We start from the raw sequence: 72,089 nt of genomic DNA on the forward strand, positions 1-72,089 counted from the left end.
GACTTTGTGTGCCTTAATAACGTCCTAATCACTGGGAAGCATTGTTTATTTTCTGTTACACTGGCCCTGGGGCCACACAAATTTAAACCCTCTGGCACTGTGGCTTTCCCTCAAAGCCTCACATATCCGCTAAATACCATCAGAGATCTCAGACGTTTCCTTGACCATCGCTTTCATTAATGTTTGTGTGACCTGACTCTGCCTTTCTTGGCACCACCTTCATTCTGGAATGGTGAATCAGCTTTTACTGTGCAGAAATGATGGCGTTCATGCCACAGAGACAAGAAATATTCAAGACGCCGTGGCTCTTTGCTTAAATGTTTTGTAATTTACGATCTGAGCCTCACTTTGCTGTTTTTCTTGTTCAGAGCAGCACATTAAAGCTGTAAGATACAAGAGGAATAGGCATAAAATGTCGATGTAAAGCCAGAGTTCTGTCAAAATATTGTACATAAGCACTTGAATAATAGACACAGTATAGTTTTATAGATAGATTAACAAGATCAACATGGCAATCTGGACGTTTTATGTTGCACTAACTCTTTAAAAAGTTCTGCATATTTGCAGTAGCCTACAAATGTTTTAAAAACGATTTAACAGTATTAGCTCGTTTTTATAATGTAGATGTGTGGATCTTGGTTATTGTGAATTTCACACTGCCCTCTAGTGGATGTTTTTGTTTTTTACAGCCTGTTCTGCCCTCATGAAAGGCCAGTCAACACGGCTCCTGGAAAAAGAAAGAAAGAAAAGCACCACTGCATCATTTAAAAAAATAATATCAGACCCTGTATGTCACTTCACAAGGTCTCTGTACACCGGACATCTCAATAAGGAGCAAAAACATCCCATCCCAATTATCATCAACTGTCACTGATAATCATATCAAGGCCAGATTGTCCGCGTTTGTTCAGGGAACATCCCATTCAAGCAAATGTGTTTGCTCATACTCTCAAGACATGTGGGCTGAGGAATGAAATATCAAACAGGACAACTGTTTAATGGGATGCACGCACGCACACACACACACACACACACACACACACACACACACACACACACCCATGCTGCCTTTTCCCAAAGCCAAGCGAGTGAATCTGTGAGCACACACTCACTGCCACTCAGTCCCCTCAATGATAATTAGTCCTCTGTCGTGCCTGCTGAATGATCAATGGCAGGACTGTAGGTTTTACATTAATAATTTGTGGAGGAGAGAGTGACAAAGAGAGTGAGAGAAGCGGGAGAGGTGTCCTGTTGTGTTCTGGGAGAGAGGAAGGCTAGATTACCCGTGTGCCAAGGGAATCTAATGCAATTACGAGTGTTTGCTTACACCATGTGTCCCCTTCCGTCTGCACAGCGGCATCGGGACTGCACCCGCCGCCATCCTCCCATTCAGCTCTCTTGTTTGTTTTCAGTATTTACGCCACCCCCCCACCCCCACCCCACCAGCCCCTCCTTCCACACCACCACCACCAACACCACCACCCTTCCTCATTTGCCCCTGCCTTCAATATCACTAATTAAAGTAAACCAATAAGGCTGGGGGAGGGACCAGATTGAACTCCAACGCAGAACTCAGAAGTCAAAAGAGACATTGAGGGGGGAGTGTGTGTGTGTGTGCCCGTGTGTGTGCCCATGTGTGTGTGCCCGTGTGTGTGTGTGTGTGTGTGTGTGTGTGTGTGTGTGTGTGTGTGTGTGTGTGTGTGTGTGTGTGTGTGTGTGTGTGTGTGTGTGTGTGGCTGGCAATATATACATTATTTATAATGCAAGAAAGAAGGCCACATAGGGAGAGAGGAGGTTTGTTTAAGAGATTAGCGATGGCCTGCTTATTAGCTTTAGCTCTCATTCCAAGTCATTTGCCTATTCTTCAGGACTCTCATGCCATCCACAAAGAAGTTGACAGATTGTTGATTAAAGTCCATTTTTACTTTTTTTTATTTTCACTTGGTTTTAATCTTATTATGGCTCTATGTGAATGCGTCCGTCAGTATATAGGATAGAGTATTATAACGATGGATGGATGGATGGATGGATGGATGGATAGATGGATCATTTTTTTTAATTTTGAATTGAAACATTACCGTTTGCACTCCATCTGGCAGGGCAGCCCTAGTTTGACTTTCTTATTTTGACTATACCCTGGGACACGGGTGACATTTCATTTTTGTGTATTTAGTGCCAAGGAAGATATTAAGATAATCTGCCCATGCTCCTGTTTGCTCTTCAGGATTTTGGAAGTATAGGCAAACACGTAGCGCACAGAGACTCCAGCTAAGATGAGGCAAGGCGGAAAGACTTTTGGTAAAGCGACGTAGCTAAGCAGCAAACTGTTGGCTTTCTCAGTGGGACGTTGTGAGTACATTGTCCATGTCCAAACCTCCCTGGTTAGGATTACATATTTGATGTTAAATCCGCTCCCAAAGTTTAAATCTGTGTGTTTTGCTGGCAGAGATGTTGACCTTACAATGTGAACCTCTAACTTCCCAAAGGCATTCAGGATTTCTGCTGCTCTGCTAATACAAGTCAAGTCAATACAGACATTATTACCAAATCAATAACTGTTTCACTTTACAAATAACGTGACTGCACCCTGTACTGGATTACACAATACTATATCTGTTATGTCATTATATCTGTCTTTATGATATCATAATTAGAATCAGCTGTGTGTGTACACGTACAGATTTTGACTCTACTTTTAAGTTGCTCTCAATATACTTATAAACAGTTCCACAAATATGTTAACGGAAAGATAGAAACAGACCTTCTGCTCAAACCAAGGACCACAAAGATAGGTTGACTGCTATCATTGTTATTACTGTTGCATATATACACAAGTAAAAAAAAAAGGTGTATGTAAAAATCAACATACAGTGTCTATAGTAAAATATTCTGTTCAGAACATTTTAGTAGTACATGGGGTAGTTATGTAGTGTATACATGCATTGTATGTCGCTCTTACTTTATGGGCAATGATATGTTGTGGTTTCTTTCTCATTGTAAGTCGCTTTCGACAAAAGTGTCTGCTAAATGCCCTAAATGTAAATCTAAATGTATGTGTTCTATATACAGGATTTTCATTTCTTAGTGATAGATGTACCATGTGTATTTTGGACTGTAAACACATCATTTATAGTGTCACATGACGGATTTCATCATAGTGACGGCATGTGGAAAGAAACTGTCTTGAGTCAGGTTGTTTTGGCATACAGTACCAAGGACCTTTAGATTTTCGGCAATAATAGAATTAATTCTGTGTATATATTTTTTTATTTCTTGTATTTACTAATAAACCTATATAATAACTATTATTGTATGTTTATATTATGTTCTCTATGTAAACTACAGGTAGCCAAACTTTGTTAACTGTAACGCATCACAATTTAACTTCAATAGATGTCGAAACAGAAAAGACCTGAGGAGCTGCTCAACCAGATTAATTCCGTGAGAACGGTATATTTGCACTATTCACCAATCATATACACACTATGGCCTAAGTATTGTACTGTACATAAGGTGCTTAACAGAACATAGAAAATATAAATCATTGCATCAATAACATAAAACATGATATATAAAATAAAAGTAAGTCAAATAAGAAAGTAAAATAACAATATATGTAATATAATAATAATAATAAAAGGAAGGTCTTGAGGTTTCTTTTAAAAGTGTTCATGAATTGTGACACCCAGATTTCCTGAGGTAGGTTGTTGGCGAGGACCATATACAGTAAATGCTGCCTCAGTGTCAGACGACCGGAGAGATCTTGATGGAGTATACACTGAAAGCATAGCTTACCGATATTCAGGCGCTAGATTGAGCGATTTAAACACCAATAAAAGGATCTTGAAATCAATTCTAAAACTGACAGGCAACCAATGAAGAGACTTTAAGACAGGAGTGATGTGTGCTCTCCTTCTGCTCTTGGCCAGTACACGTGCTGCTGCATTCTGGATGATCTGAAGCTAAATTATAGGGTTTTTTAGACCAGAGAAGAGAGCATTGCAGTAATCTTACCTGCTAGTGATAAACGCATGCATAAGTCTCTCAGGAGAGAACAGTTGTACTACAATATTTTTTGTGAGGGGCTTGGTGTTTTGTGTGAGAGATTTTAAGTTACTGCAAAATTTCTCTTTTGGAACTGTGTTATGATTATTAAAACCTTACCTTTTTAGGTATATAAACCTAAAATCTTATCTTTGTTCAATTGCATGAAGTTGTGGGACATCGATAAGTTGATATGATCAATGCACTGCACAATAGGGCTGATGTCATCGGGTGATAAAGTAATGTACAGTTGTGTATCATTAGTTTAGCTATGAAAATGTATCTAATGTTCTCTGTTCATGTATCCTAGTGGCAGCATATAACACAGGTCCCAAAATGGAGCCCTGGGGAACCCCACACGTTATGCTGGTGATAGCAGACTGAAATGTTCTAAACCAGTCTAAAACTGGGCCAGAGAGACCAACACAATTCTGTAATCTGTTAATATGGACCTCATGATCAACTGTATCAAATGCAGCACTTAAATCTAGAAGTACTAATATTGACAGTTTATTGTCATCCATATTCCTTCTTAAGTAATTTACAACCTTAACCAGTGCTATCTCAGTCCTATGGTGGGGATGATTTTTTCAAGTGTACCTCTGAAATTAAGATAATAATTTCGTTTTAGGGTTGCACGGTGGTGTGGTGGGTAGCACTCTCGCCTCACAGCAAGAGGGTCCTGGGTTCGATTCCCGGGTCGGCCCGGGTTCCTTCTGTGTGGAGTTTGCATGTTCTCCCTGTGTAAGCGTGGGTTCTCTCCGGGTTCTCCGGCTTCCTCCCACAGTCCAAAGACATGCAGGATGGGGATAGGTTAATTGGTGACTCTAAATTGCCCGTAGGTGTGAATGTGAGCGTGAATGGTTGTTTGTCTCTACATGTCGGCCCTGTGATGGACTGGCGTCCTGTCCAGGGTGAACCCTACCTTCGCCCAATGATAGCTGGGATCGGCTCCAGCCCCCCCGCGACCCTGAATACAGGATAAGCGGTAGACAATGGATGGATGGAACTAGCTTCTCAAGAATTTTACTTAAAAAGGAAATATTTGATATTGGCCTGAAATCATAATCATAGTACTAAAGGGTCCAGGCTTTTTTCTTGGGCCTGGGGGGAAGTATCAGTCAACAAGGAGAAGGCTAATTTGCAATTTATCAAACTTCATTCTCTAGGCATTTAAACACAGTCTTCGAAAAGGTGGTGGGGACGCGTGAGCGGGGTTTTAGTTGCATAACTAGCAAAATCATTCATAGCAGTCGTAGGCAGAGGGGATGCATCGTATGATATTAATACCAAAGTGGCGAATAGTATTTTAATATGTCTTTATAATTCAGCATATCTTACTAGAGCTTACAGCTCCAGCTATATATACTTAAAATATACGTGAATGTAAATGTAGCATTAATCACTTCAATGCGGCCTGCCAATGTATAATTGAAAACTGTGCAATGCTTGAGAATGAATAATGGGTCCAGGCACCTATAATGGATCACTTCAGCTTTCTTTTCTTTTTACCACAATTACCAGCCAAAGAAGTGTTTCAACTGTGTTCAGGTCGAAGTGTATTTTTTGGGACCGGCCCAATCCTTTTGTGGCCTGGCAGAGGGCCAGCAGCAGTGATCTGGGAGCCTCATGGTTGGAAAACAGTGAGCTGTCGGGAAGGAGAAGCAGAAAAACAGAATGATGTACTTTACTGCGGCAGTATAACAAGGTACCTATGACTCACCGCACGCTCATTCAAATTTGTCTTGCCCCACCACAACCTTGAGACTCATTTGAAGCATAAAAACATTTTTTCTGAGTGGTGCGAGGAGAAGTTTAATGTGAATTATGATTATTATAAGAAACATCTTGAGATTGCATTTAGGTGTCGCCCATAGCTATTGGAAATGAGATGAGCAGCAGAATAGATTCCGTGACCAGACGTATTTATACAGCTTCAAAAAGTAGTAGTATTATTGATATTATTAATCCTAGTAGTAGTAAAACAAAATAGTAAAGTCAGACGATTTCTGTCCGACCTTAAGAAAGTCATTGATTTTCATTCAATATCTCGTTCATTGTAACACTCAGCATTGTGCAGATAAAAAAGGACACAGAATTGTCTGCAGTTGATCCAAAATACAACTTTAAGGTTTTCAACTGAAATGGAGACAAGCGAACACATCACCCCAATTTTAGTATCAACCCCTTTCCTTCGAGAGTCAAAAGTCTATTTATCACCTATAAGGCATGGCTTGGATTGGATACAAGTAATATTTCTGACTGACTGAAGTCCAAGGATAACTCTTCACTTCTTTCTAAAGCCGAAATTTGCTACAGTGACTATGACTTGCTGCAGAATGAACTTCACAGTCTGCACCGCTGCTAATGCATTTTCTTTTAAACAGTGCTGTACAAAGCATGTTATTAGCAGTATAACACCCAACAGTAGTAACAGTAGAAGACATTCTCTAAGGACACCACTGAACTATTGTAGATTGTTCCATATAAGAACACAATCAGTCATTTCGTACCAATTATATGTTTGCAACCACACACACACACACACACACACACACACACACAAAACCTTGACAAACATTCCCAGGAATTACCCAAGCCCCACGTGGCTGTGGAAAACCAGGGAGCGGTGAACTGAGCAGGTTTGGGGTGGTAGCTAAAGCTTCCAGTACTTTCCTCTTGCTTGTGAACTTCTCAGGGATTAGAGGGGTAAACACAGAGGGTCTGAGAGAAGTATCTCCCCCTACCTTCAGCCCGTAACCACATGAAATGACTCTGTTGGCACTCTGAAAAAAGCATTGTGGTAAAGGGGGTAGGGCTAAGTCCAAGTCTGTCATGGATGAGATCTGTAAAGCCCACAAGGGCTAATGTTATATGACTGTACCTTTTCTCTGGAACTGTATTTAGTACATCATGATGAAAGACACATTTATACACACACAATCCTGCCATTTGACTATCAAGGTATGAAATTTACCTGTGATTATCATATTGTGCATCGTCTTGGCCATTGGATGTCGTTTTTGGATGGGCTGAAATAAGGTAATACACACTAACAATCCCAGTGTGTGACTCCTTCCCACACATGCTAGTTGTGTGTGACCGATGAGGGAGACACCAAACAAAGGAGTGCCATGATAGAACCTTAGAGCTAATCTCTCAATTACTACTTTACTGCTGCTGTCAGACAAAACACAACAAAAGCTTAGAGCTGTCACGCATATACAGCCCCGTGTGTGTGTGTGTGTGTGTGTGTGTGTGTGTGTGTGTGTGTGTGTGTGTGTGTGTGTGTGTGTGTGTGTGTGTGTGTGTGTGTGTGTGTGTGTCTTTGGTGATAGCCATGTGTGGTCTGTCTAATCCTATTCTTTGTTGTCTATTTCTGTTGCAACTTAACTATAAAACACAGACACAATATGAGTGACAGGTTACAAAATAAGAAACACTTGCATGGATCAATGAGAAGAGCATGACGAAGTCATTGTCAGGCTTGTCTTGCAATAAGGCCTCTGAAGTGTGGGTCCATAGGCCGTATGTATCGGGAGTGCCAACAAAATGTCTTGTTTTGTATGAGAGTCTGAACAAAGTAGTGCCTCCTTCCCCCCCTCTTACATAAGTATGATGGACTAGATCAATTAGCATTGATCAAATAACAACACAGACTTAAATTAATTGGCATGATTCATCTAATTTGAGTACATGATCTGGAGTTTCGTCCACGTCCTCTACCTCCAACTAAACTCCTGTTAACAGGATAATTTAAACGCTTTCTTCAGAACCACTTTGGAACTGCAAATGTGCAACAGAGTTGAGAAGGAAGTGCCATGGCTCACTGGTATCTAAATCCATCAGCTATGGAACAAAAATGATGTGCTTGATTCTTTTCTTTGCTAGATTTATTAGCCCGGCGTGGCATTTTGCTTGCCCCGGGCAAGGAGCAATCTCTATTGTTGAGCCATGACCACGACTTCATTGTAAAAGTCTGACGACTTAGCGCTTCAAACCCCTTGAATGCCTTTTAAAATGTGTCGATATCAAGCTTAGAACATTTTTAATTTCTAAAAATGGTAATATGATGAAGATAAAACAGGCTTTCACTTGATGACTCGCTGCCATATTTCTTCCTGCACAGAGCATTTATATAGTGTGGAAACGCTAAGCACTGCATTGTTGTGTCCTCCAGTGAAGCTGGGTGTGTTCCACTGACACAGAAGCTAAAGCTAACCGTGTCAGAGAAAGACTGGGGATGTCACAGGCGATGCCTGGCATTAGCCGTATAATGGCCAGGATTTGTTGATAAAGCAGGGGCCTCACATTGGCAGTCTTTAGTGACTTAGGTGGGCCGTTCTTCCATAGCCGTCGGGGCTATACAGCATATCTATCCCGCTGTCTCTCTCTCTCTCTCCGTCTAACTGATGTGTCGCTCTATCACACGTCCTGTTCCCCTCAAGCTTGTGTCTCAGAGATGTTAATACAGTCATTTTTTGACTGATTAATGTGATTTCAGCAGCCGTTTAGACCCACAGATGTACAAGCATTGGGATTTTACACGTAACAATATAAGCCCCGTCATGGCATTATACTGAGAATAATAAATGCCAAATTAAAATAACCCATGCTTCTGCTTCTATTAATGCCATTTTTCACAGCAGACAGTTTCACTCGTCATAGTAGATACACGTTACAAATCCAATGTCCCAGTAAACCGTGACAGTGAGAAAGCATACACAATACCAGGAGGACAACACAAGCCTTACTTTATTCACACAATTACTCCTTGTGCAGAGTCAGCTTTTTCTATACTGGAGTGGTTAATATAAAACAAATAAGACGTATAAAAGCATAACTACGTTATGGATATCAAATATTATGATTGGTAGTTTCTGGTGGATATACTGTTTGTATATGAATTACCAATCCTATATCCAAAGTGTGTAAATGGATTTGGGTGTATTATATTTTGTGTTGTTTTCAACAAACACTCTTTGTTCTAATGCGTCACTTCCCACTGTTTTTATGTTCTCGCATATTTAAAGCACCATCTGTCACACAGGAATATATCTTAAGAGGAATATATAATTATATATATATATATATATATATATATATATATATATATATATATATCTTAATATATAAGAGGAAGTCTCTTAAAGGTGAGGTGGTACCTTTTAGACGTTTTTTTTTTCCAGACATGCTTTTATTTGTGTGATGGCATTTAACTCATCTTCTGTTTGTCAATACCTACATACCTGAAAGAGTTGTCACCATGAGCACGAGGGGGGGGGGGGGGGACAAATTAACATAGAAATAATAATGTAAATACAATTTCCCATTTGCATGTGAGCCGTCTCTATTTCTGTGCAACTCCAACGGTAAATGCAAACGTCTCCTGGGTGTGGACTTTCAAAAAAATGTGTACAATGCCGTGGTTGTAATTCAGATAGCATGACGCTCCTGTATTAGTTGCAGAAAGCTGTGACAATTCCAGAGGTTGTAGAGTTCACCACGCAGAGAGGGAGAAAGGCTGGAGACTCACAGTCGTCACTTTGAATAGTTTCGCCATATATGAGGCAGACATTCAGACGCATGTCCCCAAGAAAGCCTTATAAATCTGTGAGCTTGTCCAACATTTATAGATGAGGATGCCCAGTCACATAACCACCTGTCAAAACGTGTCTTCCCTCCTGTCTTATGATCTTCCTCCATTCTTTAAAACTTCCACACCGAGATACTTTGGGAAGAGGCTGGTGGCGTCCGAGCTGTGCGATACGTGATTGATGGCACATAGGCAGAGGAGACCACATAAGAGGATAGAGCACCAATTTATTTTCCATTTTAAATAAAGATGGAAAAGCAGAGGGAACTGCCAACGGCATTCATTTGATCTGAACGGAACTTCAATAAAACAAATTCCTTCGACAGCTATTTCGGCTCTTCACCGAGAGGCATTCCTCAAACAACCTTTTGTCTTCCGTCCTGACAGCCCGCAACTGTTATTTTAGCCCCTCTCCCCATTAAATCAATATATAATATTACCAAGGACGAAATTTGGTAAGCCTGACCACATGAAGGAGATACTTCTCTGTGGCTGATGACAGATTCAGCCATTTGTTTCCTGTGTCTTTTACCCCCATCTTCAATACAAGGGGATTTCATTCCAAGTATCACTTCACATTGATATCAGGACCAGAATCGCTGTATAGCTGCCAAGTATGACAGATGTAGAGAGAATTTGTCTCCATGTTACTGCACATGCTGTATACATATATTAATTACATTTGGTATTATTTTACACAAATTAACTGATAAATGATGTGAACAACAACAACAAAAACTCAACAACAAAAATCTGAATAAAAACACAGAATCCTTTGCAGAGAGAAATGCAAGGGTTTTAAAAAGTTAGACGGTATTAATGGAGACAAACACAGATGCTTTTACATGATATAAGACTGCCCTCTAGTGGCCAGTGTGCTCATTTTCCTACAAAGTCAAGCAAGGGAAACATTTCAATTGTCAATATCGTTAAAGAACCGACAATTTAACAAATAGCCTACTTGGATGCATAGTATCATTGCAAGACTCTGAAAGTCACTTCTTCACATACACAGCTGCTGGAGGTGGAGCCTCCTCTGGCCACAGACTGATTACAGTACGGATGCTAAAAAGGAAAGAAGAAAAAATGGTTAGGATAACTGAAGTCTGAAATCTCACCAGACCTTATGTAATAACTCATCGTTTTTAGTCAGTAAAAAAAAAGCATCCATTTTCTCATGGGGAATATTTGCGGGTTTGCACATATTTTGGTTTGGGGCTGTTTGTTGGCCAAAACAAGACATGTGCGGACCTTGGACTCTGTGGTGGACATTTGTCAATTTTTTAAACTTATTTTAACAGTAATGCGATTAATCAGGAAAATAACATGTAGGTAAAATGTTCCTGGAATTGTCTGGAATACCACAATAAATGTCCTTCCTATATCAGATACTGGATGATGTGTGGGTTTAAAGATAGAAAGGAGTCTGCGAGTGTCTTCAGGAAAACACTGCACCACCTTCTGTCCCCAGATAGGATATTAATCCCAATAATGCTACTTTGTGAAGAGATTTTTACACCTGCAATGTGAGTAATACAAGGAGACATAAAAAAAAAATACTAACAACCACAAATACATCAGGTTTTACCTTTCCCCATTTTTCAAATATTCAAAGGCCGTATTGATTTGCTCCAGTGGGAGTTTGTGGGTGATGAACTCATCCAGCTTCAGCTTGTTATTCTTGTAGTCTTCCACCAGTTTAGGCACATCCATCACACTCTTCCAGTCTTCAAAAGAGGATATAAAGACGATCAAAACTGAGTCCTCGTGAAGCAAAACATAGCAGACACAGTCCCCACAAAAAGGCCCTTTTTTGAGTAATATCAAGTTGGTTTTTTGCCCCCGAGTGAAAGGATTTACTCTCCTTCATATACACTTCTGATGTAAGATACTGTTTGTTAAATGTTCAGTGCATATCGGATATGGACCCTTTTTTTCTTCAGCCGGCCTCATTTTCTCCTTCATATAGAGATGTCCTGTATTTAATATCTCGCTTGCACAGACTTGTTACTTTAGATCAGATATGAGCGTATGGTGACATCCTGTACATTACTTGAAATGTGATGGTACAGATAGCAATATTATAACCAACGCCTCTTGCCTTGCTTGAAATGCAACATGCCGTGCGGCTGTGTTGCATTCTGGTTTGGCTAGCTTGAAGCTGCTACTGGCTAGCTGCCTCTACTCAGTGGATTTGTCGTTGTGTTCCTGTTGGACAGCGACTCAAGAAAAATCACCCGACTGGTGCATACAAGACTATTTAGTTGACCTATTCATTCTTTGGTCCATTAATCAAGAAATGGTGTAAAGCATTAACTGGATCTTGCATCAATGTAAATTCAATACTTTTTGGTTTGGGGAAAACGAGCAATTTGAATACATTTCATTAGTTTCTGAAAACTTGTGACAGCCATTTTTACTCATAATTATCAATAGTCTTATCTTAATAGCTAAAATATTCATATCTTCTTATAATGAACTCATAACTTTAATCAAAATATGATTTATCTTCTCAAATTCTAAAATCAAATTGGAGCCGGGAAATGCAACAGCTGACTTGACTCCGTTTCAAATTGTTGCTGAACTATTAGGGCATTTCTTTTTTTCTGATGAACTAAGAGGCCTGATCACTTTTTTTAAGTTCACCTCCAAAATAAGTTCCCTTCAAGGTGCGTCCCATCAGAATCTTTTCAACCACGACGCTCATTTCCTCCGTCTCCGTCCACCCAACAATGACACATGAGCCCCAGGCATCTCTTGTGGACTCCAGGGCGGCGCTCTAAGACAAGAAAAAACAACAACCATCGCACAATGACAAATTGTGTGACCTCTACTGAATCAAATACTCTAAAAACACCCACCATAACAGCTGGATTTCCAACACACTCCAGAGCGTAGTCCACACCACCGTCTGTCATTTCCACCAGAACCTCCTGAATGGGCTTTTTGTGATCTGTGGGGTTGATGCACTCCGTGGCTCCGAACATTTGTGCTTTCTGAAACTTGGCGCCGTTGACGTCAACCGCTATGATCCTTGCAGCCCCGGCCTCCTTGCAGCCCATGACGGCGGCCAGTCCGACAGCTCCGAGCCCAAACACGGCACACGAAGAACCTTTTTCAACCTGGATGAACACAGATTTGTGAGTCAGACAAATAAAAGCTGCTTCAGAGATAATTTCATCATCTATAAAGATTCTTCTAAATTCTTCTAAACACATCCATCATTCGTATGCAAGAGTGTTTAAATGTATTGGCTTTAATTTGTTGGTTGGCATGGATTTTTGTCAGCCTGGTTTAAAATTAAAAACATCATTAAATTTGACATCAGCTTGAGTAATTTGAAAAAATTAATCTGCAAGAATAACGTCATTATTTTACTTTAATACACACTTTAACCTCTTCAGTTCACCCTTACATTTCTAAAGAGCAATAAAAAGGTTGATTATTTTCGAGATGTCGTGTTCTACACAACTTTATTTATTTATCATTTATTATTAAGACCTTTAGTCTTCCACAAAAAAAGAAAAGATGTGCACTACGGACCTCAGGTGAGGGAAATACATAACCACAGTCTGTGTTAACAACACAAGGCAGCAACTTGTGTAATGGAAAAAATGTGACTTTTGTAATATATAACCTTTTGACTCACTTCTGCAATATGTAGCATTTTAACCTTTTGTATGTCTGTATGACTCACTTCTGCAAATAGAGGTCTGATTATGTTCTAGATGTTGTGTTCTACACAACTTTATTTATTTATTAATTACATATTATTAACCTTTAAAGGCTTCTTCCACAAAACCTAGCAAAAAAAAAAAAAATGTGTACTACTGACCTCAAGTGGGGGAAATAAATAACTACAGTCCTGCCATGTACTGTTAGCAACACAAACCATCAACTTGTGTAATGGAAACATTGGACTTTTGTAATATGTAAGCTTTTGACTCACTTCTGCAATATGTATTATTTTAACCTTTTTGTGTATGTCTGTATGACTCACTTCTGCAAATCAACCAGCCAGTTCATGTCTAAGAATATTTACTTTTACAACCCAGAAGTCTCCCTTAGATAGTAAATCAATTTGGCAATCACTGTTTAGAAATGGTTATTATGTAAATACATCTTCTCATATTCTAAGCATAGGCAGGGTTCTGCACACAAAAACCACCGGTCATCAGAATTAAAGTACCTGGCAGATCTGCATCCTCTTACCTTGGCTGCATTGAGAGCAGCACCGTAACCGGTGGAGACGCCGCAGCCCAGCAGACACACTTTGTCGAGCGGCGCGTCACTTCTTATCTTTGCAAGTGAGACATCGGGAACCACGGTGTACTGGCAGAAAGAGCTGACGCCGAGGAACTGGTACATCTGCTGGGCCTGGCAAGATATCCTGCTTGTGCCATCGGCCAACACGCCCCTTTGTGTATTTGCCCTAAAAGCCAAATAAAACAAAAAAACACTGAGTAGTTAAACACTATGGCTTGTGTGTGTGTACATGTGATGGTGATCACCAGTTCTTCCTGCACTGATTCGTTTTCGGACTCCGACATCGATCGCATTCCCCGCAATACGGCAGAAAAAGAGGGATGACTTTATCACCTGTGAAAAAAGACACAAAGCAGACAAACTTACTTGAGTCGGAGTTATGTGTGAAATTCATGCTCAGCTTGTTTGCCATGAGCTGTACGAATTCACCTGGGGAGAATCCGGTGACCTCGGGACCAACGCTCTCCACTATCCCCGCCGCTTCGTGGCCGAGAACTACAGGGAACGGTCTGGACTTCATCCCTTCCCCGTGCAGGTGTTCCCAGTCCGTGTGGCACACACCTGTGGCGACAACCTGCACAACCAGATGATCCGTGTCACATGACACCGTTTGAGGCATTCGACCGTGCAGACACGAGAGAACAAGCTGAAACGTGTATGAATGTGGAAGTAACATCCATGTGAGTCACATGAGTATCACCGCAGTGGGAAGTAACTCATTATTCATCCTAATTTAACAGCCGATTGCCAGTGAGACATGGACACCTGTTAATACCTGGAACGTTTGCAGTGCACGTGCCCACATTTACGATGACATACTTCTACTACTCCCTCGCTTTACAGATGAACCTGGGATGATCAGCTGACCTTGATACGGACTTCGTGGACTTTAGGTGGGGCCACATTCACGTCCTCGATGGTCAGGGGCTTCCCGTGCTCCCACGCGACCGCTGCCTTGCATTTGATCACCTGAGAGAGAGAGAGAGAGAGAGAGAGAGAGAGAGAGAGACAGACAGACAGACAGACAGACAGACAGACAGACATTGCGTCATGGAAACATACAAACAAACAACACAACATTAGTTGCTCAAAATGAGAAGAGGCGTCTGGATGTGGTTGCTTCTTATGCAATGGCAGACTAAACTTGTAGTTGCCAGAATAGACACGGTTTCAAGCAGCCTGCGTCTATACTACTTACATTAATTAAATATTTAATCTTAACTTATTGTTTGTTTTGTATTTTATTTATTTATTATTTTTACGTGTGCAAATCGAACATGGCATCAACACCTACAGGTTTCATCGATACAAAAGAATTGCCAACAGGAACAATATTCAGTAATAAGTTACAAAATGTTCAAAGTGCCTCCAGTGTGAAGTTGTAAAATTAGTGACATATGAAATAATAATAATAAAATAGGAATCATAAAATGACAAGATCAGATAAGAAAGACAACCAACTAAATAAATATCATACAAGGGGAATAAACATAGCTGCCATTCAGATCAGTGGGAAATTATCTCATAACATCATATAAACGTTGTGCTTTGGCTCCTTTCAGTATTTTTAAAGATGTAAATTACATTTTAAATTCACGAAGGAAAACAATACATTTGGGGGATGACTTCTTCTACTCTTGTTTTGGGTACTTATAAAACAAAATGTATCGTGGATGAAGTTTCGTTCTTACCTGCCCTGTTGTCGACATTGTTGAGTGGCAAATTAAAATGCCTGCATTTGAACAAAATAGTCATGTTATCGGAATATTTACATATGCGCACATTGCCAAATCGCACGGAAATAGTTTCGTTCCGTAATGTATCGACACTGTAGTTAGTACACTCCAACTCACCCAGTCACTTATCTTTGGCATAATGAACAAGTAAATGACGGGTCTATCCTTATGAATATGAGTTTACGACACTTTTCGACACTGTGAACTGAGCGCATTTACGGCATCGCTTGGTCTCACACGTGTTGTCATCGCATGGAAGTCCCTCGGAGTAAATAGCTGCAGTTAACCGGTCGACCCTGTGAGTAATGTGTTTTAACTGTGTCTGCGTAGTTGTGCTAACGTTGCTGTGTTTATTAATGTATTAATTAATACAAGTGAATACCTTAAGTGTTGGTCTAGGGTGGAAATGCGGCGGAATCGTTGTCCTTTAAATGACTGAATTGAGCTAGCATGTTAGCTACGTTTAGCTCGGTTGCCACGGTTAGCTCTAGTATACAATGAATTCACTCCGCAGTGTTTAGCTTTTGTGTCGTCCGTGCTCCCTTAACCAGAAACGAATGTACGTGTTTTTGTTGTTTGTTTCGTGACTTATCTCCTCTCTCTTTTTCTGTGTTTCTTACAGAAAACATGTCTTTCAGAGGAGGAGGTGGAAGAGGAGGCAGAGGAGGTGGTGGAGGATTTAGTCGAGGCAGAGGAGGTGGTGGTGGTGGTTTTGGAGGAGGCAGAGGAGGTGGTGGTTTTGGAGGGGGCAGAGGAGGTGGATTTGGACGTGGTGGTGGAAGAGGAGGCTTTAACAGACAACAAGACTACGGTCCTCCAGAATATGTCGTCGGTAAGATCATGAAAACCAGCACTGCTGAAAAGATATTGCTTCCGACACCTGAGTTGGGCCCAGTTCCAGTTTCCATCCTTAGCATGAAAACCAGAATCACCACAGGCTGCAAAGGCATCATCACCTGTATGCTTAGTGTTGATCTCACAGGAAACATGCCAACATTTATTTACAACTTGTAAACATCATGACTAGAAAGTCAAATCTTTCTGTGCACTCTCTGTCTGATGTTGGTCTGAACAATATTGAAGTCCCTGAAAAAGTAAAAAAAAAAAAAAAAAAAAAGCTCTCACAACAGGCTCTGCATTCATATACATACCCTTAAAAGTTCTAAGATTCAGTAATCTATCACTCATGAGATCACCTTGATACAATCACAAGACAAACAAGTCTTAGAGGCTTTAAAACGTGACTAAAATGTTTTTTGCCAACTCGTTTCATGTCTCAATAATTTAACCATTGTCGTTGTGAATTAGGTATTAGTTGTTCTCAACATGTTTTGCAGCAGAACTGGGGACTTGCCATGATGGCTAGAACACCGTGTACCTAATTAACTGTTGTTCATCATGTTTCCACTCTACAGCTGTGGGAGAGTTTGTGCATCCATGCGAAGACGACATCGTGTGCAAGTGTACGACAGAGGAAAACAAAGTCCCCTACTTCAACGCCCCCGTGTACTTGGAAAACAAGGAGCAGATCGGGAAAGTGGATGAGATATTTGGCCAGCTCCGGGACTTTGTATCCTTTCTGTTCCCTGTTTGTTTCAGTCTGGCGGGAAATGTAAAGGTCAACCTCTGGGGATGAAATGTCATTGTTGCTGCTCAAAGTCAGTTAATTCCTTAACCAACCCTTGCAGTATTTTTCAGTCAAACTTTCTGATAATATGAAGGCATCTTCATTCAAGAAACTGCAGAAGGTATAAAAGGCGTTTTTCACATTTTAATGCATTTCCAACATTAGAATGATCTCAGTGCCTTTTGTGTTACATTGTATGTGATTTCGACGCCTCTTATAGTTTTATATAGATCCAATGAAGCTCCTCCCGCTGCAGAGATTCCTTCCCAGGCCGCCTGGAGAGAAGGGTCCGCCAAGAGGAGGCCGAGGTGGAAGAGGCGGTGGTCGTGGAGGTGAGGCATCTAACTTTTGTCTCATTTGAATAAGTAATGTCTCCTATTGTTGATGAATGTGTAGCTCATGGCACAGCCAGAGTTATTTTCCCTCTTGGCTGGGTACTGAAATTATCTGTCAGTCTGAGTTATTGTGGACTTAATGTTTTGTTCCTTTGTGCCTTGTCAAAGCACAGCTTGTAAGGGTGGTTTGATTAATCCTGCTTCACTTGCGTTATTGTTTCAGGTGGTTTTCGAGGGGGCCGGGGTGGAGGATTTGGAGGCGGGCGCGGTGGAGGATTTGGAGGCGGACGCGGTGGAGGATTTGGAGGCGGACGAGGTGGAGGTGGCTTCAGAGGAAGAGGAGGATCAGGTGGTGGAGGACGTGGATTCAGAGGTTTGTCTTTTTTCGTTGTTCTGCCAATTCTACCCATTATTCCTGGTGTGATGGTAACCGGTTGTTTTTCTGCTTGTAGGTGCGAGATGATCAGACAGTGACAAACCCATTCCTGTGCTACATAAGAAAAAGGCTGCGTTCTATGCCGGTGCCTGGCCTGTTGGACACAGAACATGAACACTGCCTATTTGAAGAACCTGAATGGATTTTTTCTTCTTTTTTCTCTTTTTTTTTTTTTCATCAGTTTTGAATGTGTGATGGATAATTGTTTTTATAAGGTCCATATGTATGCTTGTGTGTGGCATAACAAGGACCTTTTAGCCTGTTGGGGAGAGTTATTGGGTCCATTTGTGAACAGGCTTATCATTATCCTGTGCTGAATGTGTTCAATGTTTGGCCTTGATGTTTGTCCTTTGACTGAGTCTTCAAGAGATGCATTCATAAACCTCCATGAATTAATTTCCTCAGATATGGGAAGATGTGTCGGAGATCTTTCTGCTGTTAGTTGGAACCATTTTAATACCTTCATTTGTTAAATCCTCAGCAGAATGTTTGTAGTTAACAGCCTTGATTAAAAGGTGCTTTGTAACTGTGTCCTTATTTTCAGTTCACAAGTCTACCTAGTAGGAGGCCACGTCCAGTGAAGAATGTGGAGGGAGAAAAAGCAGCATTGAGCAAGTGTCCAAATGTAGCGAGAAAATAAGTCCCCCCTCCCACCGTGCAGAGCTACACACCTACAGTGTTTCACATAAGTTTTGCTGAAGAAGTTTGGAAGCCAATCATGGTCCAACATACAGATTTGCGTACATAATACTGACGAAGGACAATTTTCTGCCAGGGAAAATAATTGAGATGATTCACGTATTTATACATTTTAATTGGGATGAGTGGATGTAAAAGTGGTTTTCTAAGTTACACGGTTATTGAACTTTTTGGGAAAATACCATTCTAATATTTATTAATTTGTGTGATAGACTTACTGATTTGACTCAAATTAAGGCCCTCAACATCATTCAGTATACTCAGAAATGAAGCAACGCATTTGCAGATATTTGAGTTAAGATTAATTGTCTTTTCATTTTAAATTGGCTATATCTAAGGCCCGGAAGGAGCTTTCACTTTCAAATATATGCGCCAAACGAAAGATTCAATAGATTATCCTAAACATTGGGGTCTGGGCCTTCACGTGATACGGGCTCACGTCATATTGCGCGTCATCGTTTCTGATTGGTCCGGGGGCTAACTCCTTTACGGCTGCGAGCGCACCGCCCCTATCTCCCTCTCTGCTTGAACGAACATGGAGACAGCTGGAAAAGTAAGTGCATATACAACGAAATTCGTAATCCACGTTTTAAACGCATTATTTCCACGAGTGTGTCGAACAGTTTGCATTGATTTCACGTGGGTTGTAAAAGCGAGGTTCTCTCAACTCAGCGAGTTCACGTAAGGACACATGAACAAATTACAAATAAACGCTCTTTCGTTACTTAAAACGAGTCTTGGGTCAGTTAGCAAGTTGCTACAACGCTTTCACCAGAGCTATATTTAATTCTGAAGAGTAAAGAAACGGTGAAAACGCGTTTTGTGGACCGTAAGTTGCATAAACCAGTTCAGAAGCAAAGTCCATTGTTGAACTAGCTCCACCTGTCACCGCGAACCTCAGCCGACCCATGGCTGCAGTTATTCACTAACGGAAGCGTTGATTTGTTGTCTTCAGGTCATCACGTGCAAGGCGGCTGTCGCCTGGGAAGCCGGGAAGCCTCTGTCAATTGAGGACGTGGAGGTAGCACCACCCAACGCCCACGAAGTTCGCATCAAGGTAAACCAAACCATTGCATGGCATGAATGCAGTTGAGATTGCATCGAGGTTTTGTATTCTCTCTTTTTTTAGGGGCTTTTTTATCAGCAGGAGAGTGCAATAACACTACCCCAGAGGAAGCACACTTAGCCCAGATAGTTGGGTTTCATCAATGCCTTAATGGAGATGAAAGTTAGTTAATAATGTTGTCATCAGGCCTAATATCTTCTAAATGACACTGTTCCTCTCAGCTCTTCGCCACAGGGGTGTGTCATACAGATGCCTACACTCTGAGTGGCAGTGACCCCGAGGGACTGTTCCCTGTCATCTTGGGCCATGAGGGTGCTGGAACCGTCGAGAGCGTCGGTGAGGGCGTCACCAAATTCAAGCCTGGTATGTAGCTTTCAGACATGATCTTGAATTATGTTACGAATAGATGTTTTTATATGTATGATTTCTAATCATTCACAATTCCCGTTGACCAAGGTGATACCGTCGTCCCGTTGTATGTGCCACAGTGTGGTGAATGCAAGTTCTGCAAAAATCCCAAGACCAACCTCTGCCAGAAAATTAGGTAATACTTGTCAGAGTTATTTGTGCAACCTTTAGCTGGTGAAGGCTGAAAAATAATATGAATAAATATCATCCTATTGAAATGTTTTAATAATTTATTTGTGGAAAGAACTGTGAAATTGCAATCTCAATGGTTGCAAGCCTCGGATGCCCCACCCCAGGGCAACCTTCAATGCGCCGTCATCCTTAGTTAGAGCCCCCGCCTGTCCTCATTGAAGTACAGAGCCGTTGACTTTCGTCATGCATGCATGAAAAGGAATCATCTTTTCTCTGTGCTTTCGCCTTGCAGGGTAACCCAGGGTCAGGGCCTGCTCCCTGACAAGACCTCACGCTTCACTTGCAAGGGGAAGCAGGTGTTTCACTTCATGGGGACCAGCACCTTCTCAGAGTACACTGTGGTGGCCGACATCTCTCTGGCCAAGGTGAACGAGAAGGCCCCACTGGATAAAGTGTGCCTTCTTGGATGTGGCATTTCTACGGGTTACGGTGCTGCTCTGAACACTGCCAAAGTGAGTGTCACAGGCTGTAGACTACAGAACAAAACACGCCTCCCTACAACACACAAGCATTTGTTCATGAGTTCATTTTTAAAGTTTTGTTGCTTAAAGCTCGTTATGCAGAATAAGGTTATCACAAAGTGTCGCCCAAAGGATACAATGAAGAGGGAGAACATGTTGTCATTGTTTGTGGGCTTCACACCAAAATGGGTCAACCTTATTAATCATGCAGATTTGATGTGAAAATTAACTGTTGCCGAGGGCTTCTGTTCCCAAGTAGCTGTTTTTTCTTTTCATGGTTACACAATTTTGAATAACACTTTACAGATAACCGATACTTGCATGCAAGTGTAAGAACGACGTTCCAATATAGTGCCTATAAAAACGAGACTGATTTGAGGAGACTATACTGCCTGAAACTATTTAGAGTTCACTCATACAGCACATTGGTTGTATGTGAAACTATCCAGTAATACTTTCTCACCCTGCTGTTTTTTTTCTCACGCACAAACAGGTTGAGCCTGGTTCCACATGTGCTGTATTTGGCCTTGGGGCTGTCGGTTTGGCTGTTGTTATGGGCTGCAAGGTTGCTGGGGCAACCAGGATCATTGGTGTGGACATGAACCCTGCAAAATTTGAGAAGGCGAAGGAGTTTGGAGCCACCGAGTTTGTGAACCCAAAGGACCACAGCAAGCCCATCCAGGAGGTTCTGGTGGAGATGACTGATGGGGGCGTGGACTATTCTTTTGAGTGCATTGGAAATGTCCAAGTTATGGTGAGATTCTTTATGTTCAAAATGTATTATGAAGAAGAAGAAAAAAGGGCAGAACTACATATAGAAAGCGTAATAAGCAACATGAAAACTATTTTCATGAATTAACTGTTCATTTGTCATCCAGGGTTGTTGGCTGCTGTACAGAGTGGAGCCAGTGCAGATGTATATAGTGTGTCCTCGATTAAAAATGACCATTTTGTTATTTCAGAGAGCTGCTCTGGAGGCATGCCATAAAGGATGGGGTGAAAGCATCATCATCGGCGTAGCCGGAGCTGGACAGGAGATCTCGACCAGACCGTTCCAGCTGGTGACGGGCAGAGTGTGGAAGGGCACAGCCTTTGGAGGTGACTGATGTGACTGAGTTAGATAATTACTTGTTACGATGGGTGTAATGTGGTCTGACTGCAGTTCCAACTTTCTGCAAGTTCAAAGCCTTTTGCAATTTTTTAACTATGGGTAATTAGAATTATTTAGCATCCACTTCATTTGGCAAAAGTTTATGATGAGCAGAGTTTAAACTTTCTGTTTGATAATTGGACTCAAAATTAGGAAATAACGTTTGAATGAAAATGTCTGTATTTATAGAGGTATTTAATTAGCCCTGAGGTAGTCATGGAACAACTGTAGAAGGCATATGCTGTTATTACGTAACGTAAGTTCAGCATGCAGAATACTGAAAAATAATTTAGCATATTTTTTTGTTTGTTTTAACAGTAAAGTTCGAGCAGCTTTTAATATTTTTTTCTGTTGGGGATAAGTGCCCCAGGCTATTTGGTGAAACAGTAGATCTATTTGGTTTAATTTTGCCTAAATGAAAATTGGAGTTAGAAAAACTGGTTTTGCTATTTGCCTCCAGGGTGGAAGAGTGTGGAGAGTGTTCCTAAACTGGTGGAAGACTACATGAATAAGAAGCTGATGGTGGATGAGTTTGTGACCCACACCCTGCCCTTTGAGAAGATCAATGAGGGATTTGACCTCATGCATGCTGGCAAAAGGTGAGAGCAGTTCACTTCTGCAGTCGGTGGATAATTATCTATTTCTGTTTGTAAAGCCATTTAACTTTTTGGTTTTCTGCTCTGATGTTACCTTGTTTTTTATTTCTTGATCTAATTATGTCATTTTTTCCCCTCATTTTAGTATCCGCACAGTGCTGACCTTCTGAAGTGCCTAAAACATTAACATCATTTACAATCTCCTTCCATAGCTGCAGCACTTAATGTATTTCTCTGCACTTGTTTTGATGACATCTTTCAGTATTTCAACGTTATTTTCATTAACAGCAGCGTACATGTTTGAAATGAAGTGTCATTAAAACGTTTTGAAAATGGATTTATTCTCTGCTTTTGCTTTTGCTGCTCACAGATGTGATGTTTTATAGGAAAACATTGAATACAGGATAAGCGGTAGACAATGGATGGATGGCTGCTATTCTTAGTAAGAAAGTCAAAATGAGTGCCGGACACTCAGAATCAAATATACACATATAATTAATGTATCCCTGGCGACCTGTCCAGGTTGTACCCTGCCTTCGCCTCCTGGGGGGTTGATGATGGATGGATATAATTCATGTTTCACATAATACAGTATAAATAATACAGTATAAAATAGAACCTGTTTCAATTAAAATGTCTTCATTAAATACTTAAATAATATCTATGTATATCTATATTTGCACTGACTTTTGGTAAGGTTATCATGATCTCTGATATAGCAGGCCTCATATGATAAGCTTCTTCTTGAGTAAAAGCTTTAATCACACAATCCCTGACTGCTTATCACCAGGAAACCGGAATATATAGTTTATCAATACACATTTCTGCAAAGCCTGCAGGTTGTAGAATATATGTAAACTGTGCACAAATGCTAAGCTGATAACATACTTTAATGGGTGGTAAACAGACTGAGAATAGCACCTTGGTTTAGTTTATGTTTTTGCAATATTTCTCCAAAATGTAATCAATAAACTTTGTGCTGCCTGGACTCATAGCTGGCCTCCAACATACATAGGCATAATATATGTGAAATTGAAAACACGCATCTACACAAAATATGAATGTTTATTGCTACAGGTTGTGTATGATGTAATTGTTTTTTTTTTTATCTTTATTGTCTGATTTCTGTACCTATTAGTTTCACCAATTTTAAAGAAGATACATTTTCTGTTAGAAGGGATGATTCGTGTCTACTGACATGACCTTGATCTGCTGCGGTGTCCCACGGGCTGGACAAACATGCGTTCAACGCGACCTTCTTGCGCATGCGCCGCGTAGAGTACCAGATGGCTCAATCAAGTATTTTAAGACGCCAAAAAAAAAACTGAACGTGACTTCCAGAAGATGGCGACCGCGCTGGTGGTGAGTGCGCTACAGCACACTGGTAGCTAACGTTAGTTTACTCGGTTTGGGCTACAACTTCACGAGCTATGCTCTTATCTACAGATAAAACCCGCAACAATAAAAGACAACGACGACAGGCCGCATTTCTTTAAACTTCCTGTTATTAGCATTACCCTTTGACAGCTAACGGAACTCGTTAGCCAATGGCTAAATTAGCACCACTCTAGATGCCTGCCGTTAATTGCGTTGTATCTAAAAATGATTCCCGATAAAAGCTGAAAAATAAAAGCTGCTGCTCTACGGGGGAAATGACGCTCAATTAAAACACAGTGTTGACCGAGTGGATAACTGAGGTTGTACCCGGAGAGGAACTCTGATTCATGGGTGAATGAGAGAGGAAGCACGCGTTGCTAACGTTAATGTTACCCGGTCAACCGTCCGATGGCAACTCCGGCAGCCAACCAGCTAAACGTCGGCACTGGGCCTTATGAACAAAATAATATTGGACTAAGAATTATGTTTTTCTTACTTCTGTAAATAATGGGTTGGACAAATCACCTGAATGAACTATTATCAACATAAAACTGCATTTGCAAGAAATGGTAAATTTCTTCTTCTACTCCACAAGTAGAGTGGGTTAAGTTCACTTTGAATTTGTTAAAATAGTCCATCTGAATATAATGTGCATAGGTCCGAGCATGGTTGGTTATTATATTCGGTGGGTGGAGGGGTCCGACATATTTGGTAAAATCGTATGTTTGTTTACAAAAAAAGTAGTTAAATTGTTTACATTAGCTGCCAAAGCCACCAATACAAATGTTTGGACAGGAAAAATAAATATACATCAACATGAACTTGGTCCGACTGGCTAAATGAGCATTGCAGAAATACAATGGGTAAAACAGAAACTGTAAGGTGTAAAAAGGAATAAAACAGAAGTCCATAACTGTCGCAGGCCGCTGTGTACATACATACATTTTTAATAATATTATATACTCTAAAACTTCAGATAAGATGGATAATTACAACTAATTGTAGCTGTGTCATCACAGAGGGCACATGTGAAAGATGACGGCTAAAAAACCAACTGCACTTTTCTGTTTCTTAGGTGTCGACTTCACTTCCTGCTAATCCTGAAAAGGAAACATGTGAAGCAGTCATTCAAAAGCTTCTGAGTCCTGAAGCATACATCAAGCATCCATTACAAAACAAGTAAGACCAATATGGCAAGCCGTTTTTAACATTAAATAGCTAGACTGAATATGTATTGCAGATATCTGTAATTCAATTCTTCCTAGTCATAAAGAACATTTCAGATATCCACAATGACATTCTTCCTATCCACAATTGTCATTTCAGATATCCACAATGGCATTCTTCCTAGTCATAAAGAACATTTCAGATATCCACAATTACATTCTTCCTAGGACAAATGACGTCACTTTTGCCATTCATGTGTATTGGGCTTTCAGTTTCAGATATCCACAATTACATTCTGGATATCTAGAATGAACATTCTGGATATCTGCAATTTAATTCTTACTAGGAGAAACTCCCATTTCAGATATCTTCAGTCCAATTGTTACTAGTCATAATTTTCATTTCAGATATCCAAAAGGAAAAACTATTCCAGATATCCAGAATGTAATTTTGAATATCCAAAAATACGTTGTGACTAGTAGAAATGTCATTATGGATATCCACAATTCGTATTATGACTAGTAGAAATGTAATTTCAGATATCTACAATTAGAATTATGACTAGGACCAATACAATTGCAGATATCCACAAATGTATTGTGGATATCTGTTGACAGGTAGACAGGACGCCATTTAAAACATTTTAAAATTATGACTAGTAACAATTGGATTGAAGATATCTGAAATGGGAGTTTCTCCTAGTAAGAATTAAATTGCAGATATCCAGAATGTTCATTCTGGATATCTAGAATGTAATTGTGGATATCTGAAATTGAAAGCCCAATACACATGAATGGCAAAAGTGACGTCATTTGTCCTAGGAAGAATGCCATTGTGGATATCTGAAATGACAATTGTGGATAGGAAGAATGTCATTGTGGATATCTGAAATGTTCTTAGAATTGAATTACAGATATCCTCAATACATATCCAGTTTAGCTATTAAATGATAAAACGGCCACTTATACTTTTTAAGGATTTTTAGATATCTTAAATTTAGTTTTGACTAGTACAATCAAAGTTGTAGATATCTTAAAATATAATTTTTACTAGTAAGAATGTATTGTGGATATCTTTAATTACCATTTCTCCTAGTCCAAATTACATTTTGACTAGGAGAAATGCTATTATGGATATCTAAAATATAATTACAGATAGGAGTGTGGTTCGATTAAATGTTAAAACGGCTTGCCATAAGACCAAAGCTCCATCCCCTTCCTTTCCTTCCCCTTAGGGGACAATCGTTCTATAGGAAATTTATTATAATTAATGCGGGAAAACATCCAGTTTGTCTCTAACTCTTCTTTGATTTGCAGGTGGGCCCTTTGGTTTTTCAAGAACGACAAAAGCAAAACATGGCAAGCCAACCTACGTCTGATCTCAAAATTTGACACTGTGGAAGACTTCTGGGCGTAAGTACTTTATTGCTATATATGTAGTCTTGCTTCGCCAGCCCCTTCTCCAGAGTAGAAGGGTACAGTATACCGCATCTCCCGGATCCGGGAAAAAAACGCTCTGGCTCGTTTGTATATCTTTCAACCTATCACAATGGTCTTGGGCGGTGCTAAGCTTCGGAAGCCGCTGTGGTGCAGCAGCCCTGTCATTAAAGAGGCAGTGTGTAGGAATTACTCCCATCTAGTGGTGAAATTGTATTTTGCATTCAAACGAATAGTGCTCTGTGGCGCATCGCTTTGTTGCAACTACGGGAGGCGAGAGGTCGTGTCCGAGACGTCCACACGGGCCGGTGAAAAAGCTCCGTAAAAGTCCAAGTTATGCTTCCGCGTTGACACAACGCAAGGGGGCTTAAGGACCCATTACGTCCTTGCGGATCCCCCTTACGTCCACCGCAAGGGCCTGACGTGCACCTCCCAAAAATCCTAGACGTGCATCGAGGCGACGCAGCACCAACGCAGCGGCATTGGCTGTGATTGGTCCGCTAACTACATCCGCTGGAGACCGCATTTCCGGTTTCCACTCATAAACACCACCATTTAAACTTGTAATACTTGTTTGTACTGACTGCTAAAATAATTTCTGTTGAATGCCGTTGAATATAAAATCCCCTCCTTTCTTCCCAGATTATACAATCACATTCAGCTATCAAGTAACTTGATGTCTGGCTGCGACTACTCACTGTTTAAGGTAAGCACACTTATTGCTGTCTTCGACTATTTTACATTCTATTCTTTTAAAACCGTCAATTGTCTAAGCTTCTACTGTTAATAGATAATCATGCTAATTCAGGGGCACTAGAGAGTGTCAGTTTGTGTCAAAGACTGTAGTTCAGGTTGTAGAATGGAAATTCACTGATCAAAACCGGACAGTTTTCAGCTGTTCGGCCATGACCTTTGACTGGTCAATCTGTGTCATATTTACAGTTATTTGTTAGTTTTGTCAGTCACATTTTCACGTGTGCTGCTGCATTAGTCGTGTGCACACAGTGGCACAGATGGTAACATCACACACACACCCATGGAGGAATGACCTAAAAGCATTTGGAACAACTAACTCAACAGTCACTTCTTACATTGCCATAATTTCCATGCATCCTGCTCAGAATAATCCCGATGACCGGGAAGTCTCCCTAGCAATACAGTTTTTTGGATGAGATATTTTTACAGTCGTATAAACTAGATATAAGAGGGTAATTATTACCTGTATAACTCCCAAGCACTACCTCCTAAGCAGTTTATAATTTAACATTTTTTTTCAATCACAGAAAATATTGAAATAAAATACAATAATGTATTTCCTATTATCATTTGAATTTGTATGCAAATAGCCACTTTTAGATGACAATAACAAAGTAAAAGGAGGTCGCTTATCAAGTGGAATAGTCTAAATATGTACAGTTGCTATATTGATTGGTATTTGAAGTTTTGTTAATTCTGCTTTTAGAGACGTTTGCCCCTATCCTAAGTTAAAGCCGTTGTTGTTCTTATGGATATGTTGGGATATTTATGTTGTTGTGAGCTTTGACCTTCATGTGGATACAGGATGGAATTGAGCCCATGTGGGAGGATGGACGGAATCGACGAGGTGGTCGCTGGCTGATTACTCTGTCCAAACAGCAGCGTAGAGCAGACCTGGATCGGTTCTGGTTGGAGACTGTATGTTCAATCCTGTCAAATATTGGTTCCTTCAACTGTTCTACAACGATATCATTAGTTGTATCTTTAAACATTTTCCAGGGAACACATGTTGTCACATCACAGCAGGAAAAGTACAGGTGTAAACAAAGAAACTAAATATAGCGGCGAGTATTCTGGGTTCCAGCCCTATTTTTATTAATTTATTTTTTGTTCAACAGAAGGAAATCGCCAAAATGAAAGCCACTGGCAGCAGCGAGCAGGTTTTGGGCAAATTCACTTCAGCTGGTTTAATTCTGACTAAAGGACGGAGAACAGTAGTCGTTCTGACATGTCAGCGTTAACACAGGTATACTTGACATCATTTATTGTGGTCCTGTTCTATTTAGTGTCACAGCCATTCCAGTGGGCCAGCATACGCAATACCAGGCCACCTAAATGGAACAGGGCCACAATTAATGTTATTAATTACACCTGTGTTTACCCTGCAATGACATGTTAAATAGCTGCTGTGAAAAGGGCCTACCACACACGTGTTTAATCATCACAATGTATGCAGCCTTTCAGTAATTGCACTCATAGTCCCGCCAGTCATATTTCTTGGCATTTGGGGACATGTTTCACCAGCTTAATTAAAAATATCCAGCAAGTTTTGTGATGTTAGGGCAACTGTTATTAATTGATGGCCACGTTTGTGCCAGGCGGCGCATGCATTTGTTTTGAACTAGTGAGTGATTTCAAAATAGCTTTACAAACGTGGTTCAGCATTGTCATGAAAAATATCCTGCAATGTGTTTATTGATTTGCACAATTTCTGATTAATAGTTTGATCTGGGTTGTGCCACGATCATTTTCTCTTTTGCATTTATAGCGCCCCTGAGCGGTCGATTTGAATACAACTTCCAGGGTACATCTCGGGTACTCTTTTGGATGAATTCTACTAATTTTAAGGAAATTTCAAAAATGTGTTTTTCAAAATGGTGGAAAAGATAGTAGGCGGACTTTGTAGACCACATTGAGCTGAAACTATGTCCTATTTCAAATCAATCGGATTTGACATTTATTAGGGTCTGTATTTCAACGTAGGACGAGAACCTAAATGAAGTCCATGTTGCTGCTCTGGTTTCAGGGTCCTGGTGTTGTGTATGCCGGCTCGCTGTCGCACTGTCATGGCTTGCTGCTGTACTTGAATAGAACGGAGCCATTGTTTAATGTTATTAGTAACACCTGTACTTCTCCTACTGTGACGAGCCAAACGGCTGCTTTGAAAAGGCCAATCTGTTTCTAACTTATATACAAATATATAAAGGCATTTGGAAACTGTCTTTCTCCTGCAGCTCTTGTGTCTCGTGGGTGAAGCGTTTGATGACCACAGTGACGATGTGTGTGGAGCCGTCATTAACGTCCGATCCAAAGGAGATAAAATGGCTATATGGACCACGGACTACGAAAACAAAGATGCCATCACATACATAGGGTGACTTGAAGATGCCACTATTATTGATGCAATAAATTCATTTTATGTACTAATCTAGTTTGTTTTGGTATGAGTGTTGGAGATATTGGCCGTAGAGATGCCCGCCATCTAGACTATAATACTAGATTGCTGTTGACTTGTGGAGCTAAAATGCCCAAAATTACATTTGAACAAATACATATGTTGCAGGAACATTGGATGGCCTCGGCAAACTAGTTTGCTACAACAGAATACTGTAATGGATATTTGTAGGTAATAACATTGGTGAAGAAAATGCATGTTATAGACTCTCTATTTTCTTCTTATTTTTTCAGGCGTGTATATAAAGAGAGGTTAGGCGTTCCGCAAAAAGTGATCATCGGATACCAATCGCATGCAGACACGGCCACAAAGAGCGGCTCCACAACCAAGAACAAGTTTGTTGCCTGAGGACCACTGAACGGAATCATCAACCATGCCCTTTTCTGTTGCCAGCATAGATTTTCTGTCTTTCTGCCGTGAATGTAACTGACATGTTTATCCACTAACAAACATTTGAAGTGGAGATAAAATGGCTTACTTTCTGTTTGCGTATTTGTTGCACACCAAAGCTTTTTTGTTTGTTTGTTTTTTGTTTTTCTGGTGGGATTCTGTGCACTTAAAATGTAGCACTATCGTCTGGGAACCTTATTTATTGATTATTTTTTTGGAGGTGGGCTGAAGAAGAGGAAAAGATGTTTTGATGCCCAGGTTTCGTTTGTCAAATGCAAAATTTGAGTACAATTGATTTTCCCGCCCTCCACTTAGAGTATGTCAGTGATTTTCTCAAAGTACGAAACATTAAAGGCAAAAACTAAGCAAAACATGTTCTACTTTGGTGTAAACTGTAGCTCTGTGTTAGTTGTATACTGGAACTGTCACTTTACTATATATAGATAAATAAAGAGATCAGTATATATGTATAGAACAATATATTGTGATACAACCCCCGTCTTCTGAAAATGAACAGAACTCATCCAACAACTTTTGACATCTTCATGCTGTTTTTCCGTTTGACAAATGATTTGAAAGTCGGTGTATTGCTGTAGTTATGAAAAGGCCCGCACTGTTTAGTTTCCTGTCATGCAGCTTGTTCAATGTGTGTCGACTTGGAAGGCAGATATTCACAACTTTGAAGTGTAGGGAATATATTTTAGAACTGCTCATAATGAGTGTCTAAACATTTTGAAGTTGACTTGTTTGCCTCTCAAGATTAAGCTACACATTTCTCATAACAATGGGCCAGGAAGCATAGTAACTATGTGCCTCCTGCCTTTATCACTTGAGCAAATGGCAGACATTCATATCTGAGCTCTTGATATACCTTTTCTCTTCAACAAAAGTCTCTAGAGCTTTGAGCTCCAAGCACAGAAGCATGTCGGTGATTTATAAACAGCATGATGTATCGCGGTCTTTAATGAGGTGTATTTCAAATGTATTTTTTTCTTCAATGTGCACAACTAATATAACGGTGTACGATGTTCATTTAAAAGGTTTATTTGCCCGTTTGGTATGCGTTTTGTTGGCCTATTGTTTTGATAAAGTTTACATAGTGTTATGTCCACTCCAGATTTAGTTTTGTATGTGGCCTGAGCAAATATTGAGTTGTTGAGGGGGATTGGACTGTTCCTTCAATGTAACACCCTGCCCTGTCTTTCTGAGCAGTACATGTACAATGGAGTGAAATAAATAAAGCATGTACATGAAGGAGTTTCAATTAAAACAAAGTGTTTTAATGCAAAACAGATTATTTTGATTGTTAAATCGATTATCATATGGCATGCCAATTGTCTATTGTGGAAATATTCCATTTTAGTGGGGATTTCCAGGAAGAAAAGTCCTATAATGCAATTTTAGCAGCCTTAATTTCTTACACTATAATCAATGCTGTAAACTTCATATTTGGGGAAAATGCTTCCAGATATTTTAGTCACTGGCATGGCACCGACTCCAATCAAACCATAATTTCTTTGAAAGCTGAATACACTGTTGCTCTGCAATTTATTACATCTCAAATCACCTGTAAATACCTCGCTGTCAGCACTCGCTCTTAACTCGTGATGAGCAATGCAAGGTTGGAATCATGTTTGCAGTTAATCACGTTTCCCCGAGGGGTGTTTGAAACATCGATCGTCATTAATAGACACTGACATCGCGTGTTAGGTTTGCAATCTGATTTTTTATTTGCTCTCCCTACCTATTAAGGTAGACAAAGGGGTTTCTGTTGAAGGAGTGCTAATTTATGTCTCAGTTCGTCTTCACCTTCATTAGTCCGTACAAATTGCACTTGGACTTAAAGGGGCCTAAAGTAATCTATGACATCCATTGACTGTTTACTTGAGAGCAAGAGCAACACAACCCCTGCTGCTCCTTTAAAATAAGCCTTCCTGTAATTGACTCGATCAATCAAGACATGTTTTCACACGAGAAGACGTGGAGGAAATTAAGAAGAGGGATCCACAGGGACGGTTGTGAGGTTAAGGGTTTAACTCGATGCAAATCACTTCCAGTGGCCTTTGTTGAAAGCTGTGGAGCCCTTTTAGCTGTTGGTCAAACCACTATTTGCCACTATCCTGCACACCTCAAAAATAATCTAGTAGATGGAAACAGCTGATAATAAAATGGTAGATAATATTTCACAGCTAACTAAAATCAAAAACTCCTATAAGATTTCACTGGTAGTTTCTTTCTCCTTAAATCCATCATGTAGTCCAATTCAGGAGAAGCCCCCGACCATAATGACACGTTTCTTAAGAAATAGTTGTAGTTAAGTTTATTTGATAAACTGAGATGGTCTGACTGGTTTCTCCATCATAGCAACAATGTCAAACTCATAAAGTTTGTATTTCTTTTCATGTATTCAACATTTTTCAGCATTAAACTTGATAGAATGTGTGTGTACACATGATGACACCAGTAATACCCATACGCTAATCATTGGTTCTACATGTATACAGGTGAATTGCTGTTTACCATTTACAAAAATCCAACATAGTGTGGGTATTTAAAGAATCTTGTCAATCTTGCCTGGTGGATTTATTTTTGCTGGTATTTTTCTCCTTCTCTGTCCGGCTGTAACACAAGTTAAGTTAATGATCTTGCTGCAGGTATACAGCAGGCCTTTTCAGATGCCCTTCTGGTATAGGTCAGAGCTATGACTTGTCCATTTATTGTGTGGAAGCATGCGTGCGTGTTACATAAAGCAATTATGTGTCAGTTTGAGAGTCCCTCTAGATTGGTACAAAATGTGATAAAATATGTTAATGTAATTAACTGTCTGATAATGTAATAGAATCTTTTGATGGGTAATTTAATCATTTTTCCCTCCATGGTGTAGCTCATAAAAGCATATTGCCATTATTGCGTGAAGCAGATGTAAAAACAGATGCAAATCATATTACATTCGGACTCGTTCCATTATCTCATCCTTATTTCACCATTCACAAGCCTATCTTTTCTTTCCTTGCCGGCCTGCCATTTCAAAGCCTTCAATACAGTAATGATGCAGACTGATTACAACCGTCTATTGGCACCAATATTGTGTATTAAGTAATGCAAACCAACAAAAAAAACTCCTCTCGTGGCCCCTTTTCACTGATTGGCACCTTTTGGTGGTAAAAACTGACATCGGAGGTGCGAGGGTTTGATGACCCTGATGTGCGGAGAGATCAATGTGCTAATCCGAGCTGACACTTGTTGACAGAGGCAACAAAAATGTGCTCCTTCTCTTTAGGTGGTGACAGATAAACACTAGACACACAGTTCCCTCGCAGCCGTTTTAACACCCTTGCATTCTCCAGCTTGCATCTGGGGTTTTTAGACAACAGTGGAAGAATCTTTCAGATTCTTTTACTGGGGTTACTTGGTGTGTCGTTATCCATTAAAAACCATATAGGGTATATATAAGGGTAAGCAGTTTGTTAATGTTGCAGCTGGTCCAGGTAGGTCTAAGGTCCCAGTAACTCACCGAGAGGACTGGGGAAATGGATGTGGCACTTTCCACTTAGCTTTGAGCTTATGCTGCTGTTAAGTGTCTGTAAGTCACGCTTAAAGCTGCTATTAACTGTGACTTGCAGGAAGTAAGGCTTGGATTCACTGGCCATCTTATCAAAGAATACTTTGATGTCTGCTGACTATTGAGCATGTTGCAGTGATTAAAGCCCAGTCAAGCAGATTGTAAAGTATGTATGTACTTTCTGTCTGTCTATCTATCTATCTATCTATCTATCTATCTATCTATCTATCTATCTATCTATCTATCTATCTATCTATCTATCTATCTATCTATCTATCTGTCTGTCTGTCTGTCTGGTAACAATGCAATATAATAGAGGTCAAGCTAGCATTTTGGGATGTTTTTTTTTGGACATAGGAAAAAAAAATCAACCTCAATAAATCACTGGCTTAAGCTCCACCCGCCGAGCACGAATTGTGAGCCAAATCAAACACACCTATGTCGAGCCACGGCGCTGGGCCTCGGGTCAACATGGTGGATTCTGCAGCTTGATGTCTGCGTCTAGCGGTTTGTGTGACACGTGATCTTGACTTTTAACCCCAGCCGTGAGCGGACCGGTTCGATGGGCACTGGGAATGAACCTGGAGGACTTGCACAGACCTGCAGGAAGCCCTTCAGACAGGTGAGTGGAATAACACTCGACGTGTGATGATGAGGCCTGCGGCACGCTGTGCAACAGGTGCGGCCGCTCCGCTGCGGAGTTTGGTCCTGGTTTAGGCTCGGTGTTGTCTGCTTCGGTGATGTTTTAATGTGTCCGCTTATTTAACGTGACGCTGATTTAATGTTGTGCACAATAACGCTTGTTGCACCCGCCGTGGTGTCCGTAGCTCCTTTTTAGTGTTATGTTTGTGTTATCAAGGCTTTGGATAAGGGCTGCTGTGTGACGTCATGTTGATGCACTTGATTATACGCTCTTCTATGAACTACTTTTAAAATGTATTTATTAATTTTGACAAATTTTATACACGTAATGTCACTTGTAGACTAATTGAGAAAAATATTCTGGTATGCACAGGAACATGACTAAAGACTGGTGTGGGCCGGCGAGGCCTCCTGTCTGCATGTTGCCACCTAAAGGTCAGGCCTCTCTGCTCCCTGTGTTTAGTTCACTCAGGGAACTGTAATGTACAGCTCCACGCACCGTTTGTTGCCATGGATAATAATGGACGAGACGGTGCATTATATAGTGGGATTGTGACGGTGGTGATTTTCTCTTCTATTCACAAGCTGTCCACAAGGAGGCAGTGTAGCTACACACTTGACTCCAGTCTTCAGAATCTTTTAATTCTCCAGAAACGTTTTGGTAGAGGAGAGGAAATTGGGATTCCACTGTGCGTGTCGGTTGCGCACACTAGGAAAAGATATCTGTAAATAGCAGCTGTGTTTCTATATATATATATATACAAATACAAATAAATAAATATACCTATCCCATCCCCCCCAAAAAAGGTCTGCATTAAAATCCCCCCCCTATCGCCTGAGGCAACTGTCAACCTCCTGCTCACCAGCCCCTGTGCGGTGCACAAAAGGGGACATGGAGAGTCAAGCCGTGCACCCTCCACTTGACTGATGTTTTTGTATCACCTCCTATGCACAAGTGCAGGAGTTCTAAACCCAGTGACATCACGCCACTCTAGACTTGGCTTCGGCATAAGCGGCTGCAGCTCTTTGCATCCGCAGGGGGTGCTGATTCCCTCTGTGCTTTCGTGACAGACGTGTCACTTAACTGTTTCTCATGCACACTACCTCACCAGCAGCTGCCTCTGAGGAATCCCAAGCTAGGCTCAGTAGGTAGGCTATTATCCGTGGTGCTCGCTGACCATGTCCTGAAGTCAATAATGATCCCATCATCCTTCTTTCTGAGCTAGAGGGAGGAATCCACTCAGTAGTGTGTGGGGGTCTCCATGTCACACAGACCCACAGGTAAGTGAACACAACATATGCAAGCTTTAGACTGCGTACACGTGACGCAGCATTCAAGTTGCTGTAATCGAAACGAGTTCAATTTTGATATTTGTTGACATGGATTACTGATTTATCAGTTTCGTGCAATATTTTGATTACATCTCTATGGTTTCATTATTTATAATTATGATAATGACTGCTACCTGGCATTCCACAGCACCACATTTTGACATCCGGATTATGACATCTGGAGACCTTTTGACACAAATCTCAATCACATGCAAATAAACTGAGAATGGTTTTGAATCATGCTTTTAAAATTATTCAAATAACAATTTTAATCTGCATTTGCATTGAGATTGGCTTCAGTTCTTGTTCTTCTTGTCAAGATGCTCCTACCCTTCACCTGAGACCGTTTTATATTTATATATATATATATATATATATATATATATATATATATATATATATATATTTATATTTATATATATATATATATATATATATATTTATATATATATATATATATATATATATTTATATATATATATTTATATATATATATATATATATATATATATATATATATTTATATATATATATATATATATATATATATATATATATATATATATATATATATATATATTTATATATTTTAGATTTGCGACAATAACAGAAAAAAAATCCATCTTTATTGGTTTTCCTGGTGGCATCTTAATTTCAGAACTCGACCTGGAATAACAAACATTTGTGATAGTTATTTCAGTGTTTTGTAACAACTGTGTCTTTTTGCTGTTAGCGTGAATTGATTTTGGTCCGGGGAAAAACGGATAATTTGAAACCGCGTTAAGCCTCTGAATATATTCGTAAATGTGGGCTCTTGCTTGTTCTGTCCCACGTCGGACCTGTTTTAATCTCAACTGGTGTGCTTTGTTCTGTAAACCACTTTGTAACAGACTTGTTTGATGGAAAAGGCTTTGCAAATAAATTTTACTTTTCTTGACACATTGGAAATGGAACGGCTGAAGGGCTAAAAGCAACCAATGCTGGGATATGTGACTCATATTTACACTCATAATTGCTTCAAACAGAGCCATGTTCAAGTATGCAGAAGGCATTTTGTACTAACCCAAACAAGCCTCAGCCTCTGGTACTGCTGTCAGGATTGTCCATCATGCACCAAGATCCCAATTAATGAATGGGGGTTAATAATAGCCTGGTTCTTTCACAGATCTCTCCGGCTCCCCTGTGAAACGCCAAACACCAATATGTCTTTAATCCAGACAGTCGTGCTAGTAAGCTCTCTTTGCCCTGCACCTCCAGGATGGACCGTGTGTATCTGTGCTTGCAAAATTACATTGTTCAATGAAGTGAACAGCCACCGTTGGCTAATGTATATAGCAGTTCACTGAGTTGTAGCGTGAGAGTACAGTACGCCCGCCCTTCGACGGTGATGTCATACACACACGGGCAGCTGCTCCTGCACCTACGCTGTTGTCACGGAGCAAAGAACAGCTGCAGTTAAGGGTCATTTTCATTTATTTTTTTCCTTTCTGTGCTAAATGCATGACCATGGCACGCTGGTGCAAGTTAGAACACAGTGCATTATATTGAGCATGATTTTCCATTCCACAAACTCTTAAACCCACTCCCATCCATTCAACATGGAGTGACATCTGCTGGATTTCAAAATAACTGAGTCTGCCTTCAAGTATTCCTGGTCGGAGTTGTGCTTCATATTTTTAAGTGCGTTTCCACTACTTGCCAAGGCCGCTCTAAAGCATGTGTCTACAGTGCTGGCCCAGAATACAGCATCATAATCTGGAGGTTGCAGACAACCATCATGATGTCACAACCTATATGATGACAAGAAAAATGAACCGCAAGTTCAAAGTGAAAAAAATATACCAGGAGTCAGCCTTCAAAATGTCAGCGGTCCACGAGCAGCACTGTGGATGTTGGCTGAACAAAGCGTATGAGGAGCCTCTTCATTAAGCCCTTTTTGTTGTTGTTGCAGTACAGTGTACTTGGTACACTCACGTATGCCACTCAACCAAATTTGGACAAAAAAAAACTTTTTTCCACAGTTCTGTACTTGCATTTTGTTCAGGCTATATCATGAGTTCTGAACAGTAATGAAACGTGATGGCGCTGTTTTTTGTATGCCCGGTGTTAAAGAGCCACTAGTAATGAGAAGCCTGCCTCTGTATAACAGCCCGTAATTAACAGTAATAAAATCTGATTAGTCTCCGAGGTATGGAATGTAAAACCTGTAAAAATAGTTAGAAAACAAATGTCCGGGGGTCTTTATTATACAAGATGAATATACAGAGACTCTTCCATATTCCAAGCAATGTTTCCATCTGTGCTGATTTGTCCTTGAGTAAGTGTGTGTGTGTGTGTGTGTGTGTGTGTGTGTGTGTGTGTGTGTGTGTGTGTGTGTGTGTGTGTGTGTGTGTGTGTGTGTGTGTGTGTGTGTGTGTGTGTGTGTGTGTGTGTGTGTGTGTGTGTGTGTGTGTGTGTGTGTGTGTGTGTGTGTGTGTGTGTGTGTGTGTGTGTGTGTGTGTGTACATCAGGTAATACAGGTGCAGAATGAGCTGCTGAAATATGCTTCTTATGCAGAGTTTGATCCTGACTCTGAGGTCGGTTTCCCTGGCAACATATTCCATATGAGAAATTACTGAAGAACGCAGTGGAGTGGGGATCTTTTATCTAGAAAATCATTCGCTGGCTGCAAGAGCTCATTGTGTGGTGATCTCAGAGGAGTGATGTGTTTGAATAGAGGATGCAATTGACAAATTAAGTATTGTAGTTCAAGGCACTCTGTAAAAATATAGAGGGAGGAGTCAATATAAATAACATCCACAGGCTGCCCCGATAATTTTATGAAGCAGATAAAGTTTCATTATCCTGAAAGGAATGGACAAACCACACACTTTTTTAAAAAAGTCTATAAAAGGAAAGCCTCCCAAAAAAAATATTTGCACTCGAACACATGCGGTCACACCGCGGCGATCGTTGCGTTCCGCTCTAAATATTCAGGCCAACTCGGTATTGATATGCCATCACTTTTTCCCAATTGCATTCTTCTTTGTGATGGATGACGAAGGCACAACACTGTTTCTGCAAACAAACACCGATTTGCTCAGCCATCCTGTTCTTCGGGGCAGAGGTTAGTGCAACGAAATCCTGCATGTTCAACATTTGTAACTATACAAAACTGCTGCTAATCCTCGTGTCTGTGTGTGTGTGTTCGGTGTGTGTTCGGTGTGTGTGTGTGTGTGTGTTCGGTGTGTGTGTGTGTTTTCTGTGTCGGCGAGTGTGCACGCATCGATTTGTTAGCGGTGTAATCCTCGATTGTGACAATGGTCAGTGAGATTAGGGGCTAGAGCCACAGTGTCTGCCCTTTTAGGCGGGTAATGGGCAAAAAAGCGTGTTAATTGCCCTTGACTGTTGAAAGTAAATTAATTATTGATCGCTCTCTCGACTCCTCTTCTGTACTTACATACCCTTACAAATCCTTTTATCTTCTGCTCGGAGTAGGAACATTTCCTCTTTTTTCCCATCATTATGCAGGCAGACGAACAGGAAGACCACTCGCCAACCTCTTGAACTAAAGCCTGTGTGCTGAAAGGTCTGTCTGAAAATCTCACCTCCATAAGATGCTTTATCTCCTTCTGTGATCTCTCGCTACCTCTCTCTCACACCTCTTGTCTTTCTTCTTTACCTCATGTCTTTTTCTCATAGTTTCTGCTTCACGTTTTTTTGCACACACACACTCTCTGAGTAATGCACATACTCTATCTATATATATATATATATATATATATATATATATATATATATATATATGCTTGCATGTTCTCTCTCGCCCACACACCTGCAGCTGTTACAAATAAATAAAAGAGCAGATGAATAAAAACCGAGGTTGAGGTCTAAAGGCCGTGTCGTAAATTGATGACGGTGAATGTAAAGGTGTGGAAGCGGCGCAGACAACAGCATTATTATTCTGCCTATTGATTTTTTACTCCCTCTGCTGCTAAAAGGAAAAAGCCACCTTGTGTTTGAAATGAGATATAAACAAAGTCTAACATGATATAACTGTGTAAATGTTTTCCATGCGGCGGCGGATGTCAACCCCTTCGGATTAAAGCTTAAAGCTGGAAAGGAGGCCGGTGTGTGGACTCTGTACGTCCGTCTGTGTGCATGGTGACGTTATGGTGAGTGAGACACAGTGACAGATGCCCTGTAGTGGTAACTTCTTATTGTCTCTTCCAGGAGATAATGAGATCAGTCGTGCGTGTATGAGTGATTGCGTGCGCGTGTCTGTCTACGACTAATCTCGCGCACTGCAACGAACTGCATAAGATTTTTGGCTGCTCATTTATGGCTGCATGCTCTCTTTGTGCTTGCTATGACTCACCCTTTCTCCAAACACCTTTTATTGCCTGTTTCATGCTCCCATTGATTGACTGCTGACCCCTGACTCACTACTGTTAACCGGCCCCAAGACGGGAGCTGCGAGCGATCCACACAGCTAAGTGCATCGTCCCACTGCTGCTTTGGGGCGAGAGACAGACGATGTATTTATTGAAATCGCATGGTTACGGCATACTTATTTACTAAATGCTACATACTCCGTACTTAATACTTCCTGCTACTGCCGCTCTGCAGCTGATAACACTGTCCCGACTGACATCGAGTAAGCGTAGCACCCTTCCCCTGGATCCCCCTCGGGTTAACTCTGTTGGCGCCATCATCAGCACTTCTGCCGTAACACTTCTGCTGCAATGTTAGCACTATTAGCACCATTTGCTGTCGAGAGGCAACAGAAATGCTCCCAATCTCATGTTATTGCCCCTTTTGATAGCTTGACATATTAATAGCCTTGAGCCTGGCTCAAAATCTCACAAGGCTGACAGCCGGTCACAATGCACCCGGATGAAATGCATTGTGGGACAGTTGAGTATATAGAGGAGACTTGCTTCTCATACTCAAATTCTTGCTCATGTCGTACACATTTGGGCATTTCTCGCATGAATCCAAAATCCAACTACCATGCAGTTTGAATGCACTGGCAGAGCTTTGCACTTGAGCAAGTGCACCTTTTTGTAGTTTGATGCTGTATTTATTCACTGTTATCATACATTACATACGGCTCTGATCTCTGTAGTTAGACGGTCTGTGGCGGGAATACTCCTCACATACCAGAAAAACAAATTGTTGAAAATTGCCGTTACCTTTTGCTCTTCTTCTCAGACACCCAATCTCTGCTGATTTAGCTCAGTGAAGTCAGGTGGTATATGTCTGACTACAGGACTGGGAAAAACACACCGCAGACAACAAAATGGACCCAGAAATGGAGCGGCTGTTGCTTTGCAGAGCAGTCTCTGTTTTCAATGACTGCTGGACAACGGCGAGGTTTGTGGCGGCCGGCGCCATCCTGTTAACTGTTGTGTGCTGGGGGAGCAGATTGAGGCCAGCGGACGCCAACGGACTCAGCAAAGCGGTTCACAAGGCCAGTGATGTGAGTGTGGAGCTGGACACTGTGGTGTCAGAGAGGAGGATGCTGTCCAAAATGTTTGTGGCGTTGTTGCATACAAAGTCAATGCAAAGACGTAGATTTAGACTGTCAGGCACTCCGGGTCAATAGTCTGGTCCTTATTTCATCCCTCTCAGCAGCTGTACCACATCAATTATTTAGATCTTCTGCAATACTGACTTAACACTACGATCACTTTGTGCAATAATTCAACTGTTCAATACTTGGCGTGATAATTATTCAATCGTCATAAGTTTACTCTGGCATTAAAGCAATGCAAATTATTCTTTATGTGTCTCAATTTCCTATATTACAGCACATGGCTGAATACAAGCAGATACATCTTAACTCCCTTTTTTATTTAAAAGGTGCTTTTCAAAAAATAAAAAGCTGCATCTTATCAATACTAGTATGTCTGTGATACCCTCACTACATAAACATTAGAAAAACAAAAGAGGAATCCTTCTGCAGTGCATTACAAGTGTGTTGTCATCTACAAAAATAAGGTTTCACATGGCAGCTCTCAGATAGGGCACTGAATGCTGCTGGCGTTTTATTCTGCATGAATTAGCCTAGCAGCTAGCAGACTTTAGTTATTTAGATGCATCTCTAACTCGATTCATGTCTCAGAAACATAAATCAATTTCATTGTCCTCATTTTTTTTTTTTTTTTGGCCTGACTGAGGTTGTGTTAAACCTTTTTTTTTGTGTACGGTAGACTTCTACTGTCTGTTCCAGCACCGATGTAATGAATAAATGTCACTTCCCATTCATTGCTCTTGGTGACTTGAGGTACTCTTACTGTGACATCTTTATCATCCAAGGACCTTGAATAGTCTTGCAGCATTTGTTTGGACAGATCTCAGCCACAGTGTCCTCGTGCAGGAAGGTATTCATCTTTTTGAGGCTGTAATCTTGATGCTCATCTAATCTCTTGCATTTAGGCTGCGGTCAGTTTAATTATATCCTTTCTGTTTCTGAATGAGGAAGTGATTTCTGTTGGTGCTGTTGTTTATGCACCATTTGAGTTACTTGTCCTAAAGGCAGTTTTTTATTTTATTGTAAAAATGTATGCATAAAAGAAGAAAAGAATGCACACAATCAATGACCATACAATGTCTAAAATTCACAATTGACAGATAAGACTTTAGTCTCACAGCAATTTAAGAGACTAATTTGTCCTCCAAATAGCTGCTCGACTGCAGCAACATCTGTTTGTGTGCATTTGTGTAGACGTTAATCAACAGTGTAGCTTATGTAAAGCAGGCTCTCGTGGAGTGACTGTACCATGGCATTAATTGTGCATATGGGGAAAGTAATTACACCGAGGGCATGGGCACCATGTTTTTTCATTATAATGGTGGTGCACATTTACAATTTACTTTTTTCGTGAACTAAACTCCTCAAAAAAAGTTTGGAAACGTTATTTCAGTCGATTATTCCTCCCCTTTAATAATACCAATTGGTATTGTATTTATATCATTGGAAAGCCTGATAAGTCACCTTTTACAATGAGGTACAACTTGTAGTGATCATGCATTCATGGAACGAGCAACTAATTGACAGCACTTGTGTGCATGGATCCTGCAACTTTGTTGAGTTTCTGTGCTCCAAGCATAAACAGGCCACGTTTGTTTCTTCAAGATAAGGCCCGTGCAATAGGGCAAGTGGAAGCTGGTGTTCCGGTACACATTATTTAGTGTCAACCTTGGTACCATTTCCAAACTTAGGACCAAGGTCCGTGAGACTGGTGAAGTCAAAGACAGAGCACAAAGTGGCCGTCCCAGGAAGACAACACCCCAACAAGACCGGTTCCTCACCCTTGCTTCACTGAGGAACCGTAGGCTTTCTTCCAGATATTTACAGGCAAAGGGGAACCGGTCTTCAAACTCAACAAAGTTGCAAGACCCATGCACACAAGTGCTGTCAATTAGGTGCCAATCAGGTGCCGGTCACACACCTGTGACTGGCATACACCTGCCAGCACTTGAAGCTCAAAATGAGATTGAATACCAACAGAAGAATTATATTCTAAAAACATCTTTTTTGGGCCACTACCCACACGGTTAGCTGTGTTGCTCATTCCATGAATGCATGATCCTTACAAGTACCTAATTGTAAAGGTGACTAATCATGCTTTCCAACAATACAAACTACAATACCAATTGGTATTATTAAAGGGGAGGAATAATCGCCGAAAATAACGTTTCCAAATTATTTTTGAGGAGTTTATTTATTTGAGGTCTTTTTCAGTGCAGTATTTTAATTCTCGTGCTCGATAAAGGCATGACTGTTGATCACAGACCTTTATTATTGTATACTGATAATCTCTCATTAATCCAGCCTCCGTCTAATCCATCCTTTATCAATCCCGGTTTATCCTGTTCAGGGTCGCGGGGGGTCGCCAGCCTATCACCGGGGCTGACGCACAGAGACGGCCCACCTTTCACCCTTGCATCGTGTGTAAATCCAGCCTACCAATAAACTGTACAACACGCTACCGAAATAACCACAGCGGTGCGAGGCCTCGCTGAGATTCAGTGACGGTTGTCCTCTTAATCCTGTTGTTCCATGAAAGTTTGTTTGAGTAAAGGGCTTCTTCTGTCATTCATTCCTTTTCCATTACATGACCCATGAATGATTCAGGAGCCACTGTGTTTGTTGCAAATAGTCATTTATTTTTTATGGCAGCTTTATCTTGAAAACCCTCTCCTGTCCCGAACCACCCCGCAGGATCACGGTTGGATTTTCATCACTGGTGGATGAAGTGCCACGCTGGCATTTTTCCCCTTCTTTTTCTTCTGACCTGCCCAGATGCATGAATTCATAAATTGTGGATGTGGTACTGATGGACTCCCTTGTTTTCCTCTGATGACATTTCCATATATGGCTCCCTGTGCAAAATGTCATTTTGGCTCCTGCGCGTCACACATTGCCTCTTATGGTAAATATAATACTATAAGTGTTTCCAAACGGCCCAAAAAGAGAGACATTTTCATAAATTTGCACTGTTTTGCATATCTTGTGCACCGAGCCCGCTCGGTGTGTTTGGCCCCAGCCACACAGCAAATGCATTTTCGGGTGGGGAAAACAAATGCATGCGCATCACTAATTGGCCGTGCGTGGTTATATGCTCTTAGGTGTCTGTTGAGTCAGCCTCATTTGAAGCCACTTGCTGTATAGCCGCTCTGGATAAGTAGCTGTTTACTGAATGACCAAAATATCAAATGAGATAAACGCCTTATGTAACATGCGGTGTTCGAGGGAGAGGAAAAAGTTGATCCTCAGAGCCCAAACTATTAGTCAAGGTATAACACAACCACACATTAACTTTTCACGGCTGTGACTCATCGCCAAAATAAAGACGATATTGAATCGAGGCATTTTATACTGTGATGTAATTGAATTTTGACCTCCAGAATAGATATAGAGTTTACAGTGTGGCGGTGCTCTGAGTAAGAGGTAGGATTGGGTGCACTGGGGCCATCCAAAGTGTCTCTTGGGGCAGAAAAAAAAAAAAAAAAAAAGAGCCAGCCATGTTCCTGCTGGTGTGTGTGATTTGTGTCTGAGAGCGAGTACATGTGTGTCCACGACTGAAGTGATTTCCCACCGGCCTCGAGGGCTTGACTTTTCTTTACCTCAAGCTCTTGACTTGACTCTCCACCCACCTAAATCTGCAGCTGTGCCAGGTGAGAGTGGCAACCTCATTTAGCTAAATGTTTCCAGTGTTTTTTTCCCTTCAGGAGCTTCAGCATGTAAAGAGTTCAAAGGGAAGTTATCTTGTCCTTTCCTCACACCGCGTCGCCCTCTCTCAATTCAATTCTCTCTACCCTTCCCTTTTCTTTTTCTCTCTTTCGCTCCACATCTCAAGATTAATAATGCAGCATAACTGATCACCCCCCCCCCCCCCCCCCCCCAATCCAGTTATTTTATCTACGCAAGATAGTGCTCAGCCAGCACAAGCTAATTTTAGAGGATGACACTGCTGAGTGCTTGCGATAAGCAGCTCACAATGAGCGGGACATTATTTTCTTTCTCTTCCAGGGCCCCGTCCTTCTCAGGTGTAAATCACTGTAAACGCAGCGTGTCCCAGATCTCGTAGATTGCAGGAATTGCAGAACAAATTTTGCATCGTTACCCAAAGTTTTACATCCGGTGCACGTCTCGCATCCATTTCTCTTTCTCCTTGTTTTAAAGGGCAGGTGTGAAGGTACGGTGTCTCTTGCGACATTAGTACTTGGCTGTGAAGTCTGCAGTTATTTGCAACAGACGCTGTACAGCTGTTTGCTTTTGGAAGAACAGACTGTAAATGGTGTGTTGCAGTTGGGAGGGGGGATGGGAGTATCAAAGCCTCCTGAGAAAATCATTGGTATTGCAAATTCAAAGCACATTATGCCCCCTTTTTTTCGAGGGATAACAAGTGCCTGAAGAGGTATATTTTCAGCAATTAGCATAGAGGTTGAGTCCAACAGCAGGGGGCCCCAAATCCTTGCTTTGCACAGCAACCGAACCGTTTAGCATTCCATGCTTGGAGCCTCACGGTACAAGCGTTTATTAAACGGAATGTATTATTAATTTCGAAGCCTTCAAAAATATTGACCTCAGTATTTGTCTAACCTAATCATATTTATTTTATCTTGCCAGTAGCGTGTAAATCATGCTAAATCTGCTTTAATTACACCGGTGTGGAATTTGCCTACAGTTGAGGTAGATTAGATTCAAGAACAGGATTATTTTATTGCCGTCACTGAATTTGTGTTGCCATGCCGATGCGTGCTCGTATGTGCATGTGATCTTATCTGACGAGGGAGATAATTGTAATTTATAGGAGGTAATAGATAACATGGCTGTGAATCCAGCCAAACTGACAACAGCGCGAGCAACAATATCCTATCATGGCTGTTCATTTTCCATGAGTGGTTTAAAATGGGGAGATAGTGGCTGAATGATGCAGTGGAATCTGTCCGACACAGACCGTAGCTGCTGCACCTGGGATTTCTACTTCTTTTTTTTCTTTTTTTAATGCAGGTTCATGCAGGGAGGTGCAGGTCGTGCTTGTTCGTGAAGTGGGGACTTTACTGTATGCCGCAACAAATTATCCTTTATATAATATTCTAGGGTCTCAGAGGACAGAGGAGGCTGCTGTTCTCTCATGTCTCTAGTGTGTGCTTCTGTAACCTTCTTCCGCACCCTCAACCACTGTGCTGATTGCACAAGAGGAAGTGTTCAATTATTGTAAGCGGCACTAATAAAGGCCCATTCATACCAGCATTTTAAAAAGTTGAACATTTTTGTGATTAAAATAATATATTTAATAGAATCGGTGTGAACGGTGGATTCGCTTGTGGGAGCAAATGATTCTGCTCGTCTTTCACGTTGAATCTGAACGTGGTAAACTTTCGACATATTTGTACCATCGACCAACAGTGCTGCCTTTTTGAAGTAACGGAGAGCCGGTTAGCCAAAATGGATAAATCCGTCATAGCTGATGAGTCATGTTGCACCATTCACTTTTATTTAACCTCCTCTGTCAGAGAATCATTCGCTGACAACAAAGATGCTCTGGAACAAAGATGACGCAAGCTGCGCCAATAGTTTGAAACGGAAAACAACCCCTGTCTCCTAAATGGGCTCTGCATAATGTATTTATATTTTCTTTTGCTGATATCAGATTTTTACACAGCTAACAACTAGGGCTGGGTATCGTGGCCAATTTCCTAAATCGATTCGATTTCGATTCATAAGGTCCTGAATCGATTAATCACGATTCGATTCGATTCGATTCGATTCGATTGGCTCTTACATAATGAAAATGGCTCAACTGTGTTACAAAATACAGATGTACTTTATTTTTTGCTCTTCACCATAAACAACACAAGTTCTGCCGACACTCTCTGCCTACTGCATTTTCGTTAGGATGTCGTCTTTCACACATGTATACATCATGGGGATAACTGTTTCAGTCAGATGTTTACGTTGCACCATAACGTAGTGTGGATCGAGCACTAGGGCCTTGACTTTTGCCCAAAAATCATATTCGAAGTTCGTTTGTTTATTAATATTAATATTCGAATATATTCGAATATTTATTAATAATCTTTTGACCATTAAAAGCCTTCAGTAAGACCTATATGGTATGGTATGGTACTTAAGTTGTATATGTTTTGTCCACCAGAGGGCAGTGTATCAGTCAACGTCAATAGGCAGGCAACATGTTTTCAGAACCTTTATTTATTTAAGGTCAGACATAAACTGTGTATGCATTCGGTTTCATCAAAATAAAGCTAAATAAGCCAGTCGGCGGGGTTTGTTTGCCTATTTACGGGCAGTATTCGGGGCGGTGCGTCTTAAGAGTTTACGGTTTTCAGGACGGAGCGCGAGTGCGGGCTCGCGGAGCGTAATTGTGGGCTCGCGGAGCCGTGTGCTGCCCGGTGTCGGTGAGAGCTCCAGGCTGCTTTCGGACATTATTTGGGCCGTCAGTGGCGACTGTTCGGCAGTGTTTGTTTGCCTATTTCCGGGCAGTATTCCGGGCGGCGCGTCTTAGAGTTTACGGTTCTCCGGACGGAGCGCGAGTGCGGGCTCCTCGGTGGCTGTTGTCGATGTTGACGCGGCCATTGTTCTGCAAAATTGGCACAAACCAGGGCGCTAATGTCACCTATAGGAGCCATCTTGCACGCTTGTGCGCATGAATGAACGTCAACCGGACGTAAACGCGCCACTGCTGCATCACGCACGAGGGGTAAACTTCATGGGGAAAAATCGATCTCATGCCCTATGAATCGATATTGCAAAATTTAAATGAAATCGATCCAAAATCGATTGAATCGATTTTTTTACCCAGCCCTACTAACAACTATATTTGGTCTGCAAAATCATTCGCTAAAAAAATCCTGCTGTATCGTCCAGAAGTGCATATCTACAGATGGAGACCATTTGCACCAATAAAATACACATGCAAATAACATTCAAGTCAGTCCAAATCGTCAAGTGATGCTAAATCCAAACTAGCTTAACAGAAATATGTGACAATTGAATTGAATTCTGCTCTATTGGAAACATCGACTGGATGGAACAAAGCCATAAAACACATCCAATACCAGGACAAAACCTAGTGGTAATCACATGTTACAAATTGAAATGTGCTGTTACAAATAGTTAGTGGCCTCTAGTACAAATAGTCACCAGCATATGCTTAATGATGTGATAGTGAGGGGGTCCGAGGAAAGTTTGAGCACGCCTGTCCTAAGGTGTTCGTGAACGGCGGTTGCCAGATCGTTTCATTGTCTTGCTGACAAAGTGAAAGGTCTTCAAGTAATGTTCTCATGATTTGTGCCTTCTAAAAATTACATTTTAGTGTCAAGAGTTTTCTGAACGTGGCTTTGTGGTCTATTTTGTGAAGACTTGTGGATACACTTTTCCGTGCAACTTTGATAGAAGTGGAACATATTTTAAAATGTGCTATTTTACAACTGTATAAAATGGTGTACTCGTTACCAACCATGTGCTTGCTCAGCTTAGAATCCAAAAGGCGGCAGAAGTAGGATCAGTATTCCTATAGGTGCCCTCGTGTTCAAATCAATATCAGTGTCATTTAAGGAGCACAAAGTTGAGGCAAGCTTTCAGACGTGTGTGAATGAAGCATGTCTCCATCCTGTGCACCAGATGTCTTATCGGCCTGGTGTTGGATTTAATAATCTCTGTCGCTGCTAAAGGTTAGAGGAATGTATGCAGAGATTCTTGTTGCCTTCAAATGAATGTTTGACAAATGAGTTTCCCTTGAAGACATATGATACATTATTAGCATTTTATTATAACTAATGATGTGGGTGATCAGGAGTATGTAGATCAGATAAATCATTCCCCACCCTTTTCATTTGGAAAATGACAATGCTCGAAGGCCCCTGGCTGGGTATTAGATCTGGGTCATAGATCATTTCTTTTTTTAGGATTTTTTAGGATTTTTTTTTTTCAACTTTAGTCTTATTTCCATAGTTTTTGCAATCATGACAAACTGATCGTATTGAAAATGTCATCAGTTTCTTGTCAGAGGAGCTTCAGTGGAGCTCCCAGCTGAAAGCACCAAAGAAATCTCCAACAGCTATAACCAAAAGGTGATTAAAACACAACCATATATGTGCTTAATTACCCCTATGGCAGGCAACTATGATAAAAGTCCTCTATCCTGCATCTAAATTGCATTAATACTGTAGTGGTTACCATGATAGCGGTCCAAGCTCCTTCATCTATATTGCATTTAAACTGCAGTGATAAGTTCCCCCCCCTCGACATCTATACTGCCTTAATACTGTGATGATAGCAAAGGTAAAGGTCTTCCCACAATGCATCTGTCTTACATTAGTCTTGCAGAAGCCGCTACAACCTATTCTTTTAAAAAAAGAAACGTGATGAAGTGGAGCTGCATACTTGCAGTATATTGCGACAGTGACCTCGTATTTCAAACAACCGGGTGCTCAGCTATTCCTTTTGCCGACTGACGGCTAAAAAGTAAGCGCCATTTTAATTATTTTTTTTTGCCATTTCTTTTGAGGGCAGAGCAACACTATAAAAGTGGTGCTGTGCTGTGTTGTAAAAAAACAAAGTTTTGTATGACAGGGGAGCCTTGGCCAGTTTTATAAGGCTGGTTTTGAGATGGACTAATAAACACATAATACTAGTGAGAGCGACAGTGTGAGCACACGGACCACTCTATCATTAGAAACTCTCAGCAGTGCTTGCTGTCCAGGCTGTCTTCAGGTTTTATCGTGGGAGTTGTCTATGCAGGACTAATGTCCTCTAAAACTGTTCTGAGAGACAACGCGGGTAAGAAGTTGGCTGCAGAGGCGCACAGCAGCCTCTGTTTGGGGATTTGAATCTGCATTCAAGGCTCCGCTTCCTTCCTTCAACCACTTCCTTCTGCCCTCCGGCAACCAAAAGACAGAGTAAGCACATTGACTAGTTTAATTGAAAAGGAGGACGAAAAAAAAAACTCCATTTGTTTAATTAACATGTGTTGAAGTGTTTCTTCCTAAAATGTTTGTCGCTTGGTATTCACTGATCAGTAATTCTGTTCCATCCTTGAATTGTCTCCATTCTGTTGGCACACAGTGACCACCGTTTTTGCAGAATGTTCCTAATGATATGTCTTAGCTTCAGTTATTTGCAGGGAGCATAATGTGTACTCGTGTATTCATCTAAGACTGAAAGCTATTGGCCTTACATGTTTTAACTTAAATTCCAAGTACTAAACCCCTTGAGCAAATCCTTGTAAGCTCTTATTGTTTAATTTCAAATATCCATGGTCAATAAAAACTCAACAATTCTTCTATTTCATCGGACCATACCAACTACTGTACAATGTATAATAAAGCATGAGTAAAAATGAATGAAGGTATATTTGAATATTGTATCTTTCATATTGGTTTGAGACGTTTTATGAGGATATGTTGTCTCCATTAAATATGTACCCAGTAATGTGTTATTTATTGGCAACCTGTGATATTTCATTCACATTTGTTTACTATTCACTTTTTTGATTCCCATATTGTCTTGAAAAGTAGGAAATCTTTTTCTGGATCAAAGATTGGTACCATGTCTCATATTTCCCACCAAACATTGTGAATACCATTTTTTAAGCAGTATTATCATGATTTAGGTAGGATTTGTATTACTTTAAAACACGCTCGGCAAGAGTGACACAAATATGTCTTTACATTTATTTCATGTATTGAAAGTTTGTTTTTTCTTCTTCCCATCTGGACAGAAAGCATGGTCCGGTTATGGTAGTAAGGTCCAACACTAGACAGTCTGCTGCACAGAGCTGTGGATCCGGTTGAATGGGACTAAACCTCTGAACAGATCACGCCAGATGCTAAAATTCACACAGCAGTTGAAACAAATTGGCCTGTACCTGAACTGAAATATTTTAATTTATGTATTTCCTCAGAATACAGCGGTTATTATCAGATTGTTTTAGTTTTTTCTTTTTTTGAAAGTCAGTGATTACCGTATGCATCTATTTATCCTGAAAGGGATCGTTTCTGCAAATTGAGGGACGCATTACATGCCTTCACAATTTTAATCATGTTTGATAAAATGCTGCCTTGGCTGATGATTCAAAATGAGCTGAGGAGGGTTTTGATTGAAAGATAAATTGAGAACGCTGACTGCTGATTTGTTCCACTGATGATTGTCTAATAAGGCTCTCAAACCCTTCATTAACTCAGTGTTATTCCCAAAGATATCGGTTGCAAAGAGGTCAAAGAGCAAAAAAAAAAATGAAATCGCTATACAATAATTCAATTAAATTTTATCTATAGTGTCATATCACAACAGAAGTCATCTCAGGACACTTAACACATTGAGCAGGACTAGAATATGCTCATGATTTTCAGAGTAGATACATTTCCAAGTCCCAACATCACCCAGGGGCGTTACAGCGACAGTGGCGAGAAAAAACTGCCTTTATAAGCTTTTAGGCAGAAATCTTTTAGGCAGACCAGGCCCTTGGGTTCCAACTGAATTTGGTGTAGTAGTATAGTAGTAGTAGCATTAGCAGTAGTGGTAGTATTAACACAAGCAATAGTATCAACAGTAGTAATCCATGGCGGCAGGCACAGCCACGCAGAGATGGATCCATGTTCCACCAATAAGTGAACTTGTTGAATAGTGTTTGATATTATCACCCTCTTTGAAGAATATTGGCCTGCTGGCAGGACGGACACTAGTTGGTCCTTGTAATCAGGTTCCAGATCCACAGTCGGCATTAAAAGATTTCCCGGTGCAGATTCATCAGCACTCCTATCACAACTCGATAAAGCATTACGTCCGGCTGCCCAACAATCCAAAACTGCAGACACTGTGGGTTTTCCACTACTGCTGTGGGAAACCATTGCTTGTGAGGTTAAAGAGTACCGCCGTTCCATCCTGCTGACGCCGAGGCACATAATCCACATGGGAGGTTTTAATTGAGCATTGTCGATTAAAAGCCCACAGCCTTGCCGGGTCTCTAAAGCGCTGAGGCGGTTTTGTTGCGCTTGTCTGGTCCACGTGCACCAATCTTGTAAAAAGTAGTTGAATGACGAGTTGACTTCAGTGATGGGATCAACAGGAAGTCATTACATGTATGTTTGTTACGTATTGAACTGAAAAGAACAAGAAACTATGCACATTGCACAAGTTATGCTAATTCAAAACAAGAAAATCAAATGTGTTGATAAAAAAAATACACTACAGAAAAGACAGCAGTCATGTTGATGCAGCATATTTCTGTTGCTGTCTTCTACCAATATTTCCCGAATTGGAGCCAAATGTGCAACTCCCCTGTCCCTTACTTTCTAAATGATCATTATAGAAGACGAGCTATTCATAATATGTCACTGACAAAACTGTTTTCTCTTCTAGAGCCTGTGAGAAGTGGCTGTGGATCTATTTATTTTTACCCCCATGTCTCAGTCTTGTGACTGTTAGTGGAAAGTCTTCCATGTTTTCCCACCTTTTGATGTCCAGCAGATGGTTTGAGCCTCTCTTTTCTCTCTAACGGAGGATTCTCTTCTCTCTTTACTGCAGTTCTGTTTTAACCTTTTTTTTTTCTTTTTTTTTTAATGTTCTTAATAAAAATTGGGCCAGCTGTAACTCAGTCTGTTACCACAAGGTTGGTGTTTCGATTGAGCGAGCTACTGAGCCCCAAGCTGCTCCCCGGCACTTAACAGCAGCCCGCTGCACATAAATTTCATGTCTGTATGTATATGTATGACTATTCTAATAGGTTTATTTTTTTTAATATCACATTATCCCTATCCTTGTTAAAAACAAGCTTTGTCTAAGATATGTCCAAATATGCCTTTTTTTTTTTTATATATATATTTTTTTGGGGGGCTTAAAACTTGTGAAATGCTGAAAAAAGAGATTTGTCTAATATATTTTAAAAATGTTTTAGGTCTTTTTGACCCTTTTGTATTGTGTAATCAGTTGAAACATCGCTTGCAGAAGTTCATTCTGCTCCCACAGAGCGTATAATAAAGCCCCTTACTGTTTTCTAAAGGTTAGGACAGACATTTACTGTAAAACTATAACAGTTGGAATGAGTGCAACTTATTAACTCAGCTAATATGTTACATAAGTAACATATTGTGACTAGGTTTGCAGTTTCCATATAAAAGGTATATGAAGATCTTAAGGCAGGAACACACCGGCCCAACCGTTAGACGTCTGAAGCGTTTGGAGAGGCTCGGACGAGGTCGGGAACACGTATGTTTGGTGTGTACAGCTGCGTCGGAAGCTTTCGGAGCCGTGCGGACGTTGTCTGATCAGACTGAGCATGCGAAGTCTGAGGAGGTGGGCTGTTGGACGTCTGAGCCATTGGATACTCTGATTGGCGGTGTGCTAGCGAATCAGAGTATCCAATGGCGGTGTGTGGGCGGGGCGGAAGTGACGATGGTAAACTCCGTATTACTCGTTCCCTACTGAGACGACGTCTTCGTAAAATAATGAGCCCGAGAGCACACAACGCGAGTGTCACCCTAGCCAGAGTCATCTTTCCAGAAATGCCAAGTATTTAGTCCACAAAGGTCTTCTCGAGTCGAACGAATACTGAACCAAGACTGTGTGTGCATTGTTTTTATCTGCACTCCGTTGCGTCATTTCCTGTTTTCCTGTTTTGGAGTACTGGCACGAGACTAGCGCCACCCGCTGTTAAGGAGGCTTATTGCATCTCGCGCAAGCGCAGAACGTACACGCTGCTGTGGTGTCGGAAGCACGTCGAAGCGGTGTGTACAACGCAACTTTTCTGCCGAACGGGTCAGACGAGAGGCAACAGAGTGGGCGGAGAATGGTCGGATAAGGCAGTTGGACGTCTGGGCGGTGTGTATGGGCCTTTAGTAGGGAAAGAACTCCACTAAATGTTTTTTTTTTTTTTTAGCAAAAGTGTTTTGAGACTTCAAGTTAATCCGATCACAAAGTAAGCCAGGTGACCTCACCTCAGTGACAGATGTGTATGGTTCCAGACCTGACACATGTAAGTGCCAAGTGTGGCTGCACCTTTCAGAGCGTGTCCTCAGCCAACTCAACAGTGAGATGTCTTACTTCAAGTTGCTGCCTGAAGTAAACCTCAGTGTGGTTTTCCATTCCCCCTCATGACCTGCTGTATTCCTGAGAGCTAATCTTTACTAAAGGATCTGACTGCATTCAGTCTCCTGCTCCTCAGATCTTGTACTTTGGCTATTCAACGTTCATCTACGTCACATTCAACTGTTCACGTAAAAGAGATATTTGGTCAATGATATTTTTCACTATGCATTTGGCTACTGTTAGATTAGCCCATGTGTTCCATGTAGACCCCAATGTATCTTCATTGCGACTGAAATAACCCCCATTGCTGCTTTGTAGATGTGGAAGTCCCAGATACGCCCGGAAACCAAATGTGGCCCTGTCTGGTTTCCCAGCATCACCCAGAGGTGCGATTTTCACCCTGCTGTATTCACTGTCTAGCAAGACACACTCAAGCTGTATGAACCCAAAGGAAATAGTTTTTCTGTGATTTAATTGCAATAAACGGGTAACAATAACATAATGATGCGTTTTCGTAAAAAAAGTGTGAAGTCATGATTTGTTGTTCTGTACCCATGACGACAAGCAAACAACTTTTGAAATGCTTCTTTCCTGAATGGAGCTTGGATTGATCGGTACGAGGCTCTGCTATTATTGTAGCTGCTTACAATAATGTCATCTAGGCGTGAATACGGCAGCGACCTTGTCTGTATCGTAGACGGTCTCTGGTTTGTACACATAGTTTTGTCTGGTCTCTGGGTGATCACGGACAGATACAATATTCAGTGTTTTTCCTAGGATGGAGTTACAGCAGCGCGCTCTGCCGGGAGGTTTCTGTGTGTGTGCCGGCACCAGAAGGGCTCTTGAGGCCTAAGTACATACCCCTTTAAATCCTATAATTGTAACAGCCCGTCTGGTCCTTTTTTTGTCTTTTTTTTTTTTTTTTTGCAGTAAATGTGTCATAAAATATTGTTTTTGCAAATTACTTTGCTCCTTTTTTCAAGAGAAGTGTAGCTTTCAAATTCTGGCAAGTGGTTATTACATTTACATTTAGGGCATTTAGCTTTTGTCCAAAGCGACTTACAATAAGTACATTTGTCAAAAGATATATTATATGCTTAAAACTGTGTAAAAACAAAAAAGTAAAAAAACGTATTTGAATTTTCATCAGGTGCATTGGTGGGGACAGGAAAGTGGCCTTGAGCGGGGGGCTTAGGTGGCTCATTGGCTTCTGCTGCTGCTCCTTGTGCACAATAAAGCTGCTAGCAATGTCCAAAAACTCCCTGGCCTCTTGGTGATTCAGTGACCGGCCAGGAGGAGCATCACCAGCAGCATCAGCACCTCCTCGGCTCGGATCCGACTCTGTCCCCGCCCTGTACCACTGCTGGTTACTGATGGAATCTCTAATGATATAAAGATATATCATAAGATTAGATAAGATTTATGCAAAAGAAAGTCCTTGTGTTTCAGCATGCAGACATTTTGGAAATAATCAACTGAGGAATAACTTTATACTTTGCTACCTGAATTGAAAGCATTACAGCAGTGTGAGACAAAGCCAACAAGAAAAAAACTACACTAGATGTTGAAAAAGATTATTGTAATAACGTTAGGAATAAATGTCCACTGTCAACAAACACTATTACTTCCTGTAGTTGAGATGAAGACGGGTCCTTCCTCCTGTTCATCTTCACCCACAAATCTGCAGGGGACTTTTCTCTCCCTTGTGATCGCCTCCTCGACATGTCTTTGTCCATATTTATAGCTAATAATACGATCAATAAAATATACAAAACTCCAAAAAAAGAAGGATTGGAGGATTCAGATCCAAACAATCAATGAACACAATGTAAACACGGCAAGAAAACGGCGAAACACGGCAGAAAACACTTATTGATCACTCAAAAACAATACTTACACTATTATATATTATATACAACACTTATTTACACTAACCTCTGCGAAAAGTCCACCAAAACAGCGCTCCACTTTGCCGTCTCCGCTCTCTTTCGCTCCAGCTGCACGCACACACTTGCAAAGACCCGCCATTACCGTAACGGCATGTATATCAATAGAAAGCGCAGACTCTCTACTGTCAGGAGCCTTTGGAATTAGAGCGATCACGTGAATGGTTGAGGAGTTACGGTAAGTAGAATTCCCTATGTATTTCTGACGCCGGAGACAGGATTGTACTTAAAATTCAGCAGCAGCGGTACGGTGCATAAAGGGGAAAAACACTGATAGTTTTTATCCTACATTTCTGATTCAGGGTGACAGGAGGAGAATCTCAACACTTATAGGCTTTCAGGACACAGCGTCGCGCAAATTTGAATAATTTGTTTTGCGTTTGGTGTGAACACAGCATTACAACTTTAAACTTAACTTGTACCACTAGTGGTTGCTACTAGCAACAGTGTTCAACTGAAACCACCTGCTGATGGATGAATGCAGAGGGCAAAACGTTTTATTTTTCCATGATCTATTTTGTTAGAAAGCTTTGTGTCACCACTGTGGCGTATAAGAATGAACAAGGACACGCATTGAAATAACTTGATTCATTTGATCTCTTATTTGAAAAAGTTTCTTTCCAGATCATAAAGGTCTCCCAGGTTCACCTGGTGTGTGTGATGTAATATGCTTGATGCCCCTTTTGAATACATGGCTGTGTGAATGACATGTCCTAGCAAAAAAACCTTTTGTCTGAGATTAAAATCAACTGCATCAAATGTGCCTGTGCTTTGTGTTCAAATTGCATCTCAACAGGTTGGTCGATTAATTAGCCTTACAGCCTTTTTTTCCCCTTTCCTTTCAAAAAGTCAACAATCCATCCGTGAGGCGGTAAAGCCTCATTTGCTCTTGGTCTGGGGCACCTTGTGTCGAGAATATTCATGAATGATGGTCGCGGTCTTTGATAGCCAGACTGAGTGATCAGCTTCTTCGCCCGACATCGTCTGCATTGAAAGAAAAAAAAACCTGCCTCTTGTTACTTTCACTTTGTTTTAAGGGAAATACGATTTGTTAGGACCATTACTGGAAGAAAGTATTTTTTAAGGTGGATGTTGTTTGCAATGAGGTGCTGCTAGGGCTACCAGCTGTAATGTAATAGGAAAGAGTGGTGTGATGGACTGCGACGAGGGTGGCCAGCGACGTTCACCTTGAGATAAGGGTAACACTCCTGCCTCATATGCCATGAAGGAGGCCTAATGGCCTCTCTCCACCAAAGTAGAACAACACTGTCTTGTCGGTACAGAAGTTTTACCCTCTCACAGCCTAATTGACCACTTACTGACACGTAGTACATTACACACGTGTGCAGCATGCAATGAAGAGAGGCATGCAAGCATGTGTGCACGCATTAGCCGCGTTTCCATTCACGTCTATTTATGCACATTTTGAAGTATCGCACGCTGTCTGAAGATCTAGCAAAAGAGAGCTGATGTGCTAAATGGGATGTGGAAACGCCTTTGGCGAATATTTGAATCGCGTGACGGCTGTTTGTGCAGTCGGCTTCCTCCCAGATATTCCCGTAGAGTGTGCATGCTTGTCATCGTTTCCGGACATGAAACATGGCCAATAATGGCTGAGGGGAAAGTGGCCTGATATGTCAGGTAATCAAGGAGATGGATCAGAACCTCTACTTTTGTTTACTGGTGAATTATAGCCATTTGTAGCCAATTTTGGCCAATCGATGGGATGCAAAATACCATGTTTTTTTGGAATGGATGGAAAAGATAATGCTCCAAACAAAATGTTAATCAAACTCCTTTTTTATTGTTTACAAGAGTAACACACTTCCTCAAACTCCTTCTAAAAGGACAGAGTCATATTTATCAACAAATAATATATTTAATTTGTGTTACTTTTTAAACCAATGCTTTTATCATTGAGGAAAAAGGGAGAGAATGATGGCAACGGAGTGAGAGACAGATTTGTTGACAGGTAATGTTGTTTTGCTCCTCTCTGAGAGGGTTCAGGTGCTTGACAGAAGTAATTATGGCTGCTTCTTAGCTGCTAGTAAAAAAAAATCCCCTCTCATTCGATTGAAGCATAGCCTGAAAATGGATTCTCTTTGATGCCGAGCACCGTTTTATTCCATCATTTGCAGTTTGCGAATTATGAACTTGTACAAACTTAAAGGGAAACTAAATGTGGTTGGATATATTATGTTGAAGATGTAGCAAATGAACCATTATGTGACGCTAATTAGTTAACCCCTATAATACAGACAGACTCCTGGAAAACACTTTCCTTCTGCCCCGTCGCTCACTTTGTATTCGTAATGGCGTGTCGTTAAAATTTCATCAAAATGCATTCACATTTTTTCTTTCTTTCTGTCAATCATTGTCTGAGAGCAGGTGTCATGTCTCGTCGCTATCGTGTCTCACTTCTGCACCAAACTTTGTGAGCTACATTCTTTCAGGAAACCGACTTCTCTCATTCATGACCTCTAAAATGTCCCGTCGCCTGCAGCGATTCCGTTCCCCTAAATGAATTGTAATATTGTTTTTGTCATTATTATGAGTTCAGCTCGGCCACTGGAATCTATAGCCAGGCCCAGAGCGGTGATGGACACCGCAGGTATAACAGAGACGGAGAGAGAGAGAGGGAGGGAGCGACATAGAGAGGAGGACAAAGAGAGCAAAATTGGTCTAAAGTGAGCAGCCTAATGCCTCCACCGGCAGCTGTCAAGCCATCTCACGGCCCCGGAGCTAAATGAACTCCACCATCCCACTGTTCACACGTCGCCCACCTCCTCCACCCACCTCTGTCTTCTTCGCCCTCCCACTCACATTCCCCTCTCTCTCCTCTCACAGAAAATGGCCACTGAGAATCCATTCTGCCCCACAAATCAAATCATATTATATTGTCATTTTCCATCTCCACTTTGTCTCTCCCTCCCTCTGCGTCCTCCTCACTCTATCATTCTCCTATCTCTAACCTCTTTGCTTTCCCGGCTCCCTCTCCCTGCCCACCCCCTCCCTCCGGAAAAGGAGAAAAGGGCATCCGATGTGATGAAAGATGCAAGTCAAGGTGTGGAGACTTTCCACCATTCCCAAAGATGTAATCCCATCAGATCAGCTGGAGATGCTGGGCTTAAAAGACACAGGCGGCTGCTTCCTGGGCCGATTCGTACTCTTCTTATCTGTGCAGTGCCTTTTTTGTTGTTGTTGTTTTTTTTTTTTTTTTTTGTAGACGGGAGTCACACGCAACATGGAAACCCATTTAATAATCGCAGCATTTGGTAGTGTTGAGCACGGCCCCTTTCTAGCCGAGTGGAATGACATTTCAATGTCATCAAAGTGGAAAAGTTTCTCCGGTCTGCTCGACTCGCGGTGACCTTCCATTTGCGATGTGTCGTGTTCGCCGCCAAACATAAAGGCTTCCATCTTCAAGGGAACTCAGAGACACACACAGGGACAGTGTGGACACAGAAAAAAAAAGCTCTTCCTGGTTGAATGATCATCTTTTCAAGGAGATGCTTTTATCAGATGCTTTAGGCTGCTTGCTGCGGTCAGTCTATTTAATTCAGACACTCTAAATGAAAATCTAAACTCCCAACGAGGGAATCGGTCCCCCTCATCAGAAATACCTGCCTCTGACCTCGCAGAGATTAGAGCTTTAACACCCGTGGCAGACACGATGAAATAACTATCCCATCCCTCTCACCAAGCCACCTCTCCACTCCACCTCTGGTGTCTTTACGAGTGGAATATCAAGAAGCCCTCTCTGGACCCCCCCCAGGGCACAGCTATGCACATATATCAGGGAGCCCAAATAGAGAAAAACAAGTGGATAAAGCAGATCCCCCAGGGAATCATGACCACAGCCTGATTGTGTTAGATCCCATGTCCCTCACCAACTACTATCCTTGCCTCGCTGGGGAAGACCTGTGAACCGCATCGATGTAAAAGATTGTGAGGTGAGGATTAAATTCTACGGCTTTTAACAAGTCGCACACAAGTCCATTACATGAGGGACAGATGGCGGCTGCTGCTGCTGGATAATGGATTAGTTCAGAACCCAAAACCAGCACTACAATAATGGAGATGTTAACCAAAAAAAGGGTGGTTACATTTTGAAATAAAATATTATACAAAAGGGAGCACAATGATTGACATACTGTAATTAAATATAAGCAATATCCTGTTGAAAATATGGCAATTACTGTATGAAAGTCCTTCAACAATCTGGATTTACTGTGATCTTCATGTAATGTTTTACCAAAACAGAGAACAAAGTATAGAAATACATCACTAATGAAAAAAAACATGCAAGTAATTAATTAATTCAATCATAATTTCTTTTTGGATTCTGATAAGAAATTAAAACAATTGCGTGAAAGCTCTGTCTTCAAAACATGTTTTAAGAGGCGGTTTTAGGGATTATGTGGGTTTTAGAAGCTGGTGCTCCTCAGATAGGATTTGCCATGTAGCTCAGGCACTACAGCTTCTGCTAGTAATGCATGGGTAAGCGTTTTTATTACTTGCATTCACCCCAACAATCTGCACTGCCTGGCCCGCAACAATATGCCCTAATTTACCACCCAAACCTGACCTGACCCACAAGCTGCCAACTTTATGCATCATAGTGGCACAGTTGGGGCTGAGAAATAAAGAGGGGACGATAAGATGGACTACTGCAAACAAGGTTTCTTGGAAGTCATTAATCATCGGCTCGGAACCACACTTTGTCACTCTTGACCCGCCCCGCACCCGAGATATTTGGTCGCGAGCTCAGCCCGAATTCGTCCAATTGGGTTGTGGTCCGACCTGCGCATCGCTAGCCTCTGGCCTTCAGTCTAGACCTTGCAATTGCCAATTAGTCCCTGCTTTTTTAATTCCCTCATCACCCATGGGAGAAATTACACAACTGCTCGCCCTCTCCATAACAAGGTCAAAGCACATGGTCAGCAGCAAAATGCACCTTGCAGTAGGGAAGGATGGACTATCTTCATGCAGTTATTGACCCTGTACCGGACCTTATATATATGGGTGTGGGTGTGTGTGTGTGTGCAGTCCCCTCCGCATTGGAACAACAAGGACATTTCCTTTATTTTTGCTGTAAACTGAACCCACCCATTTTTCAAGTGAAAAAAAAATGATTGGAACATGTGACTGACAGATGTGTTTTGTTTCCCAGGTGTGTCCTATTACTTTGATTATTCAAACAATAAATAGCGCTGAATATCTACTCTCAGTTTCAGCCTTGGGTTTTGCTTGTGCAGACATCATCTATAGTTGGTGTTACCAACATGAAGACCATGAGAGCTGTCTATGTGCAATGGTTTAAAAATTGCTTGCTTTTCTCCCAAACAGTGGCCATTGCCAGTAAAACCATTTGGAATGTCCTGAAAAAGAACCCAAAGCACCCTGTCCAGAGCAACAGAAGTCAAACTGGTCGACCAAGGAACACATCAGCAGTTGATGACCGAAACATTGTGAGAGCTATATAGAAAACCCTCAAACAACTGTCAGTGACATCACCAACAACCTCCAGAGGGCAGGAGTGAAGGTATCATAATCCACTGATCACAGAAGACTTTGGGGTCAAAAGTACAGAGGGAACACCAGAAGATGCAAACCCTCATTAGCAATAAGAAAGAGAGAGACGAGGCTTAAAAGTTCTGGGAGAAAGTTTTATGGACTGATGAGACAAAGATGAACCTTTACCAAAGTGATGGAAAGGCTAACGGATGGAGAAAGAAAGGATCCGGAGGTAATGTCATGGATTGGGCTTGCATGGCTTCTTCTGGGACAGGCTCGTTGATCTTCATCGATGATGTAACTCATGATGGCAGCAGCAAAATGAACTCACCAGTCTACAGAAACATTTTGCCTGCCAATTTAAAAAGACAGAACCAAAGTAATCGGGAGATCCTTCATCATGGAGCAAGACAAGGATCCGAAACGCACTTCCAAAACAACCAAGGAGTTCATTAGGGTTGGAAGGTTTTAGACTCGCCAAGTCAATCTGCAGACTTAAACCCTACTGAGCATGCATGTTACGTGCTAATGAGGAGATTGAAGAGAGAAACCTCCAAAACAAACCGCTGAAAGAGGCTGCAAAAGTTTGGCAAAGTCACTGGGTCGCAGGCTTGATGCAGTTATTGTAAACAAAGGATTTGCAGCTAAATGTTAAGTATTATTCTGTAATATAATGTTAATGTGTACCAGATCTACATGTAAATACCTGGAAAAAAGCTAAACTCTGGTGTGGAATTCATATTTTGATGTAAAACCCAAATGTTTTCAGTTTACAGCAAAAATAAAGGGAATGACCTTGTTATTCCAATAGTTTCTGAGGGGACTGTATATTTGCATGCCAACTGATGTCACATGCAGCATAAATAAGTGAACTATTGAGGGAATAAAAGCAGGCATACAATGGATACAATGAATCAGTCGAGCTGTGAATGAATGTCATCCATCTTTATATCCAAGCCACTTGTAGATTGTGTTCACTTTGGCTGTGAAGGTCAACATCAAAAGGTCAGACATGACGTTGAACCATGTGTACTCTGAAAAATATGGACACTCCAGTAAACTTGTATTTTTACGTGTCTGTTTGTGTGTGAGTGGTCAAGTCAATTATTTTGAAAAAAAAAGCCTTTCAGCCAAGCACGCACGCACGCACGCACGCACGCACGCACACACGCACACAAACACACACACACACACACACACACACACACACACACACACACGGTAAAGTCAGAAAGGTGGTGACAGTTTAACTTGAGAAAAAGGTAGTTTGAGGGAAAGGTTTGTTGTTTTTCTGCTGTTATTTATTTATTTTTATTTATTGATCAGTTGCTGTCAGTTTCACCAAAAAAACACAATGATAGTTGATGGCAGTTTTTTTTAATGAGCTGTCATATTTTGAAGCCAAATTCAGTATTTATGTAATATATTTGAAATCTTGTCTTCAACGTTTCACATCAAACATTTCTTTATTTTCAAGTAGCCACCGGGTTTTGTTGAAAAAAAAATACCTGGGCCCGGTTTCCCGAAGCCTTCTAAACGCTACGTCATTCGTAACCCCTACTTAGAGTTCCTACTTAACATTTCGCGTGTTTCCCGAAACGTTATTTGCTACGAATCTCTTTCGTACGTCATACGTTGGTAAGGGTGGTCTGGAGCGCTCTTAGAGCCTTCTTAGCTCTACCGTAGTGATGTTTCAGCTCCTGACGCTAGTCGCCGCCACTATACAGTAATCCAGAAATCCCCGTTGCGCATGGAAATGCACATTGCCAGTGTTGTGTTTCACCAATGGTTTTAAGTCATTCATGAAGAAAATAAAAATAAAATGTGCATGCATTTCATCACAAGGCTCAGCTTTACCTCAACATCAAAAGTAGCCTAGGTATATTACAGTGTCAAAGTCAAGGCATGCACAATCCTGAAAGCAATTTGGGAAATTGGCACATCGTCAAACAATTAAAAAATGTCATAAATGGACACCGGTGACGGTTGTGAACGGTGGCAAAACTGTGGCAGCGATACAACGCATCCTCGTGCTGAACCAAAGACGTCGCCGTCCTCTGAGCCGTTGGAATACATAATTTCATAAGGATCAACTTCAATCCCATGGATATATTGGCCGACGCGGCTATATTGCATAAGTTACAACTTATGCAATAAGACTACAACGGCAACAAATACGCATGTAATTAAGGATGTAATTGGCTCAATCTCCTCCGCTGTTTCTATATTTATTATATCTTTTTTTTAAATCAGTACATGGTAGTATGTTCGACCATGGTTAAATAAATGTTTAGGCCTAGAAGGTTTTCTAGCAATGTTTTATTCGCAAACACTGCAATAGCCAACATTTTATAATATAGTGCTGTCATGCACCTGCGCATAAAATGGAAAATCGAACTCTGAGCAATCGATTTCAGCACTTTCTTTCTGGACAGCGTCGTGTACGTACGACGTAAGGAGTGTTTCTTAAGAAGACTCCTAAGAGACCGTTCGGGAACCACGACTATAGAGGTAAACAACTTTGGTAAGTCATAACGTAGGAGTCTTCGTAGCGCGCTAAGAGTGGACGTTATCGGGAAACCGGGCCCAGGTAAATGATAAATTGAGGTAGTGCAAACCGTGCTGCAGTACTTTCTAATCAATGTCATTTCTCTATTCCATTATTACACTGAAGTTAGAAGTCGGAGAGGAGTCAATCTGATTTATTTGATCTAACTTCTAACCAATTGCACATGGTGGCCCTAATGAAAGGTTATCAAACCCCACGTACTGTCTCTGCCAGACATTTTATGCTTTTGAGGTTTTGCCATAATGACCGTCTATACACACACCTCAGGAAAGCACGGTGAAGAACGTCCTCACGGATGATGTAAATTACAGTTTTATTTATATATGGTACTTAAAATAGCAATTTATATTCTGCAAAATGATCTGGGGATTATAAAGATTGTTTTCTGTTGCTCTGGGATATTTGAAATCTGTTTTGGCACAACACTTTTTTCGCAATTTCCTTGGTTTCAAAGGAGCAACATCATGTCGGCTGCATCAGTGTAAAGGTAATATGTCAGTATGCAAGTGTAGTGTACTCATGAGTGTAGTTTAATTTGCGATGTCCAGGGGCTGAGTTCACTCTGCACGTAGGTAAAAAAGAAATATACCAAGCAAATCACACAAACTTTACCAACAGCTGGTGGAGTGGGAGGCCAGTCGGTTTGATTTGACCCCCTTTCCTCCTGAAATTACAGGACATTTTTATGTCATTTTTATGTTTTTCCATTTTTTAAGATAAGACGAATCTCCTAAAATTGTATCCGTCAAATACATAAATGATGTGCTTGGTGTGGCTTTTCCCAGGAGGATTTAACACCTCCAAACTGATGGAGCATTGCAGTTGAGTGAGGTCAAAAGTGCAATCAACTTAAAGCACTCATCTAATATTAACATCTCACCCACCAAAGCTTCTCAGCCAAGGTTGAATGTTTTTCACCTTTTTTCAAGGCAGATAAATTATTTCTGCTCCCTGACAAACACGCAGTATAGCATATAAGAATATCGATCTGCTAAATACAAACTGATGTCATTTGTTTTTACCTTTCAGCAGACCCGTGCTGACTTGAATAAGCTGAGAAGAAAGGCTGATTGCCTTTGCCAACATCACACCATTCCTCAGCGACCTTCACCCTTCACCCCTCCCCGTCCCCATAAGTAATCAATAAATATGCTATTTCAAGTCATGATGGGAAAATCAATCCGAGGGATTTTTTTCCTCCCTGCCACCGTCTCCCTCTACCAAGACTTCTCTCTCCCGCGACGGTTCTCACAGTGCCTCCGAGGACCGGTTGTGAAAGTGGAAAGTGTTTTCAAGAACTGCACTGGATGCGATTGAATGGGGAGATTAATGAAGCTCGACGAACGAATGTGTTGTACAGGAGAGAAATGGATGCTGTTTGACTTTTATTTCTGACAAACCAAACTCGCCGTGAAGAAGGCCTTAAGATTGACCCTCACTTTACAAGAAGAAAATCCCCAAAAAAGAAAGCACAATCTTTTGAATATGTCGTTTTGGGGGTTGGACACAAAATCTGCAAAAAAATCTTTTTATCTGCAGCCACCTTTCTCTGCTTCTTTTGACAGTATATTGGAGCATTTCTTAATACGAGATGTACGTGTGATGTCCTTTTATTATGTCTGCGCTGAATTGATTTTAAGGCAAATTCATGTCACTCAGTCACTTTGACATTGTGATCACATAAATTTGACTACCTGACGTTTTCCGCTGATGTGAATACATGTTTGAAATGCATTGTTGTTGTTTTTTTAATTCAAACCTGGTGACTTAGCTGTATCTAAGAGACAAAGACAGCTTTGGAGAACTGAAATGACATTCAAATATATTAATGATTTATTTGATATCCATTTCTATTTTGACTGTGAATGTGCCTTGGGACTGTTAACATCACTTCAAATGTGGAACTATTCTGATGGGTGAGACCTGCTTATAACTGGAATCTAATAACCCTACTAATGATGCTTCTTGATTAAAAAGTCTGAAACAACAAGAACATTCTATGTGTACGAGTGTATGAGCGACCACAGGGGTCGTCAAGATGTCAGGGTGGGTTCTGTATGGATGTCAGCGTAACATAGATTTGTTGTGACCAAGCTGACTTGTGTATGCTCAGACTTTGCTCGGTCGCCACGCAGCATTGGTTCTTAAACTGCAGTTATTTAAATGACCACTAGAGGCTAGCTCCAAATGTGAGTCAATCCCCCTAGACCTCTCCTTGTTAAATTGAACGACTTTACAGGAGAAACATAGTTACATGAGCAAACGTTCACCTTCCAGTCGTTTTGAAGCCACGGGCTAATCGGAATTCCGCCATTTATTGAATACGTCACACGTTTTTACAAAACGTAAAAAGAGAAACCGTTACGCCACAAAGCAAAGTTATTTATTAACGTCATGATTGCGGCATATTTTTGACTCTCCTTTCTGTGATAGCGTAATCCTGTGTAAACAAATGAATGCATCACTCAGGAGGGTCTGCTATGGCAAATGTGACGCCTAGTGGGAAAGGTCGGTATAAGTTCTCCGTAAGATTATGGTTCGCTCCTCGTATGTGTAATATGCCCCTCTGCTGCCCGTAGACTGATCCGCGTTTGCGATGGGTCAAATGCTGCAAACGCCGCCTCTTTCATGTGCACGCGCTCATAGCTCGACAGGGAAACCCTGGGTTGACTTACCGAGTTGATAACCAGCTTCGTGTGACCGCTTATCTCCGATTGCCTTTGTTAGGGTTACTTTAGCTGGATAACTGACAGGTAATCTGGGTATGTTGACCTCGCTTCGTAGTACAGGCCCCTGACCGTCATTCAACCCCAACAGCACATAACCTCTGAGATGAGCACTTGCACCACTGTTTTATTCATTTGACAGGCTGTCATGCTAATTTGATGTTGCAGGTGAGGCACGTGATGCTTGTACTGAATTTGCACACTGATGCTGGAAATGGGTCACTTCTAAATGTGAATGCAGGCAGTAAAAATGAAAATATATACACTTACATTACAAACATTATAGGCTACATTCCCCATTATAAGAAAGCGGTATTATAAAAATACCTCTATTATTAACACAGACCTTAATCAGGAGTATTAACCTTAACCATGCATTGTGCAATCAAATGATTCACAGTCAAATAATAGGTTACATTAGAACATAGTCTCAGAATTATGGCAATTATCCTTTTGCAGAACAATGGTGACAATAGGCTGCAACCTGCAGTATGGAAAATGTAATGTTCTCCATAAGACTTTATAATGAATGCATTGCAACTACGGCTAAAAATACATTTTTTATTTGCAGAGGACTTTTCAACTTATTATTGTCTTTTGGGTGATAGAGCATTAGCCCAGCAATTTAATGCTCAATCAATAGATGGAGCAATCAAAAGGGAATGCATTTGAAACACTTTTCAAGCTTTTAATCAACAATCAGTGGTCCCATGGGCTTTCCTTTTCATATATCAGGGCTCAACGCTAAGGTTTTTTTCCACTTGCCCGGTCGGGCCAGTGGGTCTGAATTCTATTTGCCCGAAGTGAATTTTCACTGGCCCCAAATATAAATAGTTTTTTTTATTAGTGGTTATCAAATAACGACAAAGATTCAGGTAAATTGTTATATTTGATCTTTATTTACAATGTATGAATAATTCTGACATTGTTGGAACATTGGTATTTTTTTTTGCGGTTTTATCCCATATTTAATCTTGGCCACTCAAACTTTGGCACAAAAATAAATAATTCCCTCACACCCGACGTGCTCTCTGACCTGCTGACAGCCATCGTCCTACAACACGTTCTGCATTGTAGTTGGCGGTAGCGGAGTAGCGGGAGTTTCGCGATCTCGATTTTGATTTTGAAAATCTCTGCGACGGTCAGCCCTCCGGACCGTGACTTCAGTGAACTTTAGCCTCCGTCGGGTTTTGAGTGACAGGGAGACTCCAGGGAAACCCCTTGAAAACGCACACATGTCATCATCATGACCAGTGTGCGAGTTATACCACGGTGTCCGGGGGAGCCGGGGCTGGGGGCGGGCGATCTTTTTTTTTTTTGGAGGGGGGCAAAGTTTAAATGCTGATCCTGTCATTAATAGCAACAGCATATGCCTATTATAAAGAGAAAATCCGTTGCACGCACACCATAGGTCTATGTACAATATTTACATGAAACACCCGATCGATCATCATCACATCATACATCACATGGGCTATAGCCTAAGGGGCGTTCACACCGAACGCGATAGACGCGAATTGAGCGGCGACTCTACATTGAAAACCAATGTAAATGGCGCGATGACACGCGATTCAGGCGGAGGCGGCGCGAATGGAGCGTCTGGCGCGATGAGACGCGGCGCGAATGGCGCGTCTGAAGGTGCGTGTCCACAGGGGCGATTTTAAACGCGAGTGGACGCGCCGCTTCCCGGTATTGCACGCTTGGCAGGCTGCCACGAGAGGATGATTGACAGGCGCTCTCCTTTAAACAACACATTTTTGCGAGCGTTCGCGAGCGTTCCCGAGGCGGCGAGTCGAGCCCGGCGCCTCTGATTAGCATAAAGTAGATTCGACTTCAACTTTAGGCAAATGAGGAGCGGCCAACTCGCGCGCCGTCTCTCGACATTCGCCGCGACGCTACCAGAATGCATTGCACAGCTTTTCACATAGACAATGAATGGGACGCGGGGAAACACCGCTGCCTGTGGACACGCACCTTGACGCGAATGAAGCGAATGGCGCGTCTGACGCGGCGCGAATAAGTTGAAAATATCGAACTTTTCAGGCGGCATCGCGCCGCGACATCCAATCAGCGACGAGTTCAAGCCGACAGACAGATGAGCTGAGATGGACGGGCTGCATTACCAAACCCGACTCGGGAAGACCGGACCCCGGTATGCAGGCAGCGCCCCCACGCTTCAAGCGCCTCCGACGTGCAAGCAGGCAACACTTTTTTCATGAATCACAAACTAAAAATACAATTTTATTTCTCTTATTTTACACCTTTGAGGGAAAACCATGGCCAAAATATAATTAATTTGGCAATCATATCAATATTTTAGAGCTCCCCCCAAATTTCACAAATCATGTTTCCAGGGGAGCTCAGGTGGCCACCAGGGGAGCCATGGCTCCCCCTGCTCCCCCGTAACTCGCACCCTGATCATGACGTGTACCGGGACGTCTCTTTGCGCTGCTTTCTGTGTGAATTACACAGCGGTTCGTCTTTACTCCAGCGGTACTTCGCTCCGTGTGAACGAACAACGGCGGAGAATTAGCGAACGACTGCTGCGGTGTTAATGTGGTGTTACTTACAGCTCATAGTGCTGATCTGGACCGGAAGTTGTGTCGCGATTCTGCCTTCTCATGGCGCGAGACAGGTTCGTGGATCTGAGTGTCGCGATTTCAGCTTCGATACGTGTATCGTTACAGCCCTAATTACAAGCATTATCCGATGAAGGCAAGGGGAGGGAGCAACATCATAACTTTAACGATGATGATCGTTTTTTTTTTTTTTTTTTTTGCTTCGAGTCCTCCACTTGCCCGAACGGGCAAGCGGGTTGTCATAGTTAGCTACTTACCCGACGTGGCGTTTTACTTGCCCCGGGACGTCGGGCAATCCTTATTGTTGAGCCCTGCATATATGATGGTCAAGTAAATGTCTTGGTTGTTGGTCAGATAAAAAAAAAAGTGAAATAATATTTTATAGACAAAAGATTGTATTCTGTTTTTTTCCCCTTCAAATCAAGAATCATCTGAATGATCCACACATTCACGTGATGAATGTCCACAGGCCAGCGTTGACCATGAATTGAACATCAGACTGTGAGCTTGTGTGTTTGAGTCGGGGCCGAGGCGACGCATACTCCCTTTCTTTTTCCGAGTATATTCACTGCTTCAAACCTTTAAAAGGGACAGACGATGCATACCATCTCTTTAAAGTTCCCGAAGTCTTTTAAAACCTTTTTTTGATGCTTCGGTCTCCATCAAGTCTGGTCGTTTTTTACGCTGTGTGGTGATGCCTAAGACAATTTTCCACATTGCACACATAAAGTTCCAGACTTACTGACTTCCCCTATTTGTGAGTGTTTTGACTTTGTGCCTCAGCAGTGGTGTAACAAAACCAAATTAACGAGATCTATATGAGAGAGCACAACTCACTCCACTTGCTTACGTACATCTTTACTCTTTGGACTCTGGAAGTTCATCCACTCTAAAAGTTCAACTCTCTCTCTCTCTTCATATATATGCGTGGAGCAGCATGTGTTTAATCAAAGTACTGTAAGGCTGTACAACTTCAAACAAAAATGTACCATGAGAGATTTTGAAGGATTTGTTATTTACTGAGCCACGGTGCTTTTTTTTTAATGGGATTAAATAAGAACCAGTGGGACTTTCAGTATTCCATACATTAACATTACAAACAGTCAACAGTGCACGGTGCAAGGAAACTGTAACTAAGGGAAGAAGCACACTGGCAGCAAGAGAACGGTTGGCTGCAGACTGATCTCATGAATCGGCGTATGTATGACACGCCAACTCGTATGCCATTATGGCGCGTTATCACTACGCACAATCTCCTTTTCGCATTTTTATCAACGCCGAACCCTAACCTTAAAGGGCATTTATATAAACGCGGATGTGATGGGTCGTTTCGCTAGAGGGTGCCGACAAACACGCGGATGTGATGGGTCGTTTGGCTCAGAACGTACACATACACGCGGATAGCTGGAATTGCGTACAGATAACACGCCACAGGCAGTGGCGTGTATATTTACGAAAAGTCATGATGCCACGTTGTTGGCTGTTGAGAAGATTTTGCCCCGTGGGTGTCTCGTACAAGACTGTGATACAGCCGGATCAGTGAGAAAACACCACTACTGTATATAGAAGTATATTTCTATGTTTTCTTTTGACTCATGCTGTGGACATTTGTTTGCATCTTTGATAATGATAGATTATTATACTTTGGTAAAGAAATGCTTTTGCTCACTGTCTTCGCAATACAAGTTACAGCAATGGTCAATTGTTAGGGAGACCTGTCATGCAAATTATTCTTGTCCTCTCTAAGTAGCAACGGCAGAAATAGCTTGCCATTAGTACGAGGAGGATTGGCTCAAAAGTGAAGGACTTTAATAGAAAAGCCCGTTCTTTGGGTCCTATTTCGCTCTTAACTAGTGTTGCTACAAATTAGTAATATAGAACGAATACATTTTGAGAAACATAATGCCGCCCGGATTACATTTTTACGCTTCTGCGCCGGTAACAGCCGTGGCCAGACGCATTATGTTTTCAGGTTGTCTGTCTGTCTCGTACAGGCCTGGAGGGAATGTCTTCAAATTCGGCACAGACTCAAGAATGAAGTGATCGGAATTAGGTGGTCAGAGGTCAAGGTCACAGTTGCATTTTGTCCATCCCATTCTTGTGATATCTAAGGAATGACTCAAGAATAAACTGTTTAGAATATGGGAGTAAAAATGTGAAAGCACAAAACTCAAGAATTATTTTGCTGATTATAACAATATCATGCAAATGTCCAAAAGGAATTAGAAATGAAGAAGTTCAAAATGTGAACAGACGTGGATGTTAACTGCAACTGAACTGTTTGGCAGAGACATAGAACCGCAAGATAATTCTTGTTTTATCATTTAAATAGTCTTTTATACATCTTCCAAATGTTCACTAACAATGTTTTTCTTTTTTTTTTATACAATAAAGCCTCTTCGAAACTACAACATTATTCAAATTTCTCATGCTTTATGGTCTTTCATGCTTATGGTCAGACAACAGTGGACATGTTTAATTA

General features: G+C 41.2%; 4 protein-coding genes across 4 annotated transcripts; 3 read left to right on the forward strand and 1 right to left on the reverse strand.

Annotated features, from left to right (window-relative positions):
* Positions 1-9,847: 9,847 nt before the first annotated feature.
* On the reverse strand, positions 9,848-15,810 carry LOC311013649 (alcohol dehydrogenase class-3-like). Its single transcript, XM_084009781.1, has 10 exons — positions 15,760-15,810; positions 15,598-15,638; positions 14,774-14,875; positions 14,336-14,480; positions 14,152-14,239; positions 13,853-14,072; positions 12,502-12,762; positions 12,287-12,419; positions 11,229-11,367; positions 9,848-10,705 (listed from the first exon to the last, which is right to left on the reverse strand). The coding sequence occupies exons 2-10, from the start codon at positions 15,613-15,615 to the stop codon at positions 10,636-10,638; spliced, it is 1,176 nt and encodes a 391-aa protein (XP_083865907.1). The 5' UTR covers positions 15,616-15,638; positions 15,760-15,810; the 3' UTR covers positions 9,848-10,635.
* Positions 15,811-15,855: 45 nt separating this feature from the next.
* gar1 (GAR1 homolog, ribonucleoprotein) lies at positions 15,856-18,566 on the forward strand. The gene is made up of 7 exons (XM_084009783.1): positions 15,856-15,940; positions 16,265-16,474; positions 17,058-17,212; positions 17,331-17,390; positions 17,490-17,601; positions 17,828-17,977; positions 18,057-18,566. The coding sequence occupies exons 2-7, from the start codon at positions 16,270-16,272 to the stop codon at positions 18,065-18,067; spliced, it is 693 nt and encodes a 230-aa protein (XP_083865909.1). The 5' UTR covers positions 15,856-15,940; positions 16,265-16,269; the 3' UTR covers positions 18,068-18,566.
* Positions 18,567-19,198: 632 nt separating this feature from the next.
* On the forward strand, positions 19,199-22,949 carry LOC311014112 (alcohol dehydrogenase class-3). Its single transcript, XM_084010512.1, has 9 exons — positions 19,199-19,292; positions 19,695-19,796; positions 20,027-20,168; positions 20,262-20,349; positions 20,638-20,857; positions 21,360-21,620; positions 21,829-21,964; positions 22,477-22,615; positions 22,758-22,949. Exons 1-9 carry the CDS (start codon positions 19,275-19,277, stop codon positions 22,780-22,782), a joined length of 1,131 nt encoding a protein of 376 aa, XP_083866638.1. The 5' UTR covers positions 19,199-19,274; the 3' UTR covers positions 22,783-22,949.
* A 974-nt stretch (positions 22,950-23,923) lies between these two features.
* eif4ea (eukaryotic translation initiation factor 4ea) lies at positions 23,924-30,478 on the forward strand. The gene is made up of 7 exons (XM_084009685.1): positions 23,924-23,974; positions 25,065-25,168; positions 26,473-26,568; positions 27,235-27,298; positions 28,153-28,266; positions 29,583-29,722; positions 30,037-30,478. The coding sequence occupies exons 1-7, from the start codon at positions 23,957-23,959 to the stop codon at positions 30,149-30,151; spliced, it is 651 nt and encodes a 216-aa protein (XP_083865811.1). The 5' UTR covers positions 23,924-23,956; the 3' UTR covers positions 30,152-30,478.
* Positions 30,479-72,089: the final 41,611 nt, after the last annotated feature.

Source organism: Eutrigla gurnardus (genome assembly GCF_963514095.1).
Source record: "Eutrigla gurnardus genome assembly, chromosome: 5".
NCBI classification, from domain to species: Eukaryota; Metazoa; Chordata; class Actinopteri; order Perciformes; family Triglidae; genus Eutrigla; species Eutrigla gurnardus.

Coding starts and splice junctions, on each gene's coding strand:
- LOC311013649 (XM_084009781.1), bottom strand. Junction 14,481..14,773: donor TCCACGAAGTCCGTATCAAG/GTCAGCTGATCA, acceptor CTGGTTGTGCAG/GTTGTCGCCACAGGTGTGTG. Junction 12,763..13,852: donor CTGCTCTCAATGCAGCCAAG/GTAAGAGGATGC, acceptor GTGTTCATCCAG/GTTGAAAAAGGTTCTTCGTG.
- gar1 (XM_084009783.1), top strand. CDS start 16,270: ATGTCTTTCAGAGGAGGAGGTGGAAGAGGAGGCAGAGGAGGTGGTGGA. Junction 16,475..17,057: donor TCCTCCAGAATATGTCGTCG/GTAAGATCATGA, acceptor TCCACTCTACAG/CTGTGGGAGAGTTTGTGCAT. Junction 17,602..17,827: donor AAGAGGCGGTGGTCGTGGAG/GTGAGGCATCTA, acceptor TTATTGTTTCAG/GTGGTTTTCGAGGGGGCCGG.
- LOC311014112 (XM_084010512.1), top strand. Junction 20,169..20,261: donor CGTCACCAAATTCAAGCCTG/GTATGTAGCTTT, acceptor CCGTTGACCAAG/GTGATACCGTCGTCCCGTTG. Junction 20,350..20,637: donor AACCTCTGCCAGAAAATTAG/GTAATACTTGTC, acceptor TTCGCCTTGCAG/GGTAACCCAGGGTCAGGGCC.
- eif4ea (XM_084009685.1), top strand. Junction 26,569..27,234: donor ACTGTGGAAGACTTCTGGGC/GTAAGTACTTTA, acceptor CTTTCTTCCCAG/ATTATACAATCACATTCAGC. Junction 27,299..28,152: donor GCGACTACTCACTGTTTAAG/GTAAGCACACTT, acceptor ATGTGGATACAG/GATGGAATTGAGCCCATGTG.